A 72,089-nucleotide genomic window follows, 5' to 3' on the forward strand; every position below is an offset into this window, starting at 1 on the left:
TTGTTGTAGTACTTAATGCAACAAACTCATTATTTTGTATGTAGTATATCTGTATAAAACAGTTATATGTGATATTAGCTTAATTTTATGGGTCAAATGGGTTTTTGCGGCTCCAGATTAATTTTATTTGGGTGGAGAGGGGACAAAAATGGCTCTTTTCATAGCAAAGGTTGCAGACCCCTGCACTAGTCTAATCTACTGGCGCAAGTAGGGACCAGAATCTGTGAACGTCGCAGTTTGTCAGTGTTTATACAGAATAATAATATTTGAGATATTAGACATCGGACACTATTTTCAGTTTTAACTTCACAATTCCTTAATCTACTTTTTTACCACACGTTCTCAGCCACTACTAACATATAATGTGTGTCTTTCAGCGAACCTTTGACCTCAAGCTAATAAAGAACCAGTCACATTATGTTTTCAATCAACCACAATATAGGCCCATATGATTCATAATAAAGCTTCTTGTCTGTGCCCTATCCAATCAGCTGGACAACAGCTATAGGGCCCACAATATAAATAACAACTTGACCACACGAATGGTGGAAAACCTACGAGCAACAGCAGCTAAAAAAACCCCAATCACAACAAAGACTCACAAGCCACTTTATTAGGTACATAAAACTCCTAATAGTGTGGTACTGAAGGGTGATCTGCTGCTGCAGCCCATTTTGCTTCATGTTTTGGTGTGATGTGGCTTCAGAGAGTCTTCTTCATATCTTGGTTGGAATTAGTGATATATTTAAGAAACCAAATAGCTTAATTTACCTTTAAATTCACAGAAGTTCAGCACTTTCTGATATATTCAGACCCACGTATTTGGACCAATAACCATGCCACATTTGAGGCCACTCAAATCACCTTTATTGCCCATTTTGATGCTCAATTTGGCCTAAATGCACTGAGTTATGATGAGTTATTGAGAGTTTATTGAAATGCACTTAACTGATTCAATACTTCCATTGACAGTCAGTTAAGCAGTTATACCTAATGAAATGGCCAGTGAGTGTTTGCCACTACGCTGAGGCTGAACTTAACGTTTAGATGCCTCTTAGATACATGTTTTGATTACGTGCCAGTCACAAATCATTGCTAATGGTCATGGAGAACCTCACCCAAAGTAATAGCTGTTAATGAATAATTAATCATACCCCTTTTAAATAAAATATCTCTTACAGGTTGCCGTGATATATTTCATATTATGATTAATGTTATATGTACTCGTACATTATTAACATTGCTATGGGTATCAATTTCATCGTGGCAGGTCAACCACATCTCAAACTATAAATATTATACAAACATTAAGTGGTATAAGCAAATAGCTCACCTCATTTATATTACATTGACTGATTCAGTTAGGTTTATATATTAATAACCCTTTGACGGGCCAAATATTTAACTGTACTTTATGTGAAGTGTTGCTAGCATGCTGCTAACATGTTTAGCATAAAAAAACTTCCGATGCTCCACGATCAGGGAACATAGGACCCAGGGAACATAGGTACGACCACTGTGCAAAATACAGGGGGGTCTGAACCCCCCTCATTAACATTCGAGACCCCCTGAAAGTCTCAAAAGCAAAATTTGAGGGGGGTCTAACCATGTTACAATATAACTGGAAAACAAGATCTTTGTAATTTCAGTTTTACATATACAGTATGATCTACATACACAATGCACTTTGCATGCTTTCTAATCCTTTATAACCAGACAACATGTAAATGATTGTATTTGTAATTTTGGATTTTAATGTTTTAATGAATCGCTTTCCAAATTGTGCCGTGGAAAATGCCCAAACAAGCCCACATCTGACAGGGAAGATAGCCAATACTGCAGGGCGGTGACACAGTATCGCGCAACAATTGGGAGATGGGAGATGGGACCCCCCCCTCCCAATTATTAATGGTTATTTCGCACACTGGGCCGGACCCCATAGAGTTAGCATGTTAGCATACCTATTTCTACGGTGGCCGTGAGGTGCAGAACACAAACGCAAATCACAAAACACAACACGCATCAAAAAACACAAACGCAAATCAACAAACACAAACGCAAATCAAAAACACAAAAACATTAACTCAGAACGGAAACACAAATCACACAACACAAACACAAAAGCAGAAAACACGAAAACATTAACTCACAACGCAAACACAAAAGCTAATGTTTTCGTGTTTTCTGCTTTTGTGTTTGCGTTGTGAGTTAATGTTTTCGTGTTTTTGATTTGCGTTTGTGTTTTTTGATTTGCGTTTGCGATTTTTGATTTGCATTTGTGTTTTTTGATTTGCGTTTGTTTTTTTTGATTTGCGTTTGTGTTTTTTGATTTGCGTTTGTTTTTTTTGATTTGCGTTTGTGTTTTTTGATTTGCGTTTGTGTTTTGTGATTTGCGTTTGTGTTTTGCACCTCAGGGCCACCGTATATTTCAGAGTTTAGTGATGAATGTACAATGGCTATTGTTGCAGGTGTAAGTCTGACATCACAGTCTGACCTGTAATGGACAGACAAAGCCACTGATTCTAATAAATAATAAGTGGTTTGAGATGTGAGCAGGTGATCCAATGTTCTGTCTGTCTCTCTGATGAGAATGATAGGGTTGTCTGCTTTGAAAAGTTCTTTTTTTTCCTGGCTCAAAGGAAAGGAGTAGTTCTCTCCAGATTAAATAAAACTAAATCCCCTTTTATCCTTAGCTGACTTTGTCGCCGTGTGTCTCTCTTTTCCTCACTCTGCATGCCTCGCTGCCGTCTCCTGTGCCTTGTAGCAACGCTATACCAATGACTGTGTGTGTACAAGACATGCTACTACAGCTGTTTTTGCATAAAACCTTTGCTTTAGCATGCAGTGATGGAGCGTGTAACTCGTCATTAGCTCTCTAGTGTGAGCCTTTTCATTCTCCCAGCTCAGCTATAGCCATGTTCCTCCTCCTTCCTCAATCCACCCACTCACTACTGCCATACTTTTTACCAGCTCTATAGAGCGCTGGGAAGCAGAGAAGTGGACTCGAGCCCACTGAGCTGTGGCCATAACAGCAAGAGCCGCAAATCATTTCAAATCATCAGTGCGTGTTCACATCAGTAAATGCATCAAACAAGCACTTATCCCTCTCACTGCACAAACAGGATGTGCTCAGTTTCTACACATGTAGCTTCAACAGAATACGCATAATGCCAGAAAAATGATACACGCAGGAGCCATTTCTGTCTGGACTATTAGAAAGGTTCAGAAATACTGTACATTTGTTTTTCAGCGTCCAGTTTGCAATAATTAGTGACGATCTAATGGTGAAACTACAGATTTTAACAAACAGGGAGCTACGGTGGCCTTCATGTGCCATCTGTCATGATCCACCCCAAAGTGCGAAACACTCTCTCTGGCTGGTTTGTCTGTTTGGGCTGCTGTACAAACATGGTGGCATAATATGGCATCTGACTATTTGTATTTTATTATATTTTATAAATACGGGTAGTATATTACATTTCTGCAAATAAGCCCCTCTTTACAAAGGAGACCTTTGAGAGCAACATCGTGAATGTGCACTGCAGCTTGGAGTGATGTCACTCGCTGAAGATGATAGGTCTATGTTGAGTAAGCAGTACAGGGTTACAGGAGTGTGGCAGCGATACAAGTAGGTCAAATTGTCTCACCACATCTGCCCTCAACACCTATTTCTGATCAAATACAAATACTGTAACTCATACTGAAGAAATGGCTCAGTGATGTACTGCACCACAACACTAATAATTAGGTGCAATTCAATGTATAATGTGTAGTATTTTAACTATTTGACTAACTATTTGAAAACGAATAGATAGTTTGGGCTGATCCCAATATATTACTTTCTCTTATGGTATCAAATATTGCATGTTCCCACAGCAAGCACAGACAGGCCATGTCACAATAACACCTTTGCAGGCCGAGGAAGATGCAGCGCAACATCAGTATCACATTCAACTCGGTCTTGCAGAAACAAAGCTTTGCAGCTTGCAGACGAACATAAAGCCTCGATTGCAGTGTGTGTGTGTGTGTGTGTCACCCACCTATGCTCTGGATCACAGTCCTCAGTCTCTCTAGCAGCTCCCCAACAGCCATCTCCTCCGTCTTCATCCACAGAAGCATCCTCCAGAGGGACAGTGGAAGACCAGCTGTCCAGCCAACAGACACTTTCACGGGAAGAAGAGACAGCTTGCCTGATTTTTACCTTCGCCGTGCTACAAAAAGCAGATGTCGGTGATGAGGATAGCAGAGGGCGACTGTCGCGGCGACAAGCCCGGTTGAGCAGAAGGCAAGGACGGGAATGAACTAACCCTGTACGTGACAGCCTGCCTGCCTGCAGACTTGTTTGACACACAGATGCTGAAGGGAAGAACAGAGGGAGGAGACAGGGGGGTGTGTGCAGCTTAGAAGCGTCAGGGTGCTTGGTGAAAATTGATGCCTTCCAGGACAGGATGAGGAGAGGATGCAGCAGAGACCGACGAGGGGGATGATGGTGACGCTGCTGTCAGCCGCGGAGATGCAGCCTACACAGAGGGATGGATGCAGGACACAGGGCTCCAGTGGTGGAGACGCGGTGGATGTGGAGCAAGGAGGCAGCGTCATCTACACATGCATGCTTCAGCATCAGCACCACAGATGATAGTGCATTCCTAGTCGACAGAGAGAGACGGGGGAGGGGAACTGAAGGTCAACCGGTGCAGACTCTCACCAACAACAGTACAGCAGTGACATCTAGTGTGCAGGAACGGTATAACAGCTGCGTCATGAAACATTCACTCCACTGCTGCGTATTGCCATCAGGGTGGTGCATTGCCACCACGTGAAGACACATGTTTATGGCAGAAATGCGTTGGCTTCTATGTGGTAAATTTCCTCTTGCAATTGATCTTAAATTGGTCTTAAAAAATGTTGAAATGAGGTTTATGCACTTTTGATAACCCTCCTAAAGACTTCCCACCCTCTTAATCGAGGGGTTCTCAAAGTTTTGATACCTGAGGGCCAATTTAGAACCCCAACGTTGGACTGAGGGCCGTCAAAAGAAAAAAAACTAGGGCTGCCAAAAGATTATTTTTTTTTATCAGATTAATCACAGGGTAGCTGTTCATATTCATAATCAAATTCAAATTCATAATTCATAATCACGATAAATCACGATTAATTACCATTCGTAAATATGCCAAAAAAAACTCTAGTTTTCTCTTTATATTGTTGTAGGAACGGAGCGATAAATAAAGTATGTGAAAATATAAATGTAATTACAATAAAATACTGTAAATAACTTGTAAAAAACCTATACAAACTTAGTAAAAAATAAATATTACATTGTAAAAAAAAACACATTTTAAGACAATATAAATAAATAGAAAAAATAAAATGCTGTAAAAAAAAAACTATACATTGCACTGTAAATAACTCACATTATAAACAAAATATAAAGTATAGAAGTTAAATAGTTTTCTTACTAAACCCACAGCAGGAAATTCCTCATCAGCACTTTGAAGCACTGCTTCTACTAGTTAGCATTAGCGTCAGCTAGCATTCTGACGCTAATGTTAGCTGCTGTCTGTGTCCCCGTTAGTTAGACAGTGACTGTTAATGTTATGATTATATCATTATCTGCGCCAGTAGCGCCACTTACAACTGTGTGTCTTTCTTTCTTTTTTTCTTCCTCTTCTAACTTCCTGATTGATAACTCCTCTTCATTTTCCTTCAGCTTCACACAGGTTAACGTGAGGAGACGTGGGGCCTCTTTAGGGAGGTTTTTCCTACTGAGATGTCATTGGGAGACGGGGATGCAGCTGGTCACTGATGCATTAAGGCTCCGACTGTCGGGTGCCCCCCCCCTATCGACTCGGGGCCCCAAGCAGTTGCCCGCCGCCTTGCCTGTTCATAAACTGCACGTCTACTCGTAGCGCGATGAAAGTTAGAAAGTGCGTTAAAGGGACACTATGTAGTATTTATGGGTTTATATGACCCAAAATCCACTCTTTTATACATATTATGTGCTCCTGCATTGTCTAGTCGATGTATAATAGTTTTTGTTTCATTTGCGTAGTGTTTCAAAAAGTCATGTAAAATAACACGGTCGCGGGCCGCGGTTGCATAGCCACTGTTAGCAGCGAGACGCCATGTTTCTACCGGAGCCTGTAAGGACAAACACGAGAGAACAAATCAAGCGTCTCTTTACTTGTAGCAGGAAGTCCCGCCTCCTCTCTCTCCGCTTCGTCTGCTACGGCCGCGGTAGCTCCGCCCTCTCCCTCACCTCACGAACCTCATCTGCTGACACGGAGAAAGACGACGAGGACGACATTTGACCAGCTGAGGATACCGTAGCGTTCAGGGAAGGGAGGGGGTGAGCAGAGGAGCAGTTCTTTGTTGTAAATTTCAGCCTCTCCTCTAGATGACACTATAAACTACTTACTTCACCTTTAATGCGTTAAAAAAAATTAACGCGTTAACGCAGGATGATTAATTTTTGGAATTAACGCGTTAATTTTGACAGCCCTAAAAAAAACAGAAAGAAATCCCATTTGTAATAATTTTAATGACCAGATTGCAGTTGTACAGTTTACACGTATTGGTCTGTTTCCAGTAATGTCCAATAAACATTTAACAAGCTTAGTAGCTCCTGGATTAAAACTATCAACTGTAATTCATTGCAGGGCCGCCAGAAATGTTTCTGCGGGCCGCCATTGGCCCCCCGGGCCGCCACTTTGAGAACCAATGTCTTAATCTAAAGGTTTACACAGGGACTTAGATATCGGACCATTTCTTTAACATACTGTATTATACTATGATGTACTTTGGGGGGGACGGTAGCTCAGTGGTAGAGCGAGTCGTCTTTCTTCTCAAAGGTTGTAGTTCGATTCCCCGCTCCACTAGTCTACATGCCGACGTGTCCTTGGTCAAAAAACGTGACCCGGTCACCAAGACTAGAAAAGACTAGAAAAGAGCTGTATAAATACAGACCATTAACCATTTTATATACCTTTTATCTCATGTGTTTTGCCTTGTTTTTTCTTATTCTTATTATTGCTTGTTTCACAACACGATCATAGGACAAGTCATTTTTTTACTCTTTTATTACAAGCAGAATGACAAATACAGTGCTTCGCCCTCATTTGCTACAGACAGGCTGGCAAAAAAAGTCAATGAGTGAACTTCTGAAAATCTGTAGCCCTCTCTCCCACGCCCATTAAAAGTAATTTCTGGTATAAACAGTGCTGTCCTGATGGTATGATATGGTGTGGTGTGTGCTGCTGAGAGCACTGAAGTGGACGTCTCAGGTCTTTGCCGTGCTCAGGAGTGACAGGACGAGCACCTGCTGTTGTGCTGATGGGATTCTAGAAAAAGCAGTTTGACATTCTGATCTGATCAGCAGAAGAAAAGGCTGGTGTGATTGAAAACCCATTCAGAGACAGAGGCTGACGCCGACCAACAGTTCGTTCCATGTCAAGTTATTTGGTCACTTTTTTTTCTCTTTTCTCTTATCGAATACAATCCTATTAGAAAAATAACTTGTGAGGAAGAGTGAACACTAACAAACCCCAGTGGAGAGACAAACAGACCTTGTTTCTAGAAGGAAACTGATCTCTTATAGAACAAAGTGCAGTGTGTAGACCTATAGGTAAATCTCTAATGAATCATACTATATATATACGTAGCTCTCATTTTGGTTACAAACTTAAAACACACATTCTAATAGCATTAAAATATAGTCTTCTCTCTGGAATACAAAAGTAGCAATCATGTTTTCCATGGACAAAAAAAAATAAAATACAAGACATACTGACAAGAGCTGTGGAGGACTTACAATAATAATAATAATAATGATATGATAAGAAAAAAAAAACTATGTGTGAAAAATGACTTCAAAAAATATCTCCAATCACGTCATTAAAGTCATTAAAGTACAGTGAGTTGGGAAAACTGCATGACAAGCATCAAACAACTGAGGTCAGGATGTTGAGCTGCAGACACTTGTGGAGGTTTGTCGGCTTTGAGCTACACACATATGTATATATATATACACACACACATATGTATATATATGTAAATAATAGTGAAAAGCCATTATTAAACCTGTACATGTCTGCAGGTGGTGATGTGTATGAAAATAAACTGTATAAATATACAAAAAACGCTGCAGAGACTAGACATTCAAGATTTCCCCAAAGTCCGTCGCTCACTTTTCTATTAATAGCTATTATGCTATTATGCAACACAACAGATATGCTTTGGACAAAAGAGGAGTTCAGGTGTTAGAAAATGCAGAAAAGCGGGTTCATCCATAATGAGCTACAATCGTCGGCTGGAGGACATGATGGACAAATCAGTTCAACATTCTCACTGATTTGATTGTGACATCGCCGATTCAAGTCTCCCTCACTAACTTTACAACAAGACTTTATGATACACCACTTCTCACGGGAATACACACGTATATGTAATATCTACATTGTTTTAACTTACGTCCATACATAAACAGTGACTGCCATCAATAATTTAATTAAAAAACATAGCGTGTTAATGCGACACAAAGAAATAAAACAACCCCCCTTGTACTTTAACTACATGACACTAGCGTTCTTACTTTTGCACGACTACCAGAATGGCAACAAACACACGAGCACAACTCAAACAATAGCAAGTCGTCATGAACAAAGACTGCTGCTGTTGCCTTACATGGCCACAGGGAGGCAGGCGTGGGTACACATTGTTAGGAGAAAGAAATTGGTGGTCATTGGTGATGGGCGTGAATATTTGATTATTGGTTTGATATTAAAAAGTCGATCGGTCAACGCGACTATTCGTGGGTTATATTAAAAATATACAAAACTGAAAAAATCTGCTTCACCGACGACATTATTTACAATGCATATACTACCTCAAGGTGGCAGCGGCAGCAAGCGTTTAGTAAGAGGACTGCCTGTGTGTGTTTGTGGAAATACCCAAGGTTTCTTGAATGCATCGCTAGCTGCTCCTATGAGCTCAACAGTATGTGAGGCCCGCATCGCTCTCACAAGCTCTCATGCTCCGGAGGTTTGATGCGGAGAATTTCCCTGACGAAAAAACAAAAAGGTCTGACGTAGAAGCATTGTTTCAAGTCTGTCTTGAAGGTTATCATTGAATATTCAAATTGCATTTTCGCTTGAAATGCTCCCCAGCCCTAATAATATTCAGCGGCCTGGGATGAGAGGATGTCTGGGACAAAGGTGGACAAGGAACAACTGAGGGGGAGAACACGATGGACATGCAGCAGAGATCAGACATGCTACAGGGGGCAGATAAGAAGAGGTGTGACACAGTCGTGAAGGTAACAGGCACACTGCACCAGACATACTGTATATGCCCATGAAACCTGCTCGCACTTGCAAAAACATGGTTAAAATGACCTACAAATACAATCCACTGAAAATCTATGAATTAAGGCAGGGTGGCTAGAATACTGCACATCCCACTTCCGATTTTGTGTATAAGGCTGAGCAATACACTTTTCCTTTATTTTTATTTTTATATTTTAAATACACACAATTTCTCCTTTGGCTCCTAGCCTGCTGCTGTGTGGTTACCTGTAAGGCAGAGGTGTGTCACATACAAAACATACAAGAACGGGCAAATTCATGCACATACACTCGCACACATGCACACGCTCACACGCTCACACGCACGCACGCCTAAAGGGCTGAGCTTGACCGCTTCCCCCTCGACTTGGCCAGACCCACATACTGTACATTTCAAAGCAAACACAAAAAGTAAGAAAGAAAGAAAGAAATGACACAATCGCGGAGGAAACGGGCGAGAATGCGAGACAGGAAGTCGGGACGAGGACCGTCGACACGCCGAGACTCCGCAGTTCCACAGTGCAAGAAGTGATGCACCTCCACGTGTGTGTGTTCCCCTTTTTGTTCTCAGACTGTTTTCAAGTGAGAGTTTGTGTAGGAACTTTGGTGAGATAAAGACAGGGGACTACACAACGAAACACAAAGATGTTAGAGGGCGAAGGGTCCACGGCGATCGTACGTAAAGGGGGTTGACGGTTGAACGCTCGGGTGTATCCCAGTAAATGCACATGGTGAACTCAGCATGGAGTCTCCGTGCTTTCTGATGTATGTGAATATATGTTTGTACTCTGCTCTTTAAATCCTCAGAAAAAAAAAAAAAAAAAAATCAGATCTTGGTCACGTATCTTAGGATGTGTTTGAGCCGACCGGGAATCGCAAAACGCGTAACTTCAGAGTTTTTGCGTTTGCGTTCACACAGAGGTCTCCGGCCCCGGCGCGTAGTACGCGAATCCGGCCCCCGAGAGACGGAGCACGTAGGGGCTGAGGGAGCACAAGTCTGACCCGCCTCCTTCTGTCAAATGGGCCAGCAGTTTCTGGGGCAGGGGATCAGACCTGCAGAGGGACAGAGTCGTCTCCGCGGCACCAAGACGGAGATGAGAGGAGTCTGTTCTCGCGCCTTTGTGGGAGCGGCAAGACGGACGTGGAGTCGACTCGGCCGCGTCACCCTGCGCACGGTTCTCATGACCCTACAGAGAGAGAGGGAGAGCGTGGGCAGTTACGATCAGAGGAGGAGGAGGAAGTAAAACTACATAAACAAGCAGATTCAATCGAATAACTTGCGGGTGAGAAAAAAAAGCGAGACATGCATGACGCACGGGATTGAAAAACAGGGTTCTAGATGTTCATGATTAATGATCGATGCACTCATGCCATGGAACCTGGGTTTAATTAACAGAAGAAACTGCTAAAAACAAGGCAGAAAATACAGATTGAAACACAAGACACCACCAGGAGACTGTCATCACAGAAACAAACATGCTTCAGAAATGAACACTTGCAATTTCACCCTCCAACACTAGATGTCATCAGTGTCCCCTTAACAGTTGTGAATTTAATACTTGGCTGAGCTGAAACATTGGATTTTTTCTACTTTTTTTTTTTTTTTAGTAAAAATCTGTATGAATCTAAAACTATACAATTAAACCTCCTTTGTTGACACATTAGAATGTATTTAATATAAATAATTATGAGGGGTTAAGAATGAAAAATATATATCATATAGATGTTTTTAAGTTAAGGGAAGGGAAGTGGAATGTGTTTCTTTAAAACATTTCAAAATAATGTGATATACAAATATGTTTCATTCAATTTCCCACTGTATTTGTATAATCTTATTTTTGTCTTATTCTAACTTCTTCTTCAATTATTTCAATAATTTAAATTCTTGCCCATATATAACACTCAGCTTCCACCACACCACTAAAGCCTGAACCAAAGCATAACAGTATGTCCCCCCCCCAAACCTCACATGCACTCTGCAGCAGGAAGCATCATGGCAGCAGCATTTACAACCTGACGCCCCACTGTCAATTGCCCTATGTGGGGTGTTACCATGGTGACCACAGCCCACCTGAGGGGGGGGACTGTACGGTGACGTCATGGAGTCATAGGTTCTAGCAGCTTTTTTTTCGCCACTGTCCCACTCACAGGGTCCTGCTCAGTGCCTCTGCCTCCAGCCACAGGGCCAGGGGCCACATGGCCCTCAGTGGCCCCCGCAGCTCTCATCTTCTGTGGATGAGGTTAAAGGACAGGAGGTGACAATGGAATCTCTCCAGGTTTGTTGTTTGTTTTGCATGGAGCAACATTCAGCTCGTGTTTCAAAAGCCAGACCTAGTATTAACATCTGCTTATCTACTTAATTTCCTTATCTTTAAGAATATTAAAAATAAAGTGGCAGAGTGTTTCTGCACGTTGTTGTGCCACCAAGGTCTGACACATTTTGGGGACAAATACTCTCAAACCCAGGGCAGTGGTGTGGGAACATGTGGTTACTCACCGCTGGAAGGTAAACTGTTGATAAAGCTCAGTGTTTTTATAATATAACAAACAAACTGTTACAACTGTTACAACAAACTGTTACAACAGTAATGATATTATCATTACTGTTGTAACAGTTTGTTTGGTCGTGTTCATATTTTGACTTAAAAAATACAACTTACTAACCAAGTGAAAGTAATAAATATTTATACTGGTGTAATAGACGTGAGAAATTCTGCAAATCCACACACTTTTGCCTCCTAGAAACACTTAGAATGACATCATACAACACACTTTCACAAACAGTGCATGCCAAGGTGACAAAATGAAAACCATGAAGTACGTGCACGTAGCTCACTGACTGAATACAGACACAAAACACAGACACATAATATGCACTGACGACGGCAACAAATGGCACAAATAGGATGAATGTAACTGGCCTCACAAACCAGACACTGTGGCATCTTCAAAAGCATCCGAGTGGGTTAATATATCGGGTGAGGGGGTGAAACGAGGTGATATGAGGTTGACGATGGGACACCATGCAAACAGAGGTGAGGGATTTAAAGATAGAGAGAGAGAGAGAGAAAGAGAGAGAGTCACCTACTCTATCGTCTTTCTGAGCCAATTAGAAACTCATTCTGCTGGAGGACTGAGAAAGCATGAAGATGGTGGAAGGCTCCACAGTAAGGCACGGGCGACTGGACTGCAGTCATCGCCGGAGAGTGATGGAGTGAGGAGCAACGGAGCAATGGTGAGGGAGAGGATGATGAAGAAGAGGACGAGAGAAGGAAAAAAAAGGGAGGACGGTCGCGGTGGGGATAAGGCATTGAAGGGCGAATGAAAGGAAAAGGGAGGAACAAACGGAGGACGGCGTGGATTTTAATTAGGGTGGTCCATTAGGGTGCAGCAGTGACGAGGGGGAGAAAACAGAAGAAGAAGAAGAAGAAGAAATGTGTCAGAACTGTCATAGTTTTCCATTCAGTACAAATCTTACTTCACAGGAGTGTGTGTCAAAGCCACAGGGAACAGGAAGTCGCACTAAGGATGCATAAAGCTTTTAGGGACTGAACAATGATGCCTACTTTGATTACTATCAAAGGCGTCATGATTTGTCAGGATTCAGTTAAAGCTACACTTAGCTTTCTTGCATTTTTTTAGACTTTTCTTTTGTAATCTTAAATTGCTCCTAATAAGAGTACGGCACTCTCAAACGTAAGATAAACCCAGCAGGTTTTGAACACATCATTATTTAATTCTCATGTAACACGTGAATACCAATTGTTTGATGCTTATTATGTAAATAAATGGTTTTAAAACCCTTCAATCATACGACGACACGTATGGAAAAATAATAAATAAACGAGAATCAGTCAGCAACAGTAACCGTGGTAACGCGACGCCATTCTACAGCCAGCTTGATTAGTTTCATATCATCTACAGGTCGGCTATGTTGTCTTAGTAGTTAGTCGTCCAGGCTAAAATAAACCAGCAACTTTTTGCCACATTTAGTTTTGACCAGATTTACAGAAATATTTGTGAATTTTGTGATATTTACTTGTCTTGTGAAAATATAATTTCAATGTTTAATCTAAATAAAAACATCTAAATCTAAATCTAAATCTTAATGTTAAATGTTAAATGTTAAATGTTAAATGTTAAATATTAAATCTAAATCTAATACTTGGCAAAAACACTTCTGAACATGTTTTTTTTGTTATTTTTAGTTATTATTTTAAATAAAAAATTTAAATTTATTTTAGCTTTTATTTCAGTACATCCGGTTACCGGCAGTGTGAATTTGCATATTAGCTAAATATTTAATTTCAAAAGAAAGATTTAGATTCAACATTTAGATTTAGATTTAGCATTTATATTTAACATTTAATATTTAGATTTTTTATTCAGATTAAACATTGAAATTATATTTTCACAAGAGAAGTAAATATCACAAATAATGCTGTAAATCTGGTCAAAACTATCATAAAACATTTTTTTTATCTATGTTTTTTTGCTAAATGTGGCAGAAAGTTGCTGTTTATTTTAGCATACACAACTTTACAATCGGCCTGATGATGACCTGCCAGAAACCTTTAAAACAACTGTTTAAGTTTAAATGTGTTATTGGTTAATGACTTTTGCAAAGCATTTAGTTAACAATATTATTTAATTTAAAATGTATATATAAATAAAATATATAGACCATATATCAAAAGTGGCGTCAACTGCAACCAAGTAACCATCGGACATTGTCCATTCAAATGTGCTCTGCCTTATCATCGCTTTAAAAAACCTTCATCACACACTATTGAAGAAGAGCTGAAACTAGAATAGAGAAATTAAGACTGGATTACTTGAGAAGGAATAGAGAATCAAGCCTTAATTAAGAATTCCATTCAAACTGAGTGGTAATAACCCCCTGGTGGCTAGTTAATAAATAGTTCCTTTCTGGTTAGATGCACCCTGCAAACTGGAATAATTATGTCCACTTTTTAAATACGGTCTATGGAGGGGACCAAAACAACTGGGAGCTTCGGTAGTTTGACTTGGACCTACCTGCGCATTCTCAGTGGGTGTGGGACACATGGCCCTGCAGAGGATCTTCTTGATGACATCTGGCAACAAGCTGACTGTAATAAGTAGGATGATACTGAGCCAAGCTGGACCACTGGACAACATCTGCATGAAAACGTAGTACATCCTCTGGTAATTCAGGAAAGGCCTGTGAAGCAAACGGGGATGGGGACAGAAAATGAATGATTTGTCCAGAAATACAACGATCAACATTAAGACACGAGTAAAAACAGAGGGTATTATACCAAATAATGCCTCCCCAGAGAAGAGAGAAAATAACGTAGAAAAGCAGCGATCCCCAGGTGACAAAGTGATTGATCCAGGTCCAGTAGTGCGTGTCCAAGGCAAGCTGAAATAAACAAGAATACACAGATGGTAAACACTCCCCCAGTCAATAAAATCACTGACTCTGCCTTAAGGCGCTGACTGTTGTCTGGTCAATCATGTAACACAGGGGTTCTCAAAGTTGTGATACCTGAGGGCCAATTTAGGAACCCAACATTGGACTGAGGGCCGCCAAAGGGAAAAAACTGAAAGAAATCCCATTTGTAATAACTATGGTGTCCAAAATTTGACAAAACCGACATACTATACTATGTTGTCCAAAATTTTGAAAAACAAATTTTGGTCCAAAATTTGACAAAAACGTTGTACAATACTATGTCGTCCCAAATTTGCCAATTTTTTTGAAAAAAAATTTGGTCAAAAATTTGACAAAAAACGTCATACTATACTATGTCTTTCAAAATGTTACAATTTTTTGGGGGAAAAGTTTTTGGTCCAAAATTTGACAAAAACGTTGTACAACGACGTCCCAAATTTGACAATTTTTTTCAAAAAAAAATTTGGTCCAAAATGTGACAAAAATTATTCATGCTGTCCCAAATTTGACAATTTTTTTCCCAAAAAATTTGGTCCAAAATTTGACAAAAACGTCATACTATACTATGTCGTTCAACATTTTACAGTTTTTGGGGAAAAAATTTAAATGCCAAAATTTGACAAAAAAGTCATACTATGTGTCACTATGTCATCCAAAATTTGATGACATAGTAAATACCGTTGTACAGTTTACACTTATTGGTCTGTATCCAGTAATGTCCAATAAACATTTAATAAGCTTAGTAGCTCCTTAAGCTCCTAAAACTATCAACTGTAATTCATTGCGGGCCGCCAGAAATGTTTCTGCGGGCCGCCATTGGCCCCCGGGCCGCACTTTGAGAACCAATGATGTAACACTACAGTTAACAAGAACCTTGTCCATGCATTTTCTCAGGCAAACATGCAAACAGCTACGCAGTGTGTTATAAATCCTGTTTAACTCTCATTAGTTTAGTTAACTTTTGTTTTTTTCCTGTGCTCCAGGTCTCATCTTTTCTCGTCTGATCGTATTAGCATCTCTGATAGCACAACACATCATCACTTCTTCATTACCTTGAGTGTAACAGTGAACACCAGCACAGTGAAGACAAGAGTCCCGAAGGTCCAGTTCCCGAACATCTATGAAGGGGAAGGCAGGAAGAAGGAGGAGAGGGTTACAGGTAAACACTCACCTCACGGACCAGTGAACAGCCTGTGTTTAACAATGATTCCACGAGCAAAGAATCATAAATGGTTTAGAATTCATTGTTAATTGCGTTGCGGACAAAAAATAAATTATTAATAATGTTATAGCACATTTATGAGGAGCAACAGTGGTTTGCTGCGTGCTAAATAGTGAGTCCATATGTCTGAACTGTTTTACCCTAAACAGCGAGGCTCCTTTTTGCCACTATACTATGAATTATGCTATAACACAAATAATTAGGCTTCAAATTAAATAAAATGCATTCCATGTATTTTTAATCAATATATAATATTTAACATATATAAATATATATATAAATATATATACATATATATGATTATCTATGCAACAGATACTTTATCACAATATGAGTATATCCAAAATCTAAGACCATAACTCGTCTCATGTCACAATATAGACAAACTATTGATATATGGCCCAGTGCTAATAACACATTAGTAAAATAAAAATAGTATCGTGCCATTATCAGTATTGTTATTACGCATTCATAAAGAATAATAACCTAAATATAAACACTTTACAAATCCCTTATTAGGCTACACTTGTCGTAAAATGGTACCATTTTCTATGTATTTCCCTACGAGGTCTGGAACATTTGAACTTCAGCTCTCAGCATCTACATTTGATGACTAATTTCTCCTTTGAATGAGATAAGAATTGCCTTTGGAGCAGTGACTTTAAAAACCAAAGTAACCCTCAAAAGCCCATAATTACAAAGAACAAACAAATGCACACACACACACACACACACAAATGCACAAACGGTGTTAGACAGAAAGAACAAACAAATGTTGGATCTTTATCTATAGAGTTACTCTGTTCACTATCACAACAAAAGACAGCAATAATGTGGGGGGGAACATCCAAGCTATGTCAGTGGGGGTTGTTAAGATCAGGTACAGTGCAGGATTCAGGGCTTAATCTACAGAGATTAGGGGGGAATAATGGAGGACTAGAGAAACTACACATTCAAATGGAAGCGCATGGACGACGCGAAGAGAGAGGGGGGACGAAAATGGATGAAACGGTCAAAACTGAAAGATTAAGCGGCACGACGGGGAACTAAAAGAGCATGAAGGACAGAGAGAGCGCTGACAGGGAGGGAGACAGGCTTACCATCTGTGTGTTGGTGGTCATAAGCTGGGGACGAAAGAAGAAGAAGAAGACGAAGAAAAAAAGAAGAGGAGAAGCAAAATAAAGAGAGAGGAAGCAGAGAGGGAGAGGAGAGGGGAAGAAAAGAGAAAAAGAATCAGGACAAAGGGTAAAAATGAATTTCAGGATGTTTCAACTTAAAAAACAAGACCAAAGGCAATTGAAAAACAGTTGACGTGATACAAATCAACGATACAGAGAGAAAGATGCTATTGCGCTGTAGATATGAATGGAGATCCAATGTTGACCTACAGGGAAACCTGTGCAGAAACCTTACAGTTACACGTAATCAGTCATCCCGTAAAACACTTCATTCACTTTTCATGAGAATCCAATGGGGGATGGATGAACGTTCTTAAGGCTGCACTTCCTTTAGTTTTCATATAGATCACATTAACCGACGCCCCGCACTTCTTTTTATTTTACGCAAACCGACGGCTCTCGCTCGTCACAAACACGGTCTCACCTGGCCATTGCTGGTGAAGGTGGTGTTGTCAAACAGGAAGTAGGCACCAAAGAAGAAGACAACGGCATCGAACACACCCAGGCACGTCCAGTACAAGAAGACGGGCCAGCGGAGGAGGGAGTTCTTGGTTATGTCCCTGAGAAGGAAAGGACAAGGAAGGAACAGTCGTTTTTGAATTGTTAAGTCAGGCTTTGTTTCTTTCCTTCCTTGGACCTTAAGGCCACATTATACTTCTCCGACCGCGTAATGCGTTATCCGTCTGCGTCACCACGTAGACCACTCGAGCCTTTATACTTCTGCGTCGTGGTGACGGATAGGCGCTGCAATTTCCCGCCCGATCAGTAGGGGTCGCTGCGCAAGGTTGTTGTGCTTTTGGCTACAGTGAGCAATGGCGTCCGAGGGAGAAAGACTGTTGTTGTTGAAACAGCGGCCGTTTGTCACTTTTCTGTGTCCCGGAACGCAGTTTTAAGATAATTTGAGGCGAGAAATTGGCCATTTAGAGACTAAACATGTGCCGTGTGTGTTAAGATATGACGTATTTATAGTTCGGCAGCGATGAAGTCGGCGGTGTTCAGCTCCGCCCTCTGTGGACGCTCGCCGCTCACTGTGAGCCGGCACAGAGCAGCTTCGCTCGGCCTGTCCTGAGGACCAATCGCAGCTCTTGCCGTCTCCGTTGTCCCTTGACGGAGTGACGGACACTTAAAAAATATTCTGCGCACACGGAGACGACGCAGAGGCTCTTCGACAGCTTCTGCGTCGACGCAGAGGACTCTGCGTAGCCTACGCAGGGCACTTTACGCAGGAGTATAAATTGGGCTTTACCTGTACAAGGAGGGCTCTCTCTTGAGTGTCTCCATTGTGACATGCTGCTCAACCAGGCTGTAGAGGAGGATCGGGAGGGAGGTGAAGCTGATGTTGTACAAAGTCAAGTAGGCGGTGTCATACAGTGGCTGCCGAGGGACAAAGACAAAATAGACAGCATTCATCATTTTGACTTTTTGGCCACTTGAGGCAGCAACGAGGTTCATTATTTTAACAGCTTACATGGCTGTCTTTTGGAGTCCTAACATTTGCAGAGTGAGCTTGTGCTTCTGGTCTTTAGGCAAATATGTTTACAGTAGTAATAGTGCTGGGCATGTTAACGTGTGACTTTATGTTTACGTGCCGTGGCACTGGAGTCCAGGCACCGTTTACGGGACCGTATCTATGTTCCCGTTTAAGTTTAGCGTTACTTTAGAGCAATGGTTCTCAAAGTGCGGCCCGGGGGCCAATGGCGGCCCGCAGAAACATTTCTGGCGGCCCGCAATGAATTACAGATTATAGTTTTAATCCAGGAGCTACTAAACTTGTTAAATGTTTATTGGACATTACTGGATACAGACCAATACGTGTTAACTGTAGAACAGCAATCTGGTCATTAAAATTATTACAAATGGGATTTATTTGTGGGTTTTTTTCCCTCTTTTTCCTTTGGCGGCCCTCAGTCCAATGTTGGGTACCTAAATTGGCCCTCAGGTATTAAAACTTTGAGAACCCCTGCTTTAGAGACTCATTTTAACAATCGAGAGTCACGTAAAGATGACGTCACGCACGTCCAAGCCAGAGAGAAACCTAACCGAGCCAGATCTTTAGCCAACAGGCATTTGGATTTGTGTGTTCAAACCCAAACCAAGCTCAAAACAACTGCATTCTCCATTATTATTCAAGCTAATATGATATTAGTTTGTACAGTGTAAAACATAATAGTGTAGTGTTGTGTTGTGTTCAGGCACTGTCATGAAAATAACTCACCCTAGAATTTAACTAAGATAGATTAAAGAGTCAATCAGGTTTATTCCTTAGAGCTCTGATAGGCTAGCCCAGCCAAGGATTCTAGACTTGACCCAAATCCAAATGTTTACATCATTTAAAGGTCACATAGAGTGGTCCTGTTGCACATATATGTTAGTTATGGAGGTCTACTTACATACATTAACTTGTTTTTATGGTCAAAAACCTCCTAGTTGCTGTAAACGAGCCGATAGAAATCTGTCTTTTCTGACGCTGTGCTGAGCCGCGATATTTCAGACATAAATCTCACACCCAGGAGACAGAGTGTGTTGTGATTGGCCAGCCAGCGTAGAGCCTTCCCAACTCTCATGTGATTGGCCAATACCTGGAAGTGACGTAATTAGCCCACCAGCTCTCAGAAGCGCAGCTCCCCCCTCTGGAACGGTGGATGCACTGCTCCTCGTTATCAAAACATTGTTTTAACAGTGTTTAAAAATAGCTTCTTCACGACTCCCCGCCGCAGTCCCTTTGACGACCTTTGACCCAGAGTCAGAAGACACTGTCGCTCGTGAAACACCTCCACAACGGACGTTATTCTTCTTCTGCGGTTCAATGTACGCAACCGGATGTGCCCGGACTAGTGCCCGGAGCAGGAGGATCTGCTGTTCAGGAGAATCGCTGTTTACGTAACCGGAGCGGGTTTTTCAGAGATCTCGCTGAGCCCGAGATTACAATAAAACACAGCGTTCTCAGCAGTGGCTGAACTGTTTGCTTAGAACCTTCAGGGCTTCATAAACAAGGTAATGACGCAGATACACACTAAAAAACAGCGTTAATTGGAACTTCCGGTCTAGGTCTGCTTTAAACAATTCGAAACCTTTTGCATTACAGATGATTATCTAATTCATTGTTGACTAACATAAATTGAAAGTAAACCCAATTCTACTGTTTTATTGAGAAAATGTATTTAAATAATGTGATATACAACATGTACATATTACAGATAATACTGTAACCACTGACCTGTTGGGAGAACCCACAGAAGAACTGATACAGGAACTGAGGAAAGATGAAGCATACATTCTGGAAAAAAACAACAACATGAAGAGACAATGATGAGCTTGAGCTTATGATATAATACATGTGAGAGATTTGAAGAATCTAAAAATGCCACTCTCTACACATTTCCATTGATGCAGAGCTTGTGCTATAAGCTCACTGAGTGGGCCGCAAAGAGCCGGCTTGCCAAGTAGGTAAAAAAAAAAAAGGAATCCGGGCACTGATTTCTGTGGAAGCCGCCCACACTGACCATCCTGCCCATTAATCCAGGAGAGAATGTTGCACCGGGGATTCGTGAATCTGGTAATCTGTCAGAGTAGCTGCAAAATCTGGTTCTTTGTAACTCAGTGTTTCACTGGGAATTACGATAAAGTGATTAAAATGTGTGTGTACACAAAGCAAGTGTAGTACCTTGTAGAAGAAGTACTGAACAAGCTCAGCGATTCGAATGTAGTAGTAGTGGCCGTGAACGAGCAAGATCTTTTTCAGGTGTTTAAACTTCGGGATGGCGTAGTCACTGTTCCTCGCTGCCTGTCGGCCTTCTTTACCCATGATGCCTGAGGGAACAAATTAGGCTGGATTAGGTAGGAGCCAATATCATAGGATTTGCCATTTGACCAGTGCCATATTGAGGTTTTGCAAGTGGAAAATCAAAGGTGATCTGCAACCATAATGGTTGCAACCACCTTTCCAAATATCATTGGTAACAAAATGTTATAAACAAATAATCTGCAGTACAAATCTGTTCAAAGTTGTATTAGGGGCTGTGTTTTTAGTGAAATGAGCTCACCAATGCCCACGTGTGCTTCCAAGATCATGCTGACATCATTTGCTCCATCGCCGATGGCAAGGGTTATGGGGTGCTCCTTCGAAGCTTTAATCAGCTTCACAATCTGTGGAAAACAAAAATAAAATAATTCAAGTCATCGCCACTGCTGTGTGTCATGTAGGAAGCTGACTGGAGAACATTAGGGAAAACGCAACGGCGCTGTGCGTCACCTGTGCTTTCTGCAGCGGCGCCATGCGACAGCAAAGCACAGCACTGCAGTTGCGACAGATCTCCAGGAAGATCTCTCTGTAGTTGCCGTGGCCAGCGGCCTCCTGGTTTGGCTTTAACACAGCCGACAGCGTGGCTCCGTCGATGATCAGACCGAAGTCCAGGCAGTCTACGGACAACCTGGAGGAACATGTCACAGATCAGACAGCTTTTTATAATTTAGTCATATTTAAGAGTAAATTATGTGGATTGTCACTAGGGCTGCAGCTATCCAATATTTTTGTAATCGAGTATTCGACCAATTATTTTTCGATTAATCGAGAACACAAAATTATTATTTATTAAAAAAAAAAAATAATAATAATCTGATTACTCTATTCATCAACGAATAATCAGTAAAATACTCAATTACAAAAATATTCGATAGCTGCAGCCCTAGTAAGCTACATTAAATCAGCTGACGTTCAATGTTTACGTTAGCCGAAGCATTAGCAACTGGATGCTTCTAGCTCAGATGCTGAATCCTTGAGGACGTGCTGCTGTGGTGCGCCAGTTGTAGTTTACAGTGGTTACACTGCACCATGTTGGCTTCTTGTTTAAGTGTGAAATGGTCCCACAACTACGGACATTTTCTGCCTTTTACAGGCTGTTTCACTCTCCACAGGGCCGGCCCAAGGCATAAGTGAACTAAGCCACTGCTTAGGGCCCCGTGAACACTACAGGGCCCCCAAGAGCAACTAACTCAAAAAAAAGAAGAAGAAAAGTTTGAATTTCTGTAGTTTATTTAGAATTTTTCTCCCCATTTTACCCCAAGATTGGGCACATTTTTAGATTTTCAGACCTTAATATCTTAATATTTTAGTTATAAACCCTTTGGTTTTATGTATTGATTCTCTGTGTCGCCAGTAGGGGGAGTTGCTGAGTTTGCCAAATATTAATTGAAAGATTTTTCTGTAAGTTTGCAAATCTGGTGTCTGCTTCCATGCAACAAAAAGTGTATTCCGTATTCGTGACGGAGTAGAATAAGTAGAATACCTTTAGTATAGTAGGTGTGTGAATGATCAATAATCATTATTATTGGCCCCCATGGAGGCTTGGGCCGGCCCTGACTCTCCGTCTCCCCCATGAAATCTGGATGTGCAGTGCACGGGCCGTGCGAGATAGGAATTCAACGAATACTCGAGGCAGAGTTTTTGCCTCAAGGAATTTTTTATAATGGAGTTACTCGAACCACTCGAGTAATCGCTGTAGCCCTAATTGTGACTGCGTGGTAATTTTGGATTCACAGCATTGACTATGTGGCGGCATAAACGCTGCAGATTTACAAGAGAAAGGTCTCATACCCGGAAATGGAGCGTTGTCTGAGAACAGTCCTGTTTAGTTCGAACAGGACATCATGGAGGCTCTGCTCCTCTGTGCGCTTCTTGGTCAGCTCCAGGATCTGTGTGCTTCTTCGGAACAGTTTGCTAGCATAGCAGGTAGCTGCCGCCGTCTCCATCTTGTCTCCCGTCAGGACCCAGACTTTCATGCCAGCCTTGTGCAGGGACTCGATGGTATCTGCAGCTTTCTCCTGGAGCCTGTAACATCAATTAGTCAATCAGAGATTCAGCCTCTTGACGCATAGGTTAAAGTATCCATCAATTACTAACTGGTGACAACCTATCAATGCACGGTCACTGTTCTCAATTCTCATCACCAGTTAATCTATTGGGGGGTTAAACTGTCAATCAGTCTGTATCAATAGTGATTCTTTACCTTCTCAGATAACAAAAACATTGTAGCACGTGGAAGGGCATAAAGTGTGTTACCAACTATAGCAAAAAGAATGCCCCACCGACCCCACCTTGCCCGATGCTCTTGACCACTTTTACGCCCCGTGGATTTTACTAAGATCTACTCGGATCACCTGTATTTCATCGTGACTGTACTCGATCCTCGTCATAAAGATCATTATGTATGTGTCATATATGGATGTGTGGATAAAACTGCGCAGAGAGAAATTATACATTCTGCGTTGGATACGGAGAGCCCGCTTACAGCAGCGCACAATGCAGGAGAGGGAGAAGAGCACAGTCAGCAGGGGGCGGTGTGCAGAAAAAAAAGGCCCGCACCAGATGAGGGGCACCCTCTATAATTGAAATGCCTTGACTTTAGTGAGGTAAGTACACACAGTCCCAGCCATAACCAAACAATTAGATTAAAAAAGGAATAACAACAAAAAAACAATGTTACAGGATTGGCATAATTAATTTAGGTTTTTCAGTTTTTTCAGTTTCCATTTTTAGTTACTTGCCCTTACTTCATTAGTCACCATAATGGTCCTTGAAAAAGCCTCAGAATTCTTTTCATTCTTTATTCTCTAAAAAAAATCCTAGCTTAGCACATGGACTGTTTACCCACCTTCCTTCTGAAAGGAGGTTGCGTAGAATCCAGGCAACAACAAATAGGCTGAAGAACACCTTCTAACCGGATGCCTGATGAACTGCTAGATTCCTCCTGATTATTATTATTATTATTATTATTCATTACATTTCTATGCACTGACTAACTGCACAAATGCACTTTATGTCCACGTCACTTGTGTCCATTGCTGACCTGACTTGCACTTTACTGCTATACTTGCACAATTTTATGCTGCTAACCTTTCGTCTTTTGTATCTGAGTATGTTTTTATTGATTTTTTCAGAGCTTATTTTAATCAAACAAATTCTAGGGTATATGTAGCACACTGAGACCTGAGTACTGGTACCTTCATTTATCATGTAGGCTACATGCTATTTGACAATTGAAACATCCTTGATCTTTCCCTGTACAAATGAACCATGAACTAATGAAAATCATGAAAATATTTTGAAAATGACTTCACAACTCAGTCTTTCTATTATTTACAGTGACCGACCTGTCCTCCACTGCTGTGGCGCCCAAAAGCACAAAGTCCCTCTCGATGATCTCGTAGGCCTGCGCCAGCCTCTGCTCCCTGTCCTGCAGGGCCAGCTTGGCTTCAGTCAGGTGATGACAAGCCTCTTCATATTCCGACTCTGACAGCTTCCGATAGGCGACGCACAGAGTCCGCAGCCCCTCCTGGTGTCACAGTGTAGAGAGACATGAGTTTGAACAAACAAAAACCTATTTTCTTGAATCAGGGACATTTTATATACAAAAACAACAACAACAAAAAACAGAACTTGAACCATTTATTGTTTTTTTTCGCTATTTGAAATGCAATTAACAAATCATTAACGGAGTAGTTAAATAATATGATGACAATGATGTTCTTGAAGACATTTTATTGAGTCGAGCTTTGTTGTTTGTTTGTGTCTTTCTAAACAAAGTGCTTAACAATTTAGAATGTATGCTATGTATAAGGTCTGACCCAGTGTTCACAGTTATTGGTTTAAATAATAGTAATTAACATTCTTCATTTGTTGTCCTTGCATTAAAAATAAATATAAATATACATATCTATACGTATCTTTTGGTACAAAAAATCACCTCTTTCAAATTATCATTTCATATATATTCATAGGATGAACATTTTAATGCGAATGAACATTAACTTCATGAAATTGTGAAATAGAATACATAACAATAATTTTAACCGACCATTTTCTTTTTTCACTGTTGTATCATATTATAGATAATATTACATGATGAAACATATGTTTGCAAAGCAAATCAGTATCCCCCCAAATTATCCAGCTGTAAAATATGGCTAAATGTATTTCTATACATTTCATGAGGTAAAAACCGCGATGATACAACCATTTAACAGGCAAAAATATCACTGAATTATGTTTCTGCCCAAACTGGCCTGATGATCTTCATACTTACCACAGCATTCTGCTCTACTCGCGCTTTTACTTGTTCCACCTTCCCAGACACCACCCGAGGAAAAATCGACGAATCTGCACCCTTACAGAAGAGCAGGTATTCTCCTGAGAGTCCACAAACACACAAAAACAATGAAAAACAAACTCTTGCAGTGTCCAACAGTGGATTTATCAACTTCTGTTCGACATCTTACCTGAACTGGATTTGACGATGACGCTCATTCGCCTTCTGACAGAGTCAAAGTTCAACACATGGAGCAGCTGAAATCTGATGGAGAGCTGGCATTAGCAATGAGAGGGTTCTATTTTACAGCCAATAACAAGTTGGAAGTTTCTGGTCATCCCCCAATCTGTTCTTAACTGAGCCTTGTGTTATTATTAGTTATTTTGTTCTGGTTGTTTGTTTGTCATTAGGGCATTTGCAGCACAGTACTAGCTGAAAATGTGACACTGAAATCCAACATTTCAATCTAGCATTGAGAAAAACAGAAAGAAATCCCATTTGTAATAATGTTAATGACCAGATTGCAGTTCTACAGTTAAGCGTTAATATAATGTAATTTAATGTACTTTATAATTTACTGGGTAATTACCCAGTATTTTGGCCATTGTTCTTACCTTCTAATTACAGGTTAATACCATGTAACACATTTCTGTTACCATATATTTACTGGGTTAATAGCTAGTAATTGGGGGCTGTAGCTACCTGCTTATTACCAGCTTATAACCCAATAATACACTAAAATTCACCATATAGAAACCAGGTAAATACCCAGTATTTTTGTTTACACTTATTGGTCTGTATCCAGTAATGTCCAATAAACATTTAACAAGCTTAGTAGCTCCTGGATTAAAACTATCAACTGTAATTCATTGCGGGGCCGCCAGAAATGTTTCTGCGGGCCGCCATTGGCCCCCGGGCCGCACTTTGAGAACCAATGCTCTAATGGAATCTCGGAGCATTTTGATCTGACTGAGCAGTTTCTGGAAAAAACAACAACAACAACGCAACTCTTTTGTGGCTGCAGTTTTTAAAGAACTCAATCCCTCCAGGCTGCTGATGTATAAAGCTGAACTGCCCACGACTGACTTCCATTTTTATTTCCTGTGGTGAACCACGATGGACTGTTAGCAAAACCAACCTTTCAATTTCATCGTCTTTGTTGAGGATCTCCATGTAGTTGTCTTTCAGTCTCAGATAGGTGTAACCCAGCCTGGCAACAGGAGTGACAGAAAAAAAAAATCAATTGGTAAGGAAAGATCAATACGACCAAGCAAAACCAGCGTGAGTAATAAATCAGTAGAATAAAAACTGCACAGTGCGGTTAAGAATAATACAGCCCTGTAAATTTTCATGATTTTCCTTTATAAATCATTGGTACTTTGAATTAAAAAAAAAAAAAAAAAAAGTTAAATATAGACAAATACAGTGATATTTGAGAAGTGAAATAAAGTTTATATTTTTATAGCTTCTAATTAGAGTCTGGATTTTGTAATGAGGGATGCAACATGAGCTAAAAAAAAAACCTAGAGAGAAAAACAAAAGCATGCCCTTGTACCCTAACCCTTTATAATGCTAAAGAAAGAAATATTATTTTCTTCACTACTCTTTTGGTGGGTCAGACTTTTCTAGCATAGAAATCTCTTATCACACCTCTCATTCTGCCTGTTTAAAAGACATTAAAAATGCACTAATGGGTTCTAAGGATCATTTACAGTGACCTTTGTCTGTGGTGCCTGTTTGCTGTCTGTATTAATATTCCTGGACCTTTATCTAATTGAAGGTGTATAAGAATTTCGATTATATTTTTATTGTCTTTTTTTGTTTTTGTCTGCTTTATGTAAAATGTCTGTAATTTGTTAAAAATGGCAGAAAATGGAAGCATCAGCGCTTTGATGATGAGGTTAATCTATATAGACCTCTTAAGATTGAAGTATGTGGTCTATATAGATTAATCTCATCACTATTACATAAGAAGACCAAATTAATCTGATAAAAAAATAATTAAAAATAAATTACATTACCTTTTTTCAGTCCATTTGTCATGCATTTTTAGGTGCTGCATGTGAACTCAGGCTTCCTTCAATACTAGAAATCAGCTTTAATGGCGATGTCTGTATTTCTTTAACTGTGTGGAGCTTTTCTATATGTTCATCCATATTATTTACTTTTAAGCTAAATCACTCTCCTGGCCTCAACCTGACATTACTGGACTGTTTCAGTGTGTTCACCTCTTCATTCCTTCCACTAAAGCCACTTCATCAGGTGAGGAAGAGATGTAGAAGGATGTGGGTCGACCCTGATGGATGCCTCTCTTGATGCCGTCCACTGTCTCTTCCTCCTTCACCTGGACCGTGTGACAAAGACACAGAGCCCGGAAAAACAGATCCTCGTGTTCCTACAGACACACAGACCAGTACGTGACTTTCCTTCAGGTAAGAAACAGGTCTAAGTTTTCCCCTTTCCCCAGATTTCTTGTCATTTCTGAGCTATAGGCCAAAGTAGTAAAGCATATAGCGTATATATCCAATAATTTTTATTTTGTCATCTGTGGTGGTTACTGCTGGTCATGCTGACTGCACAAAGTGTCTTATATTGTATCTAAACAACAGTTAAGATACACAGAGCAGGTAGGTTGCTGGTTCATGATCCTGGCCTTTCTGTGTGGCGTTTGCATGTACTCCCTGTGTGCGTGTGTGTGTGTGTGTGGGGGGGGGGGGGGGGGTTTCTATGGGTTCTCCAGTTTCCTCCCACAAATCCAAAAACATGCTCAGGTTAAATGAACACTCTAAACTGGTGAGTGTGTGAGTGAAAGGGTGTACCCCTATGTCAACTGGGATTGGCACCAGCAGCCCCACCACCCTCAAGTGGAGGATAAAGCAGTAGATGATGAATGAATGCATAGGTCATCACTTTCCTGTGCATGACTGGACTTTTTCCTTCTCAGAGGTTAGAAAGAAATAGTTGAAAAGCAAAATGACAGCAAAATAAATACTTGTAAATCTGTCTGAAAATGTCTTAGATCAGTGGCCAGGTTTGAATTCAGGATATATTCTTTACAGCATTGGTTCTCAAAGTGCGGCCCGGGGGCCAATGGCGGCCCGCAGAAACATTTCTGGCGGCCCGCAATGAATTACAGTTGATAGTTTTAATCCAGGAGCTACTAAGCTTATTAAATGTTTATTGGACATTACTGGATACAGACCAATAAGTGTTAACTGTACAACTGTATTTACTATGTCATCAAATTTTGGATGACAAAGTGACACAGTATAGTATGACTTTTTTGTCAAATTTTGGCATTTACATTTTTTCCCCAAAAACTGTAACATTTTGAACGACATAGTATAGTATGACGTATTTGTCAAATTTTGGACCAAATTTATTTGGAAAAAAATTGTCAAATTTGGGACAGCATATGTCATTTTTGTCAAATTTTGGACCAATTTTTTTTTTTTTTAATGTCAAATTTGGGACGACGTTGTACAACGTTTTTGTCAAATTTTGGACCAAAAAAATTTTCCCCCAAAATTTGTAAAATTTTGAAAGACATAGTATAGTATGACGTTTTTGTCAAATTTTGGACCAATTTTTTTTTGAAATTTTTTTTGAAATTTGGGACGACATAGTATTGTACAACGTATTTGTCAAATTTTGGACCAAAAACTTTTCCGCCCCAAAATTGTAAAATTTTGAAAGACAGTATAGTATGACGTTTTTGTCAAATTTTGGACCAAAAATAGTTTTTCAAAAAAATTGTCACATTTTGGACAACGTAGTATAGTATGTCGGTTTTGTCAAATTTTGGACACCATAGTTATTACAAATGGGATTTCTTTCAGTTTTTTCCCTTTGGCGGCCCTCAGTCCAATGTTGGCTTCCTAAATTGGCCCTCAGGTATCACAACTTTGAGAACCCCTGCTTTACAGACAAACCTACTTACTCTCCTGTATCCTCCGGGTGAGGAATCGATCATGTCTATACTGGAAGCAGCGCTGAGGATTTGCCCGTTGCAGATAACATGCGGGACGTAGACGTTCCCGTCAACACAGCATTCAATAAACTCCATGTTGTTCTCAGTCAGAGTGCCAGTCTTATCAGTGAACACATACTCCACCTGAGAGGGAGGGAGGGAGGACAAGTGAGGGCACGGCTACGCAAAGTGCGCATTTTGTTAACGCGTGCACGGATGTGTGTCCACGCACCTGTCCCAGCTCTTCGTTCAAGTCGGACGTGTTGACCTGAGCTCCCTCGCCCAGCTCTTCGTCAAACATCTCCTCGTCCCAGGTGATGAAATAGGAGCCGAGGAATTTCTGCATCTCCACTGTCACATACATGGACACTGGGATGATGTAATTAAATAAGACCATGAAGGCGAGGAAATCGGTGAAAGCTCGGATGACCTGGAGGTCAGAGGAAGAAAAAGAATATGTGTGTGAATAGGTTGGACATTTGAAAACTGTCATGAAAGGGATGGTTCACCATAAAAAAAAAAACAAATTTCAATCATTGTGTAGTCACCACCACGACCCCCGTGGAAGGGTGAAATGTTTGAATCCACTCCTATGGAGTCATCCAAGTGTCTGAGAGCCTCAACATTGATATCATGTTTTAGCCCAGGGGTTCTCAAAGTTTTGATACCTGAGGGCCAATTTAGGAACCCAACATTGGACTGAGGGCCGCCAAAGTGAAAAAAAAGAAAAAAAACTGAAAGAAATCCCATTTGTAATAACTATGGCGTCCAAAATTTGACAAAACCAACATACTATACTACATTGTACAACATTTGAGAAAAACGTTGTACAATACAATGTCGTCGCAAATTTGAAAAAAAAAATCCAAAAAAAAATTTGGTCCAAAATTTGACAAAAATGACAAAAATGCCGTCCCAAATTTGACATTTTTTTTCAAAAAAAAATTTGGTCCAAAATTTGACAAAAACGTCATACTATACTATGTCGTCCAAAATGTGACAATTTTTTGGGGAAATATTTAAATGCCAAAATTTGACAAAAAAGTCATACTATACTGTGTCACTATGTCATCCAAAATTGGATGACATAGTAAATACAGTTGTACAGTTTACACTTATTGGTCTGTATCCAGTAATGTCCAATAAACATTTAACAAGCTTAGTAGCTTCTGGATTAAAACTATCAACTGTAATTCATTGGGGGCCGCCAGAAATGTTTCTGCGGGCCGCCATTGGCCCCCGGGCCGCACTTTGAGAACCAATGTTTTAGCCCAACCGTCCACTTTCGACTGCTAACTAGGAGCCACATATGAGGTGTCTCACACACACAGAGCATGAGCAAGATGAGATCAGCAAGACTTTGCAATTGCTATTGCTGCACACCTACATTTACATAGAACTAGAAGAGCAAAATTTGGGTTGCATGTGGACACAGCTGTGTGCAGCTATCTCAAATTCTTGCTCATCTCATCTCATGCTTTTTCGTGCGAGACCTTTTACGCAATGTGTGGCTAGGAGACCCAACATTTAGGCAAAATATATGGTGTCAATTACGCTATTTTGAGTCAAATTTGAATGTCGTTCTAACCAGAAAGCTCGCCCGCTACTCCATGAGTGAAATGTATTTTTCGGATGAACTATCCCTTTTATTTCTTTAAAAGTGGAAGTTGATGTACAGACCATGTGCCGCTGACGCTCATGCTCAGTTCTGTGGTTGTACCAGGGCTCATCTCGGTCGGGAGACCACTGCCAGGCGTATTTCAAGACAGTGTTGATCACGGCTTTACTGATCAAGATGCAGAGATACACGATCAGAAAGGCATTCATGGACCTACAGAGAGAGAGAGTGAAGTCACGGTCACAATCACAGCTCAGGAAATAAACCACTTTACAAAGAACGAACTCTACACACGACACAGTGAGTGGAGTCTGAACATTAATCATACTTCTCTACTGCGGAGCGCTTTTGAGATTTAGACTGGTAATTAAGTGCCATCTTTGTCTCCATGCCTGTGAAGACCGCAACAGCTGAAGAGAGAGCGAAACCTCTGGGTTACCGAGACAAAAAAAAAACCACAACGGCCTTTTGTTTCATTGCTAAGCAGCAGGAATCTGTGTGATATTACCATAAATGTGGTGTGTGTTCTTCAGCGTGGCTCCTCTGAGGAGTAAGTTCTCAGCTCCGAGTGGTCTGCAGGAATATAAACAATCATTGGCTGTGTTCTGTTTCAACAACACCGCTAAAGATATTACTTTTTTCAACACAGTTATTATTTTAAAGTACTTACCTGGCCACAGGCTCTTCTCTGTCCTTGTAAATATTGATGCGTCCCACAAATCTGGAAAAGGTTAGAGCCAAACTTAAATCAGGACGGCTGAATAAAGGAAGATTGATATGTACAAGACGGCAGTTTGTGTGTAAGGCCAAGTCCGCACTGTGAGCGCGTCTTCTGCAGAACTGCTGCTATGTTTTACATAGTGTGCATTTGAAAATCATAAAAATATACATTTTACACAACGGAAATGGTACATTGCTTTTACTTTGAAACAGCAACAGAATTTGTTGAGTTTATTTATGTAATTTCTTTAAAAAAAGACTGCAGTAAAATAACATTTCCGAATGCTACCTCACTGAGCTGTCATTCAATGTGTCCTGGCCAGGTCACACTTCTGCACCGCACAGCCTTGCCACAGGGGGGCCCCAAGGCTCGGTGCTGGGGCCTCTCCTCTTTGCCATGTACACCACCTCGCTGGGCCAGCTCATCCGCTCACGTGGCTTCTCGTATCACTGCTATGTTGATGATACCCAGCTGCATCCGTCATTCCCACCTGACGACCACGCGGTCTCGGCACGAATCACAGATTGTCTCTCTGACATATCTGCATGGATCAAAGCCCATCATCTCCAGCTGAACTTCTCCAAAACTGAACTGCTGGTCTTCCCAGCTAAGCCAACGATCACAACATCTGCATTAATATCAGCTCCCCATCTCTGGCTCTTTCCAAGATAGCGAGAAACTCGATCTTTCTTGACAGATCATGTTGCCTCTGTCATGCCACTTTGCACTATTCAACATAAGAAAAATCAGACCGTACCTAACCCAACAAGCTAGTGGAGGCTGTGGTCATCTCCAACAAGCCTCCCGACCTGTGTTGTGAAACCACTACAGATGGTCAAGAACGAGCGTCTGGTCTTCACCCCACTGGCTGCTGTTAGCCACACGCATCAAATTCAAATCACTGGTGCTAGCGTGCAAATTGCTCCATGGGTCGGCTCCCACATACTTAGATGTTACCCCTCGACTACTCCGTTCATCAAGGCATTGTCGTCTGCCGGTGCCAAAACCCTGCACAAGACAATCCAGACTCCTTCCATGCTGGTGGAATGACCTACCGAGGGCTACCAGAACAGGGGGCGTCCCTGTCTATCTTCAAGACCCAGCTCTTCCAAGAGCATCTTCTGTCCGAGCACTTACCTTACCCCCTTCCCCTGCACAATGTCACTTCTGCATTCTCACCCTCTGTCAGTCCACTGTTCCTATCTAGTGGGTTCCTATCCAAGTCGCTTTGGATAAAACCGTCTGCTAAAAGCTCCCATAGAATGGAAAGTTCCAATTAACACTGTTTTTTTGGTGTGTATCTGCGCCTCGTTTATTACCTCGTTTATGAAGCCCTGAAGTTTTGAAAGAAACAGTTCAGCCACGGCTGAGAACGCTGTGTTTTATTGTAATCTCGGGATCTGAAAAAGCCTGGAATCGTTGCGTAAGGATCCCGTCTCCTGAACGGCAGCTCCTCCTGCTCCGGGCACTAGTGCGAGCAGATCCGGTTGCGTACATTCAACCGCAGAAGAAGAAGAAGAAGAAGAAGAAGAAGCCATATTTAAAGTCGTTTGCAGAAACTAGGCGGTTTTTGACCCATAACGCACTTATATGTGCGATACGGCCACTCTATGGGAGCTTTAAATGTAAATTTTCAATGTCTATTTTTCCTTTGAATCGTGTGCAGCTTGCATAAGAAATGGACAAACCTTTGGCTGATATAATCAGTTAACGTGTGTGCAGAAACGAATTGCAACACCACAGACTTGTTACACACATATCCAGTGAGGACCCGGCCTAAGACACATCAGTTCGTGTGTGTGTGTCAGACTCACTTGTAGAGGTCAGGCTGCGGTTGTTCACATTCAATCGTGGCATGTAACGAATTCACCTCCTGCTCCGTTCTAAAGGCCATGGTATCTGGTACGGCGTAATAGGTCTGAGGTACAAAGGAGGAGGAAAAGGGGAAGGAAGAAGACAACAGTGGAAAAAATGTCATCCACAGCCACTAATGAGAGCAGGGTTCATTTGATTCCCCATCGTGGAGAGCAATCGGAGGAGAGCTGTCAGGATGGAGCACACTCCCCAGGTCAGCGGAGGACAGCATGCTGGGGAGGTGAGCACAGCAGGAGGTCACCCTGAGGACATTATGAGGGGGATGGTGGAGCACTCTACCCTACACTGACTGTGTGTGTGTGTGTGTGTCAATGCTCAGCCATGCATGTCGTCATGTAAGTGACATCAACGAACATCAAAGAAGCGAAAATGGAGAACGTGATGTATGAAACTACATCTTGTGCATTTGTACCATTTTAAAGCTGCAAAATAACAATTATTTTCAATTTGACTAATCTGGAAATCACTGTCAATCAATTCATAGTAATTATTATATAAACGTCTAAAAACGTAAAAAACTTTTATTGAATCTATTTTTAGGGGGCACATCTTACATCTTTCATTTTACGCTGATTTCCCAGTCTGAATTATTTTTTTAGTTAACCAGAAAGCACTTAATACTAACAAATGCTACGTAAATACAATAATGATTATTATTATGTTGATAAATACATCTTCAAATTGCATCTTTTGTCTGAACGGTCCAAAAACCAAACAAAAGGACATAAAATATTAATGGTTCATCAAACGTTGCTGATTAATTATCCATTAATTATGATCATTAATAATAAATGACTGAACATTTCATCTCTAGATGAGTAAGCACAGCATTAGGATATTAAACGGCCATTAACATGCTGTGTTTAATCCTATATTACAATTGTATTTACTAGCTGTGAGGCCCTTCATGGTCCAGCTCTATGTTACTATATTTTATATCTTTAAATCCTCATGATAAACCATCATGTTTTTGTTTTTTTTACAATAGCCCAAATGGACAAATGGAGCATCTTTTTAGTTTTGATGCTAAATTAAGATTTTTAAACACATTTTAAACACTGTACCTAAAAAAATGGCTAAAACATGTATTGACAAAACAACAATATTCTGTCATGTTATTTCAAGAGACTTGTACTTGAGATGTACTCATCTATGACTGCTGAAATCATTTTCTTTGACTTTTAAACGGACCATGCTTGTTGAACATTTTATTTATTTATCGGTATCTGAAAGGTGTCGAGTGAAAAAACAAAATGATCGACTCTTTGCACCTTATGACTGGACTCCCCGTCCAGGCTGGTGGTTGTGACGTAGCAGGTGCCATCGATGCGGCTGGAGGAGAGCAGGATGAGGTCACAGGGGAAAATCTCGTCCTCCCTCACTATGACGATGTCCCCGACCTAACAAAAGCAGGACACAGACACATCACATGCCCACGTAAATAAATAAATAAATAAAAATAAAAGAGAGAGAAAGACATACAGACATCTGCATTTCTTTGGATTAAGAAGTTGCGTAACTGCTAATGCGAGTGCAGCAGCTTAAGCTCTGATAAATCCCATCTCCACGGTGACCGTAGACATGAAACGCGCGCTTCTGATTTTGCATGATTAATATATTCGTCGTCATTCCTGCTCCCAATGCACACTCTAATCCTCTCTTGTTTGATCTGCAGAAGAGAGAGAAACCCCAGCACTGGAACCAGCAAAAGATAGAGAGACAGATGGATGAATGGGTAGAAAGGAGAAAAAATGACACACAACAGAGAGACGGAAACATAGACGGGAGAGATGCTGAATGTAAAAAAAACGTCTGTGCAGACCCATGAACGTCAGTGGAATCGTTTGCCGTGGTAACACGCTAACACCATGTAACCTTTAAGGTTTGCGTAGCTGGATCGAAGCCTCATTCTAAAGGCCACATTATACTTCTCCGACTGCGTATGCGTTATCCGTCTGCGTCACCACCGAGACGCCTCGAGCCTTTATACTTCTGCGTCGTGGTTATGGACACGCGCTGCAATTTCTCGCCCGATCAGTAGGGGTCGCTGCGCAAGGTTGTTGTGCTTCAGGCTACAGTGAGCAATAGCGTCCGAGAAAGAAAGAGAGAGAAAGACTGTTGTTGTTGAAACAGTGGCCGTTTCTCACTTTTCTGTGTGACGGAACGCAGTTTTAAGATAATTTGAGGCGAGAAATTGGCCATTTAGAGTCTAAACATGTGGAGTGTGTGTTAAGATATGACGCATTTATAGTTTGGCAGCGGCGTTATCGGCGGGGATCAGCTCCGCGTCTGTGGACGCTCGGTGCTCACTGTGAGCCGGCACAGAGCAGCTTAGCTCGGCCTGTCCTGAGGACCAATCGCAGCTCTTGCCGTCTCCGTTGTCCCTTGACGGAGTGACGGACACTTAAAAAATATTTCGTGCAGTCGGAGTCGACGCAGAGGCTCTTCGACAGGCTCTACGTCGACGCAGAGTCTCTGCGTAGCTTTACGCAGAAGTATAAATTGGGCTTAGTCGACACACAACATCCCCGCACACTCGACAGGAGCAGCAGACGCAGCAGAAACCACTCAAACCTGTACCCGTTAAACGCCGTCTTCTTGACACAACGGTGAAACAAGAGTGAAATTACATGATACATCTATAGAGGAGTCGCTGAGCTAGACATGGACATTATACAGTCTCTGACACCGCTGTTTTTTTTTATTCACTGTGGGACAATATCAGAGTGTTGACTGTTTTTGCAGAGCTCAGGTAAAAATATTCTGGCTTTTCTACAGAAATCGCAACATTCAACCTTCCATCTCATTCCACCGCTGTGACTGGGGTAAAGGAAGCTACATTAGAGTTATATGAATGAACACTATTCATCGTCATGTTTGTCATTCCTGTTGCACTCCTGCAAATGATCTATTCATTTTGAATTAATTCACTAACTTTTACTGTCGACCTTATATTTTTCAGTAGTGACAACAAACGACAGAACAGAGAGTCAAAGGTCAGGATGTTCATTTAAGGCCACACTGAGAAGACTTTAAAGGGGAAATAAGTAGTTTATAGTGCCATCTAGAGGAGAGGCTGAAATTTACAACAAAGAACTGCTCCTCTGCTCACCCCCTCCCTTCCCTGAGCGCTACGGTATCCGCAGCTGGTCAAATGTCGTCCTCGTCGTCTTTCTCCGTGTCAGCAGATGAGGTTCGTGAGGCGAGGGAGAGGGCGGAGCTACCGCGGCCGTAGCAGACGAAGCGGAGAGAGAGGAGGCGGGACTTCCGCTACAAGTAAAGAGACGCTTGATTTGTTCTCTCGCGTTTGTCCTTACAGGCTCCGGTAGAAACATGGCGTCTCGCTGCTAACAGTGGCTATGCAACCGCGGCCCGCGGTCATGTTATTTTACAAGACTTTTTGAAACACTACGAAAACGAAACAAAAACTATTATACAGCGACTAGACAATGCAGGAGCACATAATATGTATAAAAAAGTGGATTTTGGGTTATATAAACCCATAAATACTATACAGTGTCCCTTTAAGGGACCAAGACAGAGTCCAGACCAAGGCCAGAATGTACCGAAACACATTCAGCTCTTGCTTTCTTCATTCAGTTAAAAGGTCTCTCGAACCACTGCTGGTTTCTCTCTCTGCTCGTTGATGATGAGAAGATGTGAGGACTTTGAAAGGCTTTAAAGCGGACCTCGACCGGAAGTTCCAGTTAACGCTGTTTTTTTAGTGTGTATCTGCGTCATTACCTTGTTTACGAAGCTCTGAAGGTTCTAAACAAACAGTTCAGCCACTGCTGAGAACGCTGTGTTTTATTGTAATCTCGGGTTCAGCGAGATCTCTGAAAAAACCCGGTCCGGTTACATAAACAGCGGGTTCTCCTGAACAGCAGATCCTCCTGCTCCGGGCACTAGTCCGGGCACATCCGGTTGCGTACATTGAACCGCAGAAGAAGAATAACGTCCGTTGTGGAGGTGTTTCACGAGCGACTCCGGGTCAAAGTCATAAACAATGTTTTGATAATGAGTAGCAGTGCATCCACCGTTCCAGAGGGGGGAGCTGCGCTTCTGAGAGCGGGTGTGCTGAATATACCGGCCAATCACAAGATTCTGTCTTCTGGGTGAGAGAGTTGAGTCTCAAATCTCGCGGCTGGGAAACACCCTCAGAAAAGACAGATTTCTATCGGCTCGTTTACAGCAACTAGGAGGTTTTTGACCATAAAAACAAGTTAATGTATGTAAGTAGACCTCCATAACTGACATATATGTGCAACAGGACCACTCTATGTGACCTTTAAGACTTTCAATAAACACTAGAATAGTTATCCATGAATAGTTCCATGAAGACAGACCTGAAGGACCAATGGGTAAGAAATAATATTTGGCCCTAGAGTGCTTGGGCTGGTTGATGGTGAGCCACTATATGTGGACCCCTTCTCTAAGAGGACCTTCTTTTTGAGTTGATGCGACAACACCTGACACACGTTAGCGCATTTTAATACTACTAAGTCCCAGAGTTCAGTTTAAAGAGGCAAATGAACATGCTCTGAGCAGCTCTGCTGTCAGAAATGCAACAGGAATAGGAACACGATGTGTATTCAGCAAAAGCTCAGTGTCAAATTGTTTCAACAGAAGACTTTAACAGAGCAGTCAATGTTATCTGAGATTGTAATATTCAACTCGTGATTAAATCCCGTGTAACCCACAAAGGATTTGAAGCAGTTGGGAGCACGATATGAAAAGTAATCAACAGAATATTGCTGAAAAAGAATGGAAAAAGGCAGCATGATACAGTAAAAAATCCAAGAGATTATAGATCATATCCAGGAACTGAACAAGCCGTACTACCAAACAGTGATGTGCTATTAAGAGGATGATGACAGGAATATTCATACTCGTGAAATACATCTATTAATCAGTCAGGTTCATTCCCGAGGGGGACTGGGGGTGTGGCAGGGGGGGCAGCCATTGTTTCTCTACTACAGCTTCACACTCACTAATTGGTAGGAAAGACAAGAGAGAGCAACAGAAATGAAACAACGCTGCAGAGAGAGTGACAGATATAGAGAAAGTGGGCTGCACAGCAGCACGGTAGTGACACTTCGGTGGCCTCAGGTGCCGTGCAGCTCTTAATGAGGCCGTTCTTACCCGGAGCTTGTGACTCTGCGTCCTCACCACCTTCCCCTGCTGCGCCACGTCCACCAGACACTCGTTTACGGAGCAGTCTGCTTTGTGTCTGAGCCAGTCCTCATAGCCCTGAGAGAGAAAACGGGAGGAGGACAGAACCAGATTAAGGCAGGAAACGTCTGCTGGCACGGTCCAAACAGGGACTACAGATGATGGTGCACAGAGATTCAGGGCCAGAACATAGCATGGTATTAAGCAAAGGAGAGGGGGAAGAGGTGAGAGTTATACTCTGTAATTAATTAGCGCTGTGCTCCCTGAGCTCAGTGACCTCTTTTCTGGATTTCTAGCGAACATGGATTTATGTCCCTGTAATGCTCAGGCCTCCATATCCAGAACAGCTTCATCTATCACTGATAGTACACCATCTTTCAGTACCAGCAGAGGATGCATCTCCCAGGGGCACGGGATACTCGGGCAAAAGAGTGATTAACAGAGGAGACCATTCATTATCATATTTCCCACATCACCAGACACATTCAATGGCATGTCCTTTCAGCTGAGGGAGGAATGCTGACTGGTGTGTGTGTATTATTTTAGTTGTGGGAAAAGGCAGAGATGCAAGCAATATTTCCCGGAAACACAAGCACGTTTGTGTGTGTGTGTGTGTCCTACCTGTTTTATGGCGGTGACGGTGATAACAAAGAAGAGGGGCAGGCCGCTGGTGACCGGACTGGTGGGGGTGTCGATGATAAGCTGCAAAAGGAGAGGAGGAGCAGTGCATGGGTGGGGGTTGGGGGCAGGGAGGATGCCAAGAAATGCAACGCTGAGTAAGGAAGTGCAGCAGGGGAAAAGCTTCTGTAACAAGGGAATCGAGCATCCATCGAACAAACATTAAGTGTCCCAGTAATCAGTCGTTGTTTTTATTCATTCCATATGCACTTCAAAAGGAGAGCAATACAACAAAGGGGGATATTTTTAACCAAGGAGTGAAAAGAACTAACACGGCTGCAGTGTCATGACAAGTTTGTCCCATAAAGAGGATGCAGTATTTCACGTGTTACTGTTAAAACACACAAGGACCAGTAAAGGCCACATTATACTTCTCCGACTGCGTAATGCGTTATCCGTCTGCGTCACCACGGAGACGCCTCGAGCCTTTATACTTCTGCGTCGTGGTGACGGACACGCACTGCAATTTACCGCCCGATCAGTAGGGGTCGCTGCGCAAGGTTGTTGTGCTTTTGGCTACAGTGAGCAATGGCGTCCGAGGGAGAAAGACTGTTGTTGTTGAAACAGTGGCCCTTTGTCACTTTTCTGTGTCCCGGAACGCAGTTTTAAGGTAATTTGAGGCGAGAAATGTGCCATTTAGAGTCTAAACATGTGCTGTGTGTGTTAAGATATGACGTATTTATAGTTTGGCGCCGGCGTTGTCGGCGGGGATGAGCTCCGCCTCTGTGGACGCTCGGTGCGCACTGTGAGCCGGCACAGAGCAGCTTAGCTCGGCCTGTCCTGAGGACCAATTGCAGCTCTTGCCGTCTCCGTTGTCCCTTGACGGAGTGACGGACACTTAAAAAATATTCCGTGCAGTCGGAGACGACGCAGAGGCTCTTCGACAGGTTCTGCGTCGACGCAGAGGACTCTGCGTAGCCTACGCAGAGCACTTTACGCAGGAGTATAAATTGGGCTTAACACTGCACTGCATTTTCTTACTTCACCCTATGGAGTGGGAGTGAAGTGTTGTTTTTAGTGGCTCTGTCTGTCTGTGCTTCCACACTTGCACTTGCCGACATGACCAATAGAGGCCGCCAGAGGCTTGTTGCGTTGCGTGAATGGGGTGAAGTCTGCCATCTCTGATTGCCTTGTTAAACTGGTATTTTATTTTATTCCTCTTCTATAATGACTCGGTTCTTTGTACAACACTTTGAAATTTGGTGCAATAACATGAAGGCTGCAGCCATTGATCAACTAATTCATTACCGATCGATGACTAAATGAATCGTCAACTATTTTGCTAATCGTTTTTTTTTTTCCCCCACAACTATAACAAGCTCTCTGATCTCTGCTTCTTAAATGTGAACATCTCGGTTGGTTTCTTCGCTCCATAACACAAAGTAATCATTAAAATTGAATTGAATCCTTTTTTTTCAACATTTTATGGACCAAAACATTAAGAACATAGCATGGTGTTAAAGGGATACTTCACCGATTTGAATGTGGCTTTGTATTGCTAGAATAGCAGTAGTATTTTTTAGAAAATGTGCTTCCCTCCCTCAGTTTTTCCCTGACTTGTAAAAAAATCTGTTTTCCATTTTCAAAATTTGCCCTACTGTGATGCAAAACACGTCATTTGACTCACAGTAGGGCACATTTGGATAAGGGAAAACAGATATACAATACAAAGCCACATTCAAATCGGTGAAGTATCCCTTTAAGCAAAGGAGAGGGGAATTAATATAATTACTTAGTGCTGTGCTCCCTAAGCTTGGTGACCTCTTTTCTGGATCATGTCATGTTTTAGATATATGTCCCTGTAATAATCTATCACTGATCGTACTCCATCTTTCAGTCCCAGGCTAGCAGAGGATGCATCTCCCTGGGCATACATACTGCACATAAGGACCATAATAATATCCCTGCAAACTACTATGAAAATATGAATTCATAACCATCAGGTCAAACATTTAATAGTCATACAAATAATAATTGAGGAAGAAACTAATGCAGACGTTGCCAGAATTCAGTCAGCTGTTATTTGTTTCAACACAAATTTCCAAGAAAATCTTACCTGGACCAGAAATATGACCAAGAAGTAGAAGTTTGCGATTCTTCTGAACTGCTCAAACAGGTTCTTGGGAATGAAGTTCCAGAAGGTGTACTGTGGGGTCAGAGTGACAGCTACATCACTATCATGCACATAAAAGCAGAGAGGAAAAAAACGACGGTGGTTCATCCGACGGGACAAATGGTGATGAACAGCTTGTTCGAAACACGAGAAAATGCGGCCACAATTGGGATTTCACACGGTTGTCTGAATACGAAAAACAAAAGGAAGAGAACAAGCACGATGATGAACGGTGTTATGGCACCGACTCAAGGGCTGTGGCTCGCTCACCTTGGAGGAGACGATGCGGTTGTCGGGGAAACGCTGAGGGATGTAGGCCTCAGCTCCCGGAGGTGGTTCTTTATGTCCGATGTACACAGTCCGACTGTCCACCCAGATCTCCTCCCCCACACACTGATGGAAACAGGGATCATATACAGATATAAACAGCAATACTGCGAGAGGAGATAAAAAGAGGATGAATCACACCAAGTTCTCTTACAATTCAATTATATACATTATTATATACTTGTTTTTTTTGTCAGTTATTGCAAAGCCCTGTAGCTATGTACATAAAGGTCATCAGAGATTTGTTTCTGGGTCCCCAAATTATTTTGATATTTTTTCTTGTTTAACTTAGGATTTATGTGAATATATTTTAATTAACGTGCATAAAAAGAAGTTGCAATTAATTTATCGAACATACATCAACATCTATTCAAAATAACTTTAGGTATTATTAGTAGTATTCACAATTTCCAAATGTATATTGTGAAGCGTGTTAGGGCTGCAACCGACGATTACTTTCATCATTTATTCATACATTGTTGATTAATTCATTAGATGTTCTGTCCATAAAACATTTTTTTTTTTTTAAACAAAAATTATTCTGTTTTAATGTTTTCTTTGTTTTATGGAAAACCTGAACATTTTCACATTTAAGAAGCTAAAAATTTATCGATTAATAAAATAGTGGGTTAGGGAGTTAATATAGTAATCAATTATACGTTGAAGCCATAATGTGTTTTTACAAACTGTATTGTCAGAATAAATAAGTAAGGTTTTCCATTCAATATCAGCTTGATTTGTTTTTAATACACTCAAGGTTTAATAACCATTGTAGCCTGAGTCGCCCAAAGAAAGAAACACACACAGAAGGTAAGGTAGGTTGCCGATCTTTGTGTTTTGCTTTGCTTTCTCAGTAGTATATGCAGTATACCGTATATAACAGTATATGCTGCAGTAGCAGTATGTAGGATGTGTAGTGTGGGTTGATGCTGCTGACCTTTTAATTCAGTTGTGTGAAAGTTGCCCCATTTGAACTTAAATATGCAGCATTTCCATTGAGTTCCAATGCAGTTTGTACATTTTTAAAGAAAGAAGTGTAATAAATACTTTCTACGTGTAGATAATACAGTGTGGAAATTAGTGGCAGGAGAGAAAACAACTCGTTTAATTCCTCACCAATAAAATAAATGTGAAGCATTTGTAAATAAAGCTCATTACAAATGAATCCCTTTTCAGAAAGACACAGGCCTAAGTGAAGTGAAACAGTCACACAGCATCAAAATGAGTGGTGGCCTAAAGGGGGAGCGAGTGTTTGTTGAGTGGGATCATCTTTGAGTCACACAAGTGTGGATTTGTCATTTGTCTTTTCAGTTCTTTAGGCAGGACCTATATCTGCACAGCTGCACAACCAATCCCCAAATAATCAAATACACACAATACGACCAAGTCCAAAGACATTGCAATTATTTGATAAAGATAAATTGCGTGACAAAACAGCATTATGGTGACATTCTGCAGTGCAGTATTCATTCGCCCACAAAAGCTTGCTCTACAGACGAGTAAAAAAAATTTTTCCTGACAGATTTGTGAAAATACCAGTAGTACCCATTATGAACTATACAAAAATAATTGCAGTATGATTTTTTTCTCCAGTTTGCTGCTCCATCATTACCAAAAACAACTCAACTCATTGATACAAAATCATAAATACAGAGCAGAGGATATATTTTCATGCACATCATCATCATCATGGACACATAACACTTGGACTGAACCAGTCACAACCACAATGTGCAATACTGTAAATACTGCAAATATAATCACATGTACAAAATAATTATTCCCCGGCTATAAATTAATGCTTACCACCCATAACTATAATCAACCGCCATATATACCATATTTATCTTTTTTTTATATATATATATATATATATATATATATGTACTATATGTATACTGTATATATTATATTGTGTATATATATTTGTATTTGTATACATTTGTACATACATATTTGTACATTTGTAATATACATATTTAATTGCTAACAGCACTTGTGAATGGATGCAAACTGCATTTCGTTGCTCTGTACTGGTGACATGTGCAATGACAATAAAGTTGAATTCTATTCTATTCTATTCTATCATCATCAGTTCATCTATATTCATCTATAGAGTATTAGTTCATCACAGCATGTATGTTTCTCAGTTGTCCTTCATTAAATAAAGAGGGAAAAAATAGAAACCACACTGAGCTGGTGGTTTTCATCTGGCCTTCCTTCATTGGCTTCTTATATCTTGGCCTGAGTGTGCAGCCTCGCTGGCACAGTTCAGAGGAAGAAGTGTTGACCATTAGCAGAAAAGTTCTGGAGCAAGCACCTTGGTCAAAGCGGCGCTTCGCTGCCTTTTCAAGTGCTCAAGGTTTTTGGGAGAGGTGCAGCTCATCGCTGCCAACGACCGAAAACTTTTATGTGTTCAGAGTCCACATAATGTAAATTTAACGCCCCAATCCTGTTCCAGGTCTTCTCAGTGACCTTGCAGATGCACATCGAATAAATAAATAAATAAATAAAAGTGTACATTTTGAGCACAAGATCAAATGAAGGCCAGTGTGACTTTTCCTGGTGAAAACGGCGATAAAAAAAGAAATGGCAAATTGCTAGCGGTGGAAAAAGTCAGAGTCACATTCTAAACTTATCCATTGCAATCAACAGGCACTTAGAAGTGGGATAAAAATAGACAGAGCCGACAGTGTCAGACGACTCCACAACATTAAGGGGGGGGGCGTCAGGCCCCAGAGAGAGCAGGGATATGAAGAGACATGGAGGAAAAGAGAAGGATAGTGAAGGAGGATAATAGAATGATATGAACACAGAGGTGGAAAATATCAAAATATCAAGAGACTGTAAATGACTTAGAAAATAAACACAATGTGAGGCATCCGTGATGTTGCACCATATTATACAAATGCAAACATCTCGAGCTCATTTGTGAGATGAGTTGATTGGAGTGATTAAATTAAACATTTTAACTGGATCTGCTTAAACATTTACTGGGATCCTCCAGTACATTGGTTCTCAAAGTGCGGCCCGCGGGCCACTGGCGGCCCGCAGTGAATTACAGTTGATAGTTTTAATCCAGGAGCTACTAAGCTTATTAAATGTTTATTGGACATTACTGGATACAGACCAATAAGTGTAAACTGTACAACTGTATTTACTATGTCATCAAATTTTGGATGACATAGTGACACAGTATAGTATGACGTTTTTGTCAAATTTTGGCATTTAAATATTTTCCCAGAAAATTGTCACATTTTGGACGACATAGTATAGTATGACGTTTTTGTCAAATTTTGGCATTTAAATATTTTCCCAAAAAAATGTCACATTTTGGAGGACATAGTATAGTATGACGTTTTTGTCAAATTTTGGACCAATTTTTTTTTGAAAAAAATTGTCAGATTTGGGATGGCATTTTTGTAATTTTTGTCAAATTTTGGACCAACTTTTTTTGGAAAAAAATTGTCAAATTTGGGACGACATAGTATTGTACAACGTTTTTGTCAAATTTTGGACCCAAATTTTTATTATTTTTTTCTAATTGTCACATTTTGGACAATGTAGTATAGTATGTTGATTTTGTCAAATTTTGGACGCCATAGTTATTACAAATGGGATTTCTTTCAGTTTTTTTTCTTTTTTTTCCCTTTGGCGGCCCTCAGTCCAATGTTGGGTTCCTAAATTGGCCCTCAGGTATCACAACTTTGAGAACCCCTGATTTAAAAGTTCATGAATGGTAGGAAGACTTGAATGACATTCAACATGCTAACAACTAGCCGCCAGCTAAGCCTGAAATCACTTTGTACTTAAAGGCTTAACTGCGCATACTGCCACCTTGTGTAGCGGAGGCACACACACGAGGATAGTGGCAGGAAATACCGGCCCGACTCAGGTCTAGTTTAATTATTATTATTTCCCTCGCTTCGACTTTTAATGAATGTTAACACTATGGCCCTCTGGAATATATCCCACTTTTAAACACTGACTTTACAAGAGAGAACAGATGTAGGTCTAGTATTTTAGGATTTGAAAAGATGCTTTAAAAAGCCCAGACATAGTTCAAATACTGACCTGGCCCGTTAGCAATAGCATGCCTCACATTTGCAGAAGCATTGCTCCATTGCCTATAACAGGACTATCTTCTCAGTGGAAAAGTGACCCCTGCAGTGCAAGGTACTATCTGAACTGTCGATAAAAAGCATCATAAACTGGCCTGATTAAATGTTCATGTCTCATCCTTCGTTCACTGCTGCTCTATGCTGTTGCTGGAGAAGAGATCCCTCATTGACTCACTGATCGAATCCCCCTGACTGAACTTTGCCTTAATGAATTACTACTCATGTTAACTGAATAGATGACAGACACAGTTTAAGACATGACGATGTAAACCGTGAGCCTAAAATATCACAACATTTCATTTTCCACTGCCCACTGAAACCGTAAACTGCATTTAAAAAAAAGGGAGGTACTCTTGTGATTTGCTGGTGAAATAAATAAGGAAGTAGAAACATCTTAAATCGCTACTAGGCGGCGATTAACCTGGTTGAGCTTCTCACTTGATTTATTACATCAGTTAACATTTTCCTGATGAGTTAATAGTCTCTAGCTTTGGGTTTTCTTCAATAGCACATGATGCCAATTTTGTAAATCATGTTTACATTTAGAAGAAATTAGACTATGAAGCGAGGCAAATATGAGTGGACACCTGTGTGACTGACAGCTGGTATCGTCCAATAAGAGCCTGGTTGCAGGTGAACTTCTATTTGTAAAACGTCAACATGGCACTGGTTTCAACTGGATACAACTTGATTGGAACCCATTAAACATGACTTTTCTCTGAGATAAGGTCAAAGGTCAAATTACTGTTCAATAACATGGTATTTTATCAACTCTGATTGGAAATATAACACATATTAACAACATTATCAAATAGAGGCTAGCACTTAATTAGAAGAACTTAAGGATTTTGCACACGCAGGCATATTATCTTTTCTATTTGCAGCGATACACTCTTAGAAATAAGGGTTCCAAAAGGGTTCTTCTATTCTTCTAAAAGGGCTGAGGTTCTATACCTGGAACCATTTGCTTCTGAAAAACCCTTTCCCGAAGAAAGGGTTTTTTTCAAGGGTTCTTGGCAACACTAAAGGTTCCAGTAAGAACCATTTTGATCCAGAGAACCCTTTAAAGCCCCTTTGCAGAATAAAGGGGCTTTAAAGAGTGGAAGGGTTAAACCACCTCAAAGTAAACCTGGGGTAGGAATATTAAAAGAAACAGGAGAAGAAAAGAGCAGAATAGGGAAAAATAAAAATGTGTATTAGTCGAGGATGTGAAGTCTGTGCTAGCATTGTTAGCGGAGATAAAAGGAGCCTGAAGACCTTGATCAGCTAAAAAGGATGGAGATGGAGGCTACCTGTTCCACATGCACTCCACTGCTACTCATTAACCTTTAATTGCCATAGCAACACCAGTATTTTCGGCACATCTGCAAGTGTCTAGCACAAAGGAACAGTTTTAACACAGACGCACAGCATCACTGCTCTAGACGTTAACCCCCGGGATCTTCTTCTTGGTGCTTCTGTGTTCTGGGTTCAGTTTGGACCTCAAACTTCATACAACCTCAAACATCAAAAAGCAGCAGCAAGGAAGGCGCCAAATGAAACACAGCAATACAGCATACACGATTGTGATCGTCACATTCAATTCCACTGTGCACAATTGCATCCTCAATTTTTCCAAGCAGTCTGACAAATGAAATGACTTTTTTTGACAAATAAAAAAACACACCTTAAAAACAAAGCCTCAAAGCTTATGTTTCTGCTGTTGAGCTGCAGCTTCTAGAATTGTGATTAATCTTACAGCGTATTAGATATTATTCTAATGCCCGTTTGGAAAAGTGAGGGCCTTTGGTTGTTAAATGCTTTATTATTAGGGTTCGAGCACGACTGTGCAAGAACCCTATTGTAATTGAAAGTGTTATTATTATTATTCTTCACACGAGGAATGTGCGTTTTTGAAGGCCTAAACGTATCCCAAACATCAGACCTGGCTTAAATCGTCAAACGAAAGTGGTTCGGTGAATGTGCGTCAAAAAATGGAAGTGGGCGGGGCTACAGACTGACGCAAAAAAGTGCTGCTAGGTCAACTCCTGTCGGGTATAACGTACATGAACGAAACTTGATACACACGTTCATTAGGTCGAGCTTTAAATAAAAGTCGATGACAAGTGTCCTGTGAATCCTACAGGAAGGCCGCCATTTTGGATTGAAGGCGAAAACGGAGGCGTTTTTGGCGAATTTACGGCATAACTTGCCGTAAATACCAAATCCTACAGTTTTTGAGCAATCACCTTCAAACTTGGCGAGGTCGATGTGGACCAGTTGAGGTAGGAACTAATCTGAAAGGTTTTTTGAAATATTGCATGGCGCACGAGATAGGGGGCGCCAAAGTTGGCGAAAATTAAAAATGTTCCCAACACGCAACGAAACGATTATAACTTTGCGATGGAAGGTCAAGTCGGAGCCAAACTTGCCATGATTGATGATGGGTAGTTGCTGAAGACACCTATGCAAAAATGATCACGTTTGAAACCATCGCCTCCTGGTGGTGGAAGAGAATATACGAAAAAAAAGTTTATTTACGATTTCGGTAATAACTTTTACAGAGATTGTCCTATCCGACTCAAAATGACACTGAAACATTGAAAACACATGATAGATGATGCGTGTTGAATATGATAGCGCATTGTTTAACGGTGTAGCGAGGTGCGCGGTGCAAAGTCGGATTTTTGCGACAAAAAAACAAACTCTTATAACTTTGCGAGTCCTGGTTATTATTATTATTATTATTGTTATAGATTATTTCAGGAGGTGAATGGTGTACATTACTAAAGTAAGAACATTTGGCAAATCTAGTGATCCTCGGGAATCTAAATGGCTGACGCTAATATCAAAAGCCACAAGATTCCCAATAACACATATGACATTATTTGTTTTATTTATGTATTCTGTTGTCAGAGGCTTCTTCTCTCATTTGACTTGCTGTGATCCAACTGTTACGTAAAATCTTTAATCCAGCTGTGCTGCTTCTCTCCCGTCACTCTCTTCTCTGTTCTTACTTTTAGTAATCCCAAAAGAAACAAACAAAACATTTTTTTTTTTAAATGTTATTTTACAGTGAACATGCTAACACTGACTTCAAACTGTTTTCTAATAAAAAAAAAAAGTGTCCCTAGGGGAGGCAACACACTTATGAAGCAGCATGTGGATGTGCAGCTGTTATTATTATTATTATGCAGGCAAACCTCAAAGCTAACACACACCCTGTGTGTGTTTGTCACCTACAGTCTCTGACTCTGTGCCAGGGCCTCATCTCCACGGGGGCAATGGGACAGGAATAGCCTGCCCTTAACCGTTGGTAACTAATGCGGTAAACCGTAATCAAGCAGACTCCAGTCTGCCTTTCAACACCAGCCAGCGGACTTGACAGAGCTGTAAAGCTGTGAGAAAACCTTTCCAAAGCCCCCTCAGCACTCCTGAAACCTTCTGGCACCTTTTCTGATCATGTTGTGAGAGGTCACTGAAAGAATAACGCTTAAGTCCAATTTATACTTCTGCGTAAAGTGCTCTGCGTAGGTTACGCAGAGACTCTGCGTCGACGCAGAGCTTGTCGAAGAGCCTCTACGTCGTCCCCGACTGCACGAAATATTTTTTAAGTGTCCGTCACTCCGTCAAGGGACAACGGAGACGGCAAGAGCTGCGATTGGTCCTCAGGACAGGCCGAGCTAAGCTGCTCTGTGCCGGCTCAAAGTGAGCACCGAGCGTCCACAGACGCGGAGCTGATCCCCGCCGATAACGCCGCTGCCAAACTATAAATACGTCATATCTTAACACATACGGCACATGTTTAGACTCTGAATGGCCAATTTCTCGCCTCAAATGATCTTAAAACTGCGTTCCGTCACACAGAAAAGTGAGAAACGGCAACTGTTTCAACAACAACAGTCTTTCTCTCTCTTTCTTTCTCGGACGCCATTGCTCACTGTAGCCTGAAGCAGAACAACCTTGCGCAGCGACCCCTACTGATCGGGCGAGAAATTGCAGCGCGTGTCCGTCACCACGACGCAGAAGTCTAAAGGCTCGAGGCGTCTCCGTGGTGACGCAGACGGATAACGCATTACGCAATCGGAGAAGTATAATGTGGCCTTTAAACATTTAGAGATAAGATGTAAACGAGGGTGAGCATAGAGGCTGAATCAAGAGGAGGATGTGACGGCGCAGCAGCCGTGACCCATAGATATGAATCACAGTGTTATCATCACAAGAGGATGTTAAATGGAAGTACAAACAAGATGACATCCTGATGCTCCTGTAATGGTGTTATGTATTTTACCGTGATCATCGCCTCATCATCTCTCTTCAGCTTATCCACAGCATCACTGCATAATTATGTTCTCAAGCCCTGTCTGAGGCATCATTACACACCACCACGGCCTGCTTTCGTTACTGCAGGACGTCAACACGAGGGTCAAAATGATCTGAGTCAAAGTTTTAGAGGGGGTTGCAATTTGGTTTGGTCATTTAAAGCGGAACTAGACCGGAAGTTCCTATTATCGCTGTTTTTTTTGGTGTGTATCTGCGTCATTACCTTGTTTATGAAGCCCTGACGGTTCTAAACAAACAGTTCAGCCATTGCTGAGAACGTTGTGTTTTATTGTAATCTCGGGGCTCAACGAGATCACTGAAAATCCCGTAATAGTTACGTAAGCAACGGTTCTCCTGAACAACCGATCCTCCTGCTCCGGGCACTAGTCCGGGCACATCCGGTTGCGTACATTGAACCGCAGAAGAAGAATAACGTCCGTTGTGGAGGTGTTTCACGAGCAACAGTGTCTTCTGACTCTGGGTCTGACTCCGGTATAAAGTCATAAAAGTGACTGCGGCGGGGAGTCGTGACGAAGCTATTTTTAAACACTGTTAAAACAATGTTTTGATAATGAGGAGCAGTGCATCGACCGTTCCAGAGGGGGGCGCTGCGCTTCTGAGAACGGATGTGCTGGATAGTACTGGCCAATCACAAGACTCTGTCTTCTGGGGGTGAAAGTTCACTCTGAAACATCGCGGCTGAAAAACACTGTCAGAAAAGAGGATTTCTATCGGCTAGTTTACAGCAACTAGGAGGTTTTTGACCATAAAAACAAGTTAATATATGTAAGTAGACCTCATAACTAACATATATGTGCAACAGGACCACTCTATGTGACCTTTAACTTTTTAAGTAAAGCTTCAGTTCAATATTTACTGTTATACTGTATGTAATGCATTTTTAAGGACGGTACAGAACATACAGTATAACATCTAACAAAAAAAAAATAGAACGATTAAATTGCAGCCCTTGCAATTTGCTTATTTCAGTGTGATTTCTACTTGAAAACATTTGTCTTCTATTTTTTTCTGGTGGACACACACAGTTTCAAACACATTCACATATATACGTACTCACACAGGAGATCATTTTACAGACGAATCTCATTATAAATAAAATCTCTTCCTGCCTTGCCCTGGGTCTGCTGACATATCAGAACTATAGTGCACGCACGCACACAACACACACACTCACACACTCTACTTCCATTCATTTGGACAGTCCTAACCTTAACCATAACTACAGTAATTATAGCCTATTATATATATTATTATAGCCTCATTGGGACCAGGTTTTGGTCTCTATGAGGACAAGGTCAGCGTTTATGCCAGAAAAAAACAAAGATGACACACACACACACAACGCGCACACACATATCTAGCATATACTGTACTGTATATTGCATGAGGGCTACCTTTATGCCAACAGAGAGAAAAAAAAACTACAGAACAGCTTTATCATATTACACAACATAATATCCCGTTTAAACTTAGCTCTGCAAAATAACATGACACCATACCTATCTTTACAAAAGCTATTAACTGAACCAGAAAGACGCAACTCATCAGCTTTATTGTGAGTCGCAAACAGGCTCAAAAGCAGGAATCGATGCACTGCAAGTCTTCAGAAAATATATTTCCCTTATCACTATGGAGTACAGATCTGGATACATTTGAATGGACTGAAGTCAATGATTAAGTTTATTCAGGCAACACAGATTTAGACATCACAGTGTAGGTTGAAGTATAAGGCCCTATCTATAAATCCTCATTTCAGGAAGTGTCTTCATCCACGCGAAACGCCCAAAACTACGGAAGCGTATTGCATTCACTTGAAAAAAAAAAAAAATCCAGTTTTTCTCAGTAATTGATTTTCGGTTTGATTTTTTGAATAATCTTTTTTCTGTTTTTCTGAGTAATATTTTTTTCCCCTGTTTTTCTGTCTAATTATTTTCCTGTTTTTCGGAGTAATTTTTTTCTGTTTTTCGGAGTAATTTTTTTCAGTTTTTCGGAGTAATTTTTTTTTCTGTTTTTCGTGCAAATTTTTTTCCTCCGTAAAACAGGGGATAGGCTTACGATAGGCTTACGATAGAAGGATACAGTCCAAAACATAACTAACTAGAGTATCATAGCCTGTGTGTAACTAATTACACGCCTTACCTTAATTGACCCGCTACGGTAGATCATTTATGAGGCATGTATGTGCAGGAAGGAGTCACCATATGTGTATGCATGGATGTATATTCATGGGTGTATGGGAGTCACTTGCAGGTTGGAGGTTCTCGCGAGAGTTCTCGATAATTCAGAAAAAAAATTACTCTGAAAAACAGGGAAAAAGGATTTGCACGAAAAACAGAAAAAAAAATTACTCAGAAAAACAGAAAAAAAATTACTCAGAAAAACAGAAAAAAATTTGACAGAAAAACAGGGAAAAAAATATTCAAAAAATCAAACCGAAAATTAATTAGTGAGAAAACAGGATTTTTTTTTTTTTCAAGTGAATGCAATACGCTTCCGTACAAAACAACTATAAACACTGTAGCACATAATATGCCAGGTCTGTAGCTGGCGCTGCAACGCTGCTACACCAAAACTAGAGAAGAAGAAATGATGCATGTGCATATGACTTGCCCGCTGTGTACAAACTTCAAATTTATCAATCAAATTTACTGATTGAAGTTTGTTTGAGATTTCCCCACTCCGTTTTAGGGCTCTTAAAATGCTGTTTCCATGATAATTTTATCATAATTATTCTTATTTTCGTATAGGCTTTATCCCAATATGCATAAAGCTGCACACAGTTTGCTCATGAAAAGCCTCTTTTGAGATGTTAGCGCTTCTCAAAGGAGAGTGACAATTCATATACTCCAGTCAAATATCTACAGTAAATACCTCGCATCTTAGACTAGAATAGGTGGTTCAGTTCTTTGGCTTTTTCATGTTAAATGAAGGATATTTCCGTGTGTGAGAAATTATGAAATTGCCAATAAATATGGTCAAATTCTGCTATCACACAAAAAATTTGGTTTTAATTGTTATCAAGTGACTTTTAAATACACATGTGTGACATCAATATTTAAGCCATTTATAATATTTAGTGTATTTCACTAATTTATTCCACAGAATAAATATATTAATTATAAATACAACAGCCTTTAAAACCAGGATAAATCATCACAGATACCTTAGCCAGAGTTCCTACACCATGGTAACTCCACACCATTCTACAGCCAGCTTGATTAGTTTCATATCATATACAGGTCGGCTATGTTGTGTTAGTAACTTGTTTTGATTTCTATATATTAATATATTTAATTTTAGAAAGTGAGATGACAGTCTGGAAACAACACAAATATTTTTCCATACTTATCCAGACCTGGAAATTACTCTAATTAAATGCCATACTTTTCCATACTGGAACCCTGCTTATCAGACGACCTCTTGTCTCATGTCATGATATGGATATAATATCGATATACTGCCCAGCCCTAGTTGCTATTGCTCCAGCTCAACTGCAGAAGCATTTTTTGTTCAGGAAGTTGGAAGATTATATCAGCAGGATAGGTGTTGCCAATTTTGTAACGGCACCTTTTCCAACAAGGACAAGGTACGCACAGGTGCTTGGGAGACCAGCCAATAGGATCGCCCTTTCTTTATGAACTGCACTGTGATGGGCCAGATTTTTTGAAACTGCAGCAAAAAGACATAGGTTTGCGACCTGGTCAGAGTTTGCATGTTCTCCCCATGTGCGGGTTCTCTAGCTTCCATCCACAGTCCTAAAACAACAGAGGTTAATTGGACACTAATTAGACAGGTCGCTAGTCCAGGGTATACCCCGCCTTTCCATGTATGCTAGAATCAATACAGGGAATTCGCTGTGGTGAAATCGGTGCCAGAACACAATAAAAAAAGAAACATTTTAATTACGCACAATATTAACTAAATTAAAGTTAATATATGTGGAGGATAAAGTGGTAGATGCTGATTGAATGAATGAATGAATGAATGTTTCCCTTCATAAACTTAAATATACAACCATAGAGATGTCCAGGATCTAATTGTTCTTCTTCTTTAACCAGGCTGGTTATGTTGCATCTGTGAATTCACATTTAGTTTACAATCCAAACTAATGCAAAAAAAAAAAAAAAGAAGCAGGGTTAAGAAATACACCCTTCACAGGAAAACCCGTCAAGGACAAGCCACCAAGTCAATGACAGCGCGATGATAAGGGACCATTTGAAGTAAAAGGCTCATAAACCTGCCCAGTGGAGCGAAGAGAACTCAATCGCATGTATACTCTTCAGTGGCTGAAGAGGATTTACCTCTTGTTCCTTTTTCTGTAGATGATGAAAGCCTTTGAGGCCGCCTGCCTGCCCACATTTGGGCACTGACCTTGATGGCAGTTTACTGCTCTCTGCCCAGAGCATAAGGCTCGGTGTGCGCTGCTTATCGTGTTAATCGCCGTGCATGATGTCATGTTTGTTTCTTCTGCAGGGTCTCATTAAGGGAGTAGTTATTCATCAAACGGCAGGGTTAACAGGAGGTGAGATGAAAGGAAATAGAGGGTACAGCTACACAGCAGCCACCGTTCCAATCTTAAATCAATATGCAGATAATTGAATTAATGATTAATTCCTTGTCTACTTCATAACGTTGCAGAGGGGAAAAGGGGGGGGGGGAGTCGAGGGGCATCTCCGATGACCCCATCCTTCCCTCCTCCTTTCCGTCTCAGTGGTGGATCTGATTTCCCCTGATATCGGCTCTGGTGGAACATCCGTCAAACCCCCCCCGCACATTGTCACCTGCCTTACACGCACACGCACACATGCACACAAACATAGTTATGCTCACAGTCGGGTTTAAAGGTCAGGTGAAAGGGTCACAATCTGTACAGTATACTGCAGATGTGTCAATATCCTACAGGTGTCATCATGTCTGCTGAGCATCGCTGACCCCCCGTCAGAGCTGATTCATGATAAACACCTGTTCTCTATAGTCAGCCTCACCGACACCAGCTGCTTCCTGTCCCTGTAGATAATTACAGGCTGCTAATGGCGTCGACCGATTCAGACCAGAGCAGGCGACTGACATGGTCACAGGTCACCACCATCTGCTTTGCTGTGCTTGATGTGGATGTATTTCCTACAGTGCTAGGGCAATAATTTATACAACAATAATTACTGCAATCTAATTTTCTTCAATCACAATATAATGAGTAGGGGTGGGACAAAATGTTTATACATTGTCTTTCTGACTCATGAAATATGTATTTTAAAATGGTTGTCAAAGAAAAATCAATACTCGGATGCTAATCGATGCTACACATTAGTATCAGATTCGATATTCATTTGCAACAGTGTCTATAGGTCATCTGTAACGGTTATTTGTTATTTCTTGTTATCTGACAAGAAATATTTGTCTGGAAACTGTTTGAGTTTCTCTAGGAATCCCAGGATGAAGCTGAGAAAAGTTGACCAGCAACAAGACAAACAATGGCAGCCGACCGTACCAACTCTTATTTGATCGGCAATGAAAATATGGCACCCAGACCCAAGTTGTAGAGAAAATGAATAGTTAATGGGAACACAAACTGTTAGGTACTGCCTTCCTTCAGGGTTTTGTTCTTATTTTTTGGTTCTAATCCTGGTATTGGTTTGAACTTCCAGTATCATGCCAACCCTATATTTTAATTATTTTTTTTTTTTTTTTAAGCTACACTCTAAACAACACCAGTTTGTACAGAAGTTTAACTGGCTGAAGAAGTTGACATCAGGATAATGTTGTCAGGCCATTAGGAAAATAATTAAAATCCCAGACTTTACCGCTTTACTTTTATCACAATGTATAGTAAAGTACAATATGATTGACTATAGCACATGAGTCCTGTATTACAGAGAGTACAGGAGTATTCTAATCCAACAACAACAACAACAACAACAACAATAATAAAACAAGAGATAAAGGTCCAGTATGTCAGAATGTACTGATAAGTACAGGTTTGTATAAGTATATAATTCATTAAAAACTGTTTTGACCTATAAATTCCACAGTTTGTGTCAATGCTGGACTTAAAATTGCACCTGTAGCACAACAGTTCACAGGCTAACACTGCAGAGCGAGTCTCAGCGAGGCCTCTCCTCCTCCAGCTTGTTTCTGAGTCCTGACTGGGATTTATTTCCTCTGCAGACCAGGGCAACTGGAAGCCATGTGATAGTTTAGTATGCACGCATGTTGTAACTCACTAAATACCATTTAAGTGGGCCAGCCAAGTTCATTTCTATTCCACACATTCACTGGCCACTGCTGCATCTGCAGCCGCTAGCACATTCCCCATTTAGCTGCACAGAAAAACAGCGTAAAGCCCACAGAGCCAATGAGCTGCCAAAGTAGCTGGAGTGAAATGTTTATCACTGCTGATGATGACCAGTGTTTTATCACAGCCTCTGAGCCAGGCAGGGGTGTCACCGTCCTCCAAAGCCTTGATTCAATTTGATTCTCAATCTTTTCTCTCTCTCGTTCAGCGCAGATGGGTCTGCCATTTTAGACTCGTCTAGTTTAGTCTCGGATCATTGGTTTTATGTCACGATAACTTGATTTCCCTTTTGATTGTCTACGTGGTGCCATTTGTTTGCAGGGTACCACACTAAGGCCCTCGCTATCATATTAACAATATCAGTGTAACAATAACAAGTACATGCTCAAAAACATGGTTTTTCCACCACCAAATAAGGTCACATCTGATGCCACAAACATGTCTACAGCGCTAGTTATCGCTTTAGTGCAAGTTGAAATTTGTTATACATGTGGAGATGCCCTGTGCTTGCTACATGTATACATAACACATACATACATAACATAGGTTTACGAACGTTGTTAAAGCTCCCACAGAGTGGTTCTATCGCACATATATGTTAGGTATGGAGCTCTACTTACATACATTAACTTGTTTTTATGGTCAAAAACCTCCTAGTTGCTGTAAACGAGCCGATAGAAATCTCTCCTCACTGAAGCTCTCTTTAGCCGCGGTGTTTCAGACATAAATCTCTCACCCCAGAAGACAGAGTGTGTTGTGATTGGCCAGCCAGCGTAGAGCACTTCCCAACTGTCCTGCGATTGGCCAATACCCGGAAGTGACGTAATTAGCCCACCAGCTCTCAGAAGCGCAGCGCCCCCCTCTGGAACGGTGGATGCACTGCTACTCGTTATCAAAACATTGTTTTAACAGTGTTTAAAAATAGCTTCTTCACGACTCCCCGCCGCAGTCCCTTTGACCCGGAGTCAGAAGACACTGTCGCTCGTGAAACACCTCCACAACGGACCTTATTCTTCTTCTGCGGTTCAATGTACGCAACCGGATGCGAGTTAATTAAAAACATTCGTTCAGTAGGTCCTTCATGACGGGAGCACACACTCCGTCTGACACAGTCTTTGGACTGAAAACAGCAGCATCACAGGGTATGTGATGCAGGAGATTAACCCACGTTTTTAGGATGTTTGAGTCTTTTTAACGGATCTACAATTCGGCATTGATCTTCAGCTCACCGGACAGCACCGCTGATTATGTGCCGTCTACTAAACGGTCCCTGAACACACCACACTGCCCTGTTAAATATTGAGGTTTTAGACATAGGTAGTTTGTAGGATTGCTAACTCGAGATTTCCTACCATAAAGGAACTTTAAATTTCGGACGGTCCCATGTAACTTACACTAAAGTATATACAAAAGAAAGCAATCCATCTTTCCTCAGCACTGAGAGAATTCAAACAGCTCTTATTTTTGTATGTCTGCTTATTATTTCTCACCAGGAGTTTGCCCAATTTGTATGTCCTTGTATTCTTTGACCAGTGGGTTGTCGAGTGCATGTACCACTTGACCTTCTCGCGTAAACACAAACAAGTCTACATGCTTACTGTCCTTTTTATTGTCTTTTTTTTTTTTAATAATCGGACAGTAATGGACCACTGAATTACACAAAGACATGTGAAGACGAGAGGTTTGGCCTGAGGTTGTAACACGTGGTTACTTGACTAACTGTTGGGGTCGCTCTCCTGTGAACTCTGGCATCAACTGCTGCTCACTGTGTAGTTTCTCTTTTTCAGACACTTCTCTGTAAACCCTGGAGACGGTTGCCAGGTCAGTTTTTTGAAAATACTCAGACCAACTCCAATAACAGTCAGGCACCAGCAACCCCATTACACAACACCACCTTTAAAGTAGGGCTGCAACAATAAATCTATTCAGAAATTAAGTGTCATTCATTTTGATAACTAATGAATTGGCCTTGTTTTTTTTGTATTTTTTTAAATAATGAATACAAACGATCAGATAGTTTAGCTCCACATAACAAAGGGAATTAAACTGGATATTTTTCAGAGTTTGCTTGGTTTGAACTTCAGCAAATTGTCAACATTGACATTAAACAGCAGCTGAACAGGTTTAGCTATTGACCAACGAGTGTATGTTGAGACAACAATTCTCTCCGTGCACTATTACCTCACTAAAATGGAAATGGACCACGATCGATGTGTGATTTCAACCGCGATTACATCGAATATCGCTTGATAGCATCGTCCCATCACAGCGTCCACAGTGTGATGGTGCTGACAGACGCTGGGGAGGATGGATGCATGGATGGATGATGGATGGATGATGCATGGATGGATGGAGGGGGTAGGACTTACGTATCTGCTGATGATATTCCGGAGCAGGGTGAAATCCATCCTTTACGCAGCTCCGGCGACGACTAAACTCCTCAGTTGTTCGTAAACGCTACCTAATGCGGCTCTTTCCACCGGCACCCATAGCTTCTCACCACCGGCAGCAGCATCAGCACCACCGCCGCCTCCCCCGTGACTGTGTTAGCGAGGAGCAGCGCTCTCCCAGTCGGCTGCTGGTTTTCATGGCATCGCTGGGGGAAGAGCCACATACAGCAAGAGTGATTACACCGACCCGCACTCACGCTGCTGCCGCCGCCGCCGCCGCCGCGGCTGTGGGCTCCATTTCACAGCGACCTTCACAAAGCTCCACACGGGGCCGTTCTCGCCGGTGAGTCCACTCCCCGGGTGGTGAAGTTGTTTCCTTCCTGCGGCAGACAGACAGACAGACAGACAGACGGAGTCCCGCTCTGTGAGCTGACCGTGGAGGCTCTCGGTGAAGCGCGGAGAAGACGCGGCGACGGTCCTCAAGCAGGCAGCTCGCGGCCGTCAGGTGACCGCTCCGCGCATGCGCACGGAGGCGCCATCAGTGCAGTCCACTAAAAGAAGTGACCTACATGTTTTCTTTTTTTTTTTTTAGTAAGCTTTGATTCACTTTATTTTAAAGGGACACTGTGTAGTATTTATGGGTTAATATATAACCCAAAATCCACTTTTTTATACATATTATGTGCGCCTGCATTGTCTAGTCGCTGTATAATAGTTTTTGTTTCATTTTTGTAGGGTTTCAAAAAGTCATGTAAAATAACACGGTCGCGGGCCGCGGTTGCATAGCCACTGTTAGCAGCGAGACGCCATGTTTTTCATCTGCTGACACGGAGAAAGACGACGAGGACGACATTTGACCAGCTGCGGATACCGTATCGCTCAGGGAAGGGAGGGGGTGAGCAGAGGAGCAGTTCTTTGTTGTAAATTTCAGCCTCTCCTCTAGATGGCACTATAAACTACTTACTTCACCTTTAAGTCTACAATATACACCAGGGGTCACCTGGTAGCCCGCGGGCAGCCAATACGGTGCCCGCGGGCTCACTTCACTTCACCTCACTTGCATGTATCCGTATGATCGCTCAGTAAAATATCTTTGATATTGTTTATAAAAACTGGTTATAGTTAGGAGTAAGCACTGGAATGAATGTGTATGCAGTTTAATGCATAATATTAATCATTTAAATGGTAAACAAAAAAAAAAAAATGTTAATGTGGTAGCCCTCCATATTATTTTTTACCCTTAAGGTAGCTCTCATCTCAAAAAGGTTGGTGACCCCTGATATACACGATAACAACACAATTACCTATTGTTAGAACTACAAAACAAACAAACAAACAAACAAACAAACCTCAGCCCCTCTCAAACAAAAGTGTTAAATGTAAAGCGATAAACACAAATATACATAAATTAAATGTCCTCAGCTTCACCTCCAGTAACTTCTGCATCAACCATGTAAATTAACGAACAAACAAACAACCTTTTATGCAGTCAAGGCTTGAATATGCATGTTCAAATAATAATAATTGATGACTTTTTTTTCCCACCACAACTGTGATGGAAGATACACAGATTTACAAGTATTAATGTCTTGAGAAGAATCAACAATGAGAATGTCCACAAACTTTTTCCAGGTCTCTTTCATGACTTTAATTTATGACTTTTTTCTCTTCTTGTTTTCCTACAGACGCATTGTGTATATTTGCATGTGATCATTTATTTATCTTGACCAATATCTGTTTAAGTTCAAGGTCAGTGCTGCTCCACGAGGTCTTATGTTTATTTACTTTTGTTATTATAAAGTTACCCTAAAAAATATACCACAAATAAGATTTTCTGTATCTTTATTCTTGTTATGATGTTTGAGGTGTCTTTTCTTGTCTTCTGTTCTACCCTGCACAATCATCTTCTTCAAAAATGTGTTTTTTTTTACATGATATCCAAATAAAAATAAAACAATAATAAAAAAAAATGCAGGATCAGATCTGGTGTACAGTCATGGATTAACTTACAAATAATCACTTGACAGGAAGGTGAGTTGGAAACTGTTTGACTTTTTATTTTTTAATGTAAATGAATTTGAAACAAGAGCTGTACAGGCTGTGTATAAGAGTACTCACACAGCCTGTACACACTGTAAAGCAACTGATGTGTTATTATTTTTTCTTTTTTTTGGGACCAACTGTAGACTATATTTAACTTCAGAGTATAATTAGAGACATTTCACATGCCCCAAATGCTTTACTCTCTGGTAATGTTCTATTAAGACATTCACCCTTTTACAACTGCTGGAAAACTCAAGGCTTCATTCATGACACAATTATTGTAAGAATACACTCGGGGGTTGGCAGGTTATGAAAAGAAAATTGGCTCGCTAATAAACCAAGGAATGTATTAACCGGGTATTACGCATCCTGATTCTGTTTTTGATATTAGAAAAAATAATGAATCCATGCTTTCTAAATCAATTAAATGAAACATCACGACAGCACCTTTTGAGAATTGTCATACCAGTCAAATAATTATAATTTATTTCCATGTATTGCTCTTAATAGACTAATTAATAATTCATTAACATAAATAAAACCCACAAGATGTAATGTTAATTTTTCATAATGTCCATACTTTCCATCTCAGTACACAGTTCAATGATTATTTTGTATGATTTTGAATGCAGCCCTCAATGTGTCGCTGATTTCAGTTTGATTGCTGGATGCTGCGTTGTTTTCTCGATCCATTCCTTTTTTTATATATTTGATGTAAAGAAGGCAAAAGATGAGGTAAAATGCTGAAATTCAAAATAACACGAGAACAGTCCAACATATTAAAGGGGAAATAAGTAGTTTATAGTGCCATCTAGAGGAGAGGCTGAAATGTACAACAAAGACCTGCTGCTCTGCTCACCCCCTCCCTTCCCTGAGCGCTACGGTATCCGCAGCTGGTCAAATGTCGTCCTCGTCGTCTTTCTCCGTGTCAGCAGATGAGGTTCGTGAGGTGAGGGAGAGGGCGGAGCTACCGCGGCCGTAGCAGACGAAGCGGAGAGAGAGGAGGCGGGACTTCCTGCTACAAGTAAAGAAACGCTTGATTTGTTCTCTCGCGTTTGTCCTTACAGGCTCCGGTAGAAACATGGCGTCTCGCTGCTAACAGTGGCTATGCAACCGCGGCCCGCGACCATGTTATTTTACATGACTTTTTGAAACACTACGAAAATGAAACAAAAACTATTATACAGCGACTAGACAATGCAGGAGCACATAATATGTATAAAAAAGTGGATTTTGGGTTATATAAACCCATAAATACTACATATTGTACCTTTAAGAGATGATTCATAATTCAATTCTGTTACACAACAGGGCTCATGTGTGTAGCAAACATGCCGTTTATCATCACACTGCAGCGTCTGTCATCAAGAGCAGATCTAAATGTAGTCTCTCCTCCACCTGAAGAGGAAAGGACGTGACGTTTGCCTCAGACATTTCATTTGCGGAGTTATAACTTTCAATTAGTGCAGACGTTATTAATAATACATGGAGGATGCAGCACTTTAAGCTCTGACCTGCCACGGCTTGATGCCGCTGTTTCCCTCCCTCAACACTCCAGGGGCACTTAGTGTCTAATGATGAGTATACGCCTCAGTGGACAGATTACAGCACGCTCTTTGTTTATGGCCTGTGACAAACGATTCGCGTTTTGTTTTTTTATGACGCGGTCATGTTGTGGAGATCAGTCTCATCCAATTTGACCTGTTTATTTTTATATTTTCAATAGCACAAGTTGATATTTGTTGTTGAAAGCAGAGTTCCATGCTGTTCCGTCTGAGTGGAGGAAGTGAGTCATCGTTCTCTCTTTCCCTCATGGATGACAGAGAAGTGCATATGGGGCAGTGGGTTATTTTAAATCGTGTTGCCATCATTTCCCTGTGAGCCAAATGTACAGTCTGTGTATATGGACAGCCGTCTTTATAGCCATAAGATATAACAGTTGTTCAACTAACCGAGTGATGTCAAATTGACCTGATCATCAGCAGGACACATAGTGTTCAAGACAAGACAAACGCACCCTGAAACAAAGAAAATGGTTGACAACATTCTCACTTTAGTACAATCAAACTTGATTTATTCATTAAAAATGAAGCTCTGTTGCCTTACAGCAAAAAGTCCCAGGTTTGGAGCTTGCTGTTCTCCCTGTGTGTGCATGGGTTTTCTCCAGGTACGGAGAATGGCGAATGGTTATCTGTCTCTGTTGTGTTGTTTCTGTGATAGACTGGTGACCAGCTGTCCATGGTGTACTCTGCCTTTAGCCCTGAGTCAGCTGGGTTTATGGAATGTGTTATATATCTGTATAAAGCTGCATGAGACTTTATTGAAGGGGGAATTAGATAGAATAAGATATTAGGTGGCGATTAATATGTGGCCAACAGAAAAATTGACCATAATTGCACTCGTGTACAGTATAGTGGATATAGTGAAACTGGAGTGATTGATGCTTTTCTTTCAAACCTCAGAAAACTCAGTTTTTGCATGATGTCCTCAGTGTTTTACAACCATTACAGCACTTGTTATGGGGCATGTGTTAAGTTTATTTGTCTATTTTGAAAAGGTGTGTAGGATCAGTTTATATTCCACATCCACTGAGGTGAGCACTTTGATGAACTTGTGTTTTATTCTGTATATACAGTATTATAGTGTTTACATCACTTCAGTGTTAAGATGATGTTTCCAGTTCTGAGGTACAAAATCCTGAAAATTGTCATGCATTTTCATATACCTTTGGCATACATCATATGCTTTAACGGTACATTGTGCACCTCAGTAGGATCCAAATGCATGGCTAGGGTATGACTTTAATTAAAAAAAGCAAAAAACATAAGAAACAAAAAAGAAAGATGAGTCATTAATCAAAAATTAACAAACAAATAGGGAACAAAAGGAACAGGGACTCAAACATCACTGAACAGGACAGATCAGGACCAAACAACCAACCAAAACCAAATGAAAACTCAAGACAAAATCATGAGCAAATAAACTAAAAGCAAAAGTCCAGCTTTGACAATTGTTGTAAAGTGATATTTACAACAATTAATTGATAAGGACAGCCAGTGGCCAAGTGGAGGGGAATTAGGCTGATTAGAGAGTCAACGGTTCAAATTCTGGGACAGGTCAGGGGACGAGGTGGTCCTGAGTAAGGAACCCTGGGTTTTCATGTAATAAGAAGTCTCACTGTCAGTCAACTGGTCTATCTAATTGGTGTAAGTTCAAAAATATATAATACAGTTTAACTCTAGATCCATCTGACAGTAAAACAAACGTCATGACAGTTGTTTTAGATTTATTATAAGCATTATGATTAGAGTTCATCACACGTTCGTAAAGAATATTGGTTTTATTTTCGAGAGTTTGGAGAATGTGCTTAACAGGAAAAAAAAACTGGCTCGCATGAGCAGTAATCTCAGATATTTGGTGCCATCTAGTGGCTGTTGCGCAAAAGCACATCAGTTTTTGTCAATGCAACGATGCTCATATTATGTTTCCCCCCTGGGTTCAGAGAACATGGTTGATGCAGATTCAGGTAATTTAGCAGCTAATGAATTGGTTTGATTAGTCGTAATTGGAGGAGCCGTTGAAGCAGAAGTTTACTCTGTATGATGGGAAAACAAATTAATGAGGTGATAATTAGGCCTTTAGTCTTTTAGTTTATCCATTTGTGAAAGTGAAACAGCGTCAACAGGTACATTAGACTGATTTTTTTTGTGGACTGAATGAGTTCTTGAGTTGTGTTTGGTGTGCGAAAACGGTTGCTCGAGCGATTTGGTCGATGGATGAATGAATGTGTCATCAGAAGGAGTCAGCTCGCAGGGTTCTCGCGTGACCTCCCAAATCATGTCAGAGGTTACGCAGTTAGAACGTGTGGGCAAATGAAGCGTGCGAGACAAAGATTACGCGAGTAAGCGCCGCGTACACACCTCAGGATGTCAGTCCCTCTCTGAGCAAATATAATAGGTGTGTTTGTGTCTCTGGCGGTGCTTGTGTGTGTGTGTGTGTGTGCGTCACATGCTTTCTCTCTCTCTCTCTCTCCATGCCCAGTGTCGGTGCCAGGAGAGCGGCTTAAACCTGTGTCTGGAGATGGGAGCTGTGGAGATCCCAGGGAGCGGATGCTTGGCACCGTGAAATAGGATTTGGGAAGGACCAAAGCAATGAAGCGGGGAGGGAAGACGAGCAAGTGCCAAGTCCTCTCTGTGGATTTGGTGGCCCCCTCCTCACCCCTTAAACACATTCAGACTCACATGTGCAGATATGGGGGGGGGGAGGGGGGGGGGGGGAGAAACAGAGGGGGTGTGAATGGGAAGAGGAGATGTGAGTATAATAAGGAGAACAGTGTTTTGAACACACAGTTGAGTCATGGAGACAGTGACCTGAACATGTGTTAAGCAACTCCAACAACTCGCTAATCCCTGTGGCTTTACACCAGGTGCATTCTGACTGAGTGTGTGTGTGTGTGTGTGTCAGGTGTTTCCTGCCCGTGTGTGCCACAGTGTGTGGATCATCTCCTATTAGTGACATGTAGAGGTTGACAAAAAAAAACAAAAAAAAAAACAGGGTGGGGGTGGGCGGTTTTGGGGGGGGGGGGGGGGGGGGAGTAGGGAAATAAAGAGGTGGGGCCACTTACATGGCTGTCAAAGGAGGTGATTGATTTTTCCGCCCCTGTTATCGAGACCAGCAGCCACAAGGACCCAAAATACTCCCCTGTCACACACACACACACGCACGCACGCACACACACACACACACGCACACGCACGCACACGCACGCGCACACACGCACACACACACACACACACACACACACACGCACACGCACACACGCACACACACACTTTCTGTTTTCCATAATTTCAGAGGACATTACTACTACTACTGGCCAAGTCTAACCTTAATCGAACATTGACAAACATGTCTTCGCCTCAAAATGTAATTTTACGTTATGGAGACATTGCTCTCCGTCAATGTAAGGAAGACAAGTCCCCACAATGTGTAGGTCCAAAGAACAGCTTTGACATTACATTGACTTCCAGTCATTTTGACAGCCTAAACAAAGCCTTATCCTTAACATTAACCATCAATAATTTCCTGACAAACAAACTAAAAATCAGATCTCAGATCAAATCTCCATCACAACTAAATGGCTAATCCTAACCCTTAAAGGTCCAGTGTGTAAGAATTGACATCTGGGGTTAACCCCCCCGTCAGGGGACTACAGTGGCCTTCAATTACCAGAATGGATGTTGCTCTTCTTCAAATTGAAAACTCTGGCTGGTTGGTCAGAGTATATATTAAAAATCTTTATACAATTTAGGTCATTAATACCCCTAAATACACTTCACCTTTAACTTAGCTTTAACCTAAACCCTAACATAAAGCCCTTTAAAGGTCTTCAAAATCCCCCAATGTCCTCACATCCTACGGGGATGTTGATTTTTGCATGTAAATCACAAAGATATACATACACGTGTACACACACACACATATTAGCAGCACACACATGCAAAAAACCAAGTATCATCTGCTTGGTTTTTGTCTGTTCAGCGTAGTTGGCTGTGAATACATGGAGCAGAGAGAGAGGAGAAGAAGAAAGTATAGAAAATATCCTTGGCCTCATGTGCCTGAAGCTGACAAGCACACACACGACTGAACCGAACAGTAGAAGAAGACAAAGCTAATTATGAAGCTGAGCACAGAAGACCGAAGAGCCAAGATCATTCAGGGGTGTAGAATGTTTCATCTTAAAGGTCACATAGAGTGGTCCTGTTGCACATATATGTTAGTTATGGAGGTCTACTTACATATATTAACTTGTTTTTATGCTCAAAAACCTCCTAGTTGCTGTAAACGAGCCGATAGAAATCCTCTTTTCTGACAGTGTTTTTCAGCCGCGATGTTTCAGAGTGAACTTTCACCCCCAGAAGACAGAGTCTTGTGATTGGCCAGTACTATCCAGCACATCTGTTCTCAGAAGCACAGCGCCCCCCTCTGGAGCGGTGGATGCACTGCTCCTCATTATCAAAACATTGTTTTAACAGTGTTTAAAAATAGCTTCGTCACGACTCCCCGCCGCAGTCCCTTTTATGACTTTAAACCGGAGTCAGACCCAGAGTCAGAAGACACTGTTGCTCGTGAAACACCTCCACAACGGACGTTATTCTTCTTCTGCGGTTCAATGTACGCAACCGGATGTGCCCGGACTAGTGCCCGGAGCAGGACGATCGGTTGTTCAGGAGAACCGCTGCTTACGTAACTATTACGGGATTTTCAGTGATCTCGTTGAGCCCCGAGATTACAATAAAACACAACGTTCTCAGCAATGGCTGAACTGTTTGTTTCGAACCGTCAGGGCTTCATAAACAAGGTAACGACGCAGATACACACCAAAAAAAACAGCGATAATAGGAACTTCCGGTCTAGTTCCGCTTTAACTTATCTGATCTGGGCATCGATCACCAAAGCATCGCTAAAGTTTGATCTTATATTTTGGATTTTGGATTTGGTATGTATTATTTTGTAAGACGAAGTATAACCAAACATCATCAACAAAAATACTTGCAGTTTGATGTTGCTGTATACACATAATGCTCCCTCGGTCAGGTCTGATAGTATTGCTTGACAGCGCCTGTTTTCAGATGGACACAGCATATTTTCCAAACTAAAGCAAAAGTAATAACATAAACAGCATGGGTTACGGTAAAATAAAAAAAATAAAAAAGTCACCTTACTTATCACCAAACTTACTGCAGCTTTAAAGTCAAATCAGATCTATTAATTTAATGTTTCAAAGTAAAGACCTACCCCGACCATCACCCTCAGTCTCCCTCTGTATTTTTCTACCCTCACCTCTCTTTCTTTCCTTTCTTCTCGTTCCAACCCCCTCTTGAACGATTTATTTTTTCCTTTTTTTTTCTTCCCTCCACCATTTCCTACAAAGGACTCGTGTAATTTTGCCATTACTCATATTATTGGTGGTGGCTGCAGACTGAGTCTTGGCGGCATTCCTCAGGGGTAATTGGAAACTGCAGGTGTGAGAGGGCACATTAGCATACTCAAGCCCCGCACAGCATACTGCTTCAGCACTAATGGCAGCATGAAAAGTACATCTATCACGCTAATGCAGAGGAGACGGATGTGTACTGTAGTTACACCACTGAGACCGCTCATAAAAATGTGATACCCTGTGGAGTTAGAGAGCTTGTGCACATTTTTCTCCCAAAGTGAGTCTGTGTATGTTTGTGTGTGTGTGTGTGTGTGTGTGTGTGTGCACTTTACACACAGAAAGAGGGGAGAGTGAGACAAAGTAAAACTGAACACTTTATGTGTGTTTTTAGAAATAAAAACCTCTACCACTCAATGTATATATAGTGTTAAATATTTTCCATCACATAAGCAACAATATTACACATTGATTAGCAATTAATGAACATTAATACAAGCATCACTTATTACAAGGTCACAACTGCAATTATTGCTCTTTTACCCTCTATCCGATTTTTTTTAATTATTATTATTTTTTATATTTATTAACATAACTGTTTTTATCACTCTCGTCCTCATTAGGGGTCATAAATTACAAACTACATCAACTACAGACTACATCAGGCCCACAGCTGTAAATGGTTTTTAAACTGCTCTGCTAAATGAATCAATGAATCAATATATATATATATATCTATATATACATATATATGAAGTAATAAATCAATAAAATCAATAAAATTCTAGGTAATTAAAATGAGAAATTATACATTAGGTGCTACGAGGCATTGAAAGCCAATCTAAATGAATACACACATGTCATTAATGAATTAAATAAGGATTCAAATCATTTGCTTCAATTAGAATACAGAAACGAATGATTGATAGATTTCGTGTGAACTATGTCTCCAAATAAATGATGCTGTAATAATAATCTACATGTGATATTGTCACTAATTTCCTAACACTTAACACAGTGCAGCGTTTTTGTGTTACAAGTTCATTTCTGTACCTGCAAAATGTGTAATTGAATGGTGAGTCACAGTGTTCCAGTGTGGTGGTGGAAAAAACAAAAAACAATGAAGGCGAGAAATGATGGAGCTCAGTTCAGCTCTGACCGTAATGTGAATTAAAGTCTGCAGCAAAACGTAACGATAGAGCGGGAAGAAAAAAAACACAGGAGTTTTGCCATTGAAAACTGAATGTATTTTTTATATCATTACATTATTATCATTTTATTGGTTGAGCTGCTCCAAAGCACGAACACTTCTACTTCACATGATGGAAAAAAGACAAAAGAAATAACAATCTACTGATACATTATTGACTTTTTTTTATTTTTATAAATGTAAACATTTATTTAGGTTCAAGCACAAAGGAAAATAATGATTTATAATCCACTCGACGCACCAATTCAGTTCCAAAAATAAAGGACATGAGTGACTTCACTGGAACATGGTGCTGTTATCAGTCATGTTTACCTCATGTTTGACCTTTTTGAGACATGAGTGGCTCAGTTATTTATTTGATAAGAGGAAAATGTCTGAGTGCTGGATCCTTTTATTTGTAACAGCTGAAGCACATGTGGCTTATTTAAAAAAAATTTTTTTTTACTTCACTCAGGTTTAATACTGTATGTTAGCCTGTTACAATTTACAGTAATCTAGTCTTTAGTTCTGATCTGTTCATCATTCAAAAGCACAGGAAACACATATTTGTTTATCTATTTTTACATTAATTTACTTTACATTAATCCACCACTAAATGTCGATATGTTAAAGATCCAGTGTGTTTCAAGGCTATTATTGTTTGGGGTGCAGTTTCTTGGGATGTTTTTTTTTTTTACCAGATGCAAGAGCACAGTTGTGTGAACAAGAACATAACAGATATTGTTAAAAAGGAGCATTCCAAAAGTCCAGTCTAACAGGGGGGAGTTGGATGTCGTGGGTCCTGGGGGGGCCCGAAACGCAGGGAAACAACCACCAGTTAAGGTATTCTTCCGCACAAAAAAAGAGTGCTGCTAAGGGGACGCATGCAGCTTCAAAATGGGAAAATCCACATTGTGGCCAGTTTGTGTGAATGGACAATATGGTAGCCTCCATAAAGCAAAGCCCTTGAATAAATATAAAAAGCCTTATTTTAAGGCAATGCAAAAACCCAGCAATTTTGATTAAAAGAAAGGCGATCATACACTTCTACAAACACACTTATGCGTAGAATATTCATCATCCCGCCAGTGAGAACATCAAATGTTTCGAGTACTGTAATGAAATTCAAATTCTCAAAAGTAAAAACTTATTTTTTTTTCCATCTCCGATGTCACGGTGGCACAGGGGTAAAAAAAAAAAAGGAGGAATTGGGAGCAGAGGCCAATTTCTTTTTCCCGGGAGGTGGAAATAATAACACATTTACTGTGTGCCCCTTCATGTTCACAAGTTGAAGGGCACGCACAACTTTGTATGTGTTATTACCATATCCACACACACACACACACACAGACTTGTAGGGTCTTTCTTTGTCCTGTCTGAAGTCTGCAGCCTTTTTTCATGTCTACAGACACGGCGCTGAAACTGCTTGTTAAACAATGACATCCACTGACTCCCAGACCCCCTGCTGAGCACATCTCCCTGCAGTTAGAGCGTCATGGAAGTGAACCAGCCATCAAGCCCTTTCCCGAAAGGCTGTAGTTACCTCACGGTGACAGACTTGAGCACGCACGTATACGTATACATGTTCACGCTGCAGTGCACATGTGTATGCGAGAGATACGTAAACACAGGTCAGAAGGTAAAACATGTCTCTAATGGAAGAGAAATCACCAGCACTAACACCAAATTGAAAGGACTTGTATATAAATGTATATAAATGACACCATGTCATCAGAAATACGGACGAATGTTCAATTTAAATACTGGTTCAGTTATAACAGTGATGTAGCCAGTATATTTGTAGGCCAAAAAACACTTTGGTTTGGTGTTTTGTTCTGCTTCACTCACTGCCACACACCAAATTTAGAGATGCAGGATATTGGACTTTTTCTTTGGTGAAGGTTGAAGGTTGAAATCGAGGACGGGGTGAGAGAAAGTCGGTTACGGAGACTCCTCTACGTCGCTGAAGTGCCTGCACTCTTAGGACGAATCGAAATCTGTCCGACAAATAGGACTCAAACCAGACAAGTGCCGATCCTTTAATCCCGACATCTTGTTCTAGTCTATGTAGCAACCCTTTGTGCTCACGGGGCAAAGACCAGTGATATAATAGACCAGTATATAATATATATATATATACACATGTATATATATGTATATATATATGTATATACACATATATTTATATATAACATAGGTAACATAGGTAGCAGTCTATTCAGCCTACTGTTTTAGTCTTCTTGGCACATTTGCCGCTCTTTGATAATACATTTTAAAGCCAAAAAGCCGATACTGAAATCTTGTCTCTTATAATAATTAACAAAATATAATAATGTTGTTCCTATGCACAGGAACAAAATGCAGCTTGTAGCGCTTCAACAATCAGAGCAGGGTCATTGAAACACAGTGAGGTCACAAATCAACGTTACGAAATCCAAAAGGCCTCACTACCGCTCTTAAAAATGTCTCGACCAGAGATGCAGTGAACTATTAAGAGAAGAGAAAGGAAATGAAGTTGAAGACAGAGCCAGGGAATCAAAAGAGCTTCATCAGCCAAGGTTAGGAGACGCTCTCTCTGTCATTGTCGCTTGTGATAATTCTGCTGTTGCTGCTCTAAAGCAGATACACACTCACAGTTCCAATCTCCAGCCAATACTGACACGTGAAAATTCACTGGATAAGTTCAACCTTAAAGTGATCACGTTATCAGTCTAAAAAAAAAATGCACTAGCCTGAATTTTGCCATGTTTTATTGTCTTATTCTTCTGTGCTCCGGCTTCTTCTTATATTTATATGTGGTAGCTGTGGTTGGGAACTGTGGTGCACGCGCAGTGCCAAAAAGGACAGGCCAACTTGAGTTCGACTCTGGTAAGACATACATGCAGTAGTAGCTCAACTCCCACTCACATTATCTGGGCGAGTTAGTAAAAAATTTTTTTTAGCAGAATTTCCGTCAGGCTAGCATGTTTAAACACTGAGGTTTTATTATTTTACAATTTGTTTTATTCGAATGTCAATTGTACTGACTTTAATGTTAGGTGGGGTGTTCAGTGTAGCA

The 72,089-nt window shown here is 40.9% G+C and overlaps 1 protein-coding gene across 1 annotated transcript; it reads right to left on the reverse strand.

Moving 5' to 3' along the window:
- Nucleotides 1-9,841: 9,841 nt before the first annotated feature.
- LOC310927976 (phospholipid-transporting ATPase IH-like) lies at nucleotides 9,842-58,978 on the reverse strand. Its single transcript, XM_083890433.1, has 30 exons — nucleotides 58,842-58,978; nucleotides 41,680-41,802; nucleotides 41,353-41,442; nucleotides 39,240-39,320; nucleotides 38,589-38,696; nucleotides 34,718-34,846; nucleotides 33,386-33,489; nucleotides 31,521-31,571; nucleotides 31,359-31,423; nucleotides 31,179-31,260; nucleotides 30,913-31,063; nucleotides 29,465-29,662; nucleotides 29,203-29,376; nucleotides 27,491-27,657; nucleotides 26,401-26,472; nucleotides 25,453-25,526; nucleotides 25,260-25,363; nucleotides 24,328-24,509; nucleotides 22,772-23,005; nucleotides 21,431-21,608; nucleotides 21,222-21,324; nucleotides 20,843-20,988; nucleotides 20,396-20,455; nucleotides 18,425-18,552; nucleotides 17,603-17,738; nucleotides 17,101-17,124; nucleotides 15,831-15,896; nucleotides 14,642-14,745; nucleotides 14,379-14,544; nucleotides 9,842-10,528 (listed from the first exon to the last, which is right to left on the reverse strand). Exons 1-30 carry the CDS (start codon nucleotides 58,878-58,880, stop codon nucleotides 10,253-10,255), a joined length of 3,615 nt encoding a protein of 1,204 aa, XP_083746559.1. The 5' UTR covers nucleotides 58,881-58,978; the 3' UTR covers nucleotides 9,842-10,252.
- Nucleotides 58,979-72,089: the final 13,111 nt, after the last annotated feature.

Source organism: Microchirus variegatus, assembly GCF_963457635.1.
Source record: "Microchirus variegatus genome assembly, chromosome: 5".
NCBI lineage: Eukaryota > Metazoa > Chordata > Actinopteri > Pleuronectiformes > Soleidae > Microchirus > Microchirus variegatus.

Excerpts from the sequence above, each read along its gene's own strand:
- LOC310927976 (XM_083890433.1), bottom strand. The coding sequence starts at position 58,880 with ATGGATTTCACCCTGCTCCGGAATATCATCAGCAGATAC. Across the intron at positions 41,443-41,679 it reads ACCGCATCGTCTCCTCCAAG|TACACCTTCTGGAACTTCAT; the intron begins GTGAGCGAGCCA and ends CTGACCCCACAG. Across the intron at positions 14,545-14,641 it reads CTCTGGGGAGGCATTATTTG|GCCTTTCCTGAATTACCAGA; the intron begins GTATAATACCCT and ends TTTGCTTCACAG.